A 72,089-nucleotide genomic window follows, 5' to 3' on the forward strand; every position below is an offset into this window, starting at 1 on the left:
TCAACAAGTATCCAAATATGCCAAGTTCCTCAAAGATGTCTGCACTCATAAGGAAAAAATTGGCGAGCTCGACAAAAGGCTGGTAAATGATTCTATCTCTGCTTTAATTCCTGAAAAATGCAATGAACCCGGCTCGTGTTTGGCTACTTATTTGATTGGTGGAGTGAAGTTTATGGACTGTATTGTGACTTAGGGGCGTGCGCAAGCATCATGCCACTCCTCATTTATGATAGATTGAACTTGCACCACTTAAGAGATCCGAGGCGAGGTTTGTACTAGTAGATTAGAGCATTATATCAGTTGTGGAGATTGCGGAAAATGTGCTAGTTGACATTCAAGGATTACTCTTCCCAGTAAACTTTCACATTTTGGAGACCCCTCCCATTGACTCAAACAAGCCATCATCCATACTCCTTGGGAGGCCATTTTTTAAGAAGGCCCGTTTCAGATTGGATGCACATTCGAGAGTCTATTCTTTTGATGCCGATGGCAAAGTGGTAGAATTCACTTTGGAGAAATTAAAGAAACCAGTTCTCGAAGCCTATTCTATCTTTGGGTGCGATATAATTGAAGAGCAAGTGATTGAGGATGGCAAGGAGCAAGAAGAAAACAAGAATGCCAAGGAGTTAGAGGTTTTCCTCCTTGGAGAGGTTCCAAAGTGACCAATGAAGTCATGCAAAGTCCAACTTAGGACTATAAATCAAAGTGCTTGGTGAGAGACACACCACCATGGTAACATTGTTCCAACTTTATCTCTTGTTTATAGCTTTTTGATTTACTTAATTTCTTATGGTATGATGATTAGCTTAGGTTTAGTTTGATGATTTTGAGATTGAATAAGTTGAATTACTTGTGGATCATGAATTTGTGCTTATTTGTATGATTTGGGGTTGGTATGTTGATATACTATGGGTAGGTACCTTAGTTTTGAAAGAAAAAAATTTTGTGAAATAGGGCATCTAGGCGTACGCACCCTGCCATGCGTCCGCACACCCCTTCCAGTGCCCTCTGGTCGCAGTGCCAACACAGCCTGTGCGTGGGCGCTGCCTTATTTTTCTTGTCCGGTGCATGTGCACCGCTTTATGCGTACGCATGCGTTTCCCTTCTTGCATCGTTTGTGCGGCTGCACAGACATGTGCGTCCGCACACCAGTTAACAGCCCCTCTGTTGGAAGCGTGGAAACAGCTTGTGCGTGGGATGAACAGCCTCCCCCCATTTTTGCTTCTGTGTGTACGCACAGACCTGCGTGTGCACGCACACATGATCCTTCCCTCATCTATAGTTCAATTTTTTTTTAAAAAAAAGAGAGAGAGAAGCTTTCTATGCCAGCACACGTCTCTGTGCGCCCGCACGCTTTAGTGCAGCCCCTTTGGTAGGAGCGACCGCACGCTCTATGCGCTCGCACCCTTCACTTTTTTGTGTCTTGTGCATATGCACAGACTCCTCTGCCTTGCGACCTCTGTGTGCACCCTCCCTACTGTGCGTCCACACACTCTAATGCATCCTCTCTGGTCACAGCGACCGCACGCTGTGTGCGTTCGCACACCTCTAACTTTTGCATTCTGTGCGTGCGCACGCGACTTGTTCTGGGCGATAACAGGGCAACCTCCCCTGTTGAGTAGCAATTTTCTTTTCTTCCCCTCATCATTGCTGCTGCTCCTTTCTCGTCCGCCTAGCCTTCAGGCGACCCTGCCGTCGGCCACCGTCAGCTTTCTCTCTCTCTCTCTCTCTCTCTCTCTCTCTCTCTCTCTCTCTCTCTCAACCATCTCTTAGCTTGATCTTTTACAGCAAATGGAAACAGTAATAGTCTGTAGACATCCTGATCCACCTCTTTATCACGTACCGTGTTAGCAATTTGTAAGAATTATGCCAGAAACTCAGTAGGTTCTTCCTGTGGAAGACCGGAATACTGGCAATTTTGATGCACCATGATAATGAGTTGAGGATTTAGCTCAAAGCTGCTTGCTTTAATGGGAGGTATACAGATGCTACTCCCATATGCAGCTGTAATGGGGTTAGCATATGACCCCAGAGTCCTTCTGGACTGCTCAATTCCACTTAGGTCCATGATGGAGAAAGGGAATATGATATGGATTCACAAGTAAAGTATAATTTTTTTCTTTTTTCTTTTTTAAATTGACCGAAAAAAAATAAAACAAATGGAAAATAAAATAATTTTCGAAAACTAAAAGAAAATAATATCAAAGAAAATTGAAAACTAAATCAATTAGTTAATTAAAAAGATTTTGGAATTAGCAATTGAAAATATATGATTGAAAATTATTTTGAAAAAGATTTGATTTTTTTTTTGAAATGAGGAAAGAGAAAAACAACAAAATGACACCAAACTTAATATTTTTAGAAAATCAAACATAAATTTTCGAAAATTTTAAAGGAAAACACAAAGAGGACACCAAACTTAGAATTTAAAAAAAAAATCAAGAAAGAGCTAAGGACATGCAAATTCGAAAATTTAAAAGAAAACAAAGGCATGCAATTGACACCAAACTTAAAATATGAAACTAGACACAAATAAAAGACTCTAAACCAACAAAAATAAAACAGCCCTAATCTAAGCAACAAGATAAACCATCAGTTGTCCAAACTCGAACAATCCCCGGCAACGGCGCCAAAAACTTGGTGCATGAAATTGCAATCACACTTTTGCAATCCCGCACAACTAACCAGCAAGTGCACTGGGTCGTCCAAGTAATACCTTACGTGAGTAAGGGTCGATTCCACGGAGATTGTCGGCTTGAAGCAAGCTATGGTTATCTTGTAACTCTTAGTCAGGATATCAATAATTATCAGGGTTGATTGTAAAAAGTAAAAGAACATGAAATAAGTACTTGTTTTGCAGTAACGGAGAACAGGTTGAGGTTTTGGAGATGCTCTATCTTCTGAACCTCTGCTTTCCTACTGTCTTCTTCTTCAAGCACGCTGGGCTCCTTCCATGGCAAGCTGTATGTAGGGTTTCACTGTTGTCAATGGCTACCTCCCATCCTCTCAGTGAAAATGTTCAACGCGCTCTGTCACAGCACGGCTAATCATCTGTTGGTTCTCAATCGGGTTGGAATAAAATCCAGTGATTCTTTTGCGTCTGTCACTAACGCCCAGCCCTCAGGAGTTTGAAGCTCTTCACAGTCATTCAATCCTTGAATCCTACTCAGAATACCACAGACAAGGTTTAGACCTTCCGGATTCTCTTGAATGCCGCCATCAATTCTAGCTTATACCACGAAGATTCTGATTAAGGAATCCAAGAGATATCTACTCAATCTAAGGTAGAACAGAGGTGGTTGTCAGGCACACGTTCATAGTTGAGAATGATGATGAGTGTCACGGATCATCACATTCATCAGGTTTAGGAACAAGTGATATCTTAGAATGGAAGCAAGCATGATTGAATGAAAAACAGTAGTAATTGCATTAATCCATCAAGACACAGCAGAGCTCCTCACCCCCAACCATGGGGTTTAGAGACTCAAGCCGTAGAAGATACAATGAGAAACGTGTAAAGTGTCATGAGGTAGAGATACAATATCAAAAGGTCCTATTAATAGTGAACTAGTAACCTAGGGTACATAGAAATGAGTAAATGACGTAAAAATCCACTTCCGGGGTCCACTTGGTGTGTGCTTGGGCTGAGCATTGAAGCTTTCATGTGTAGAGACTTTTTCTGGAGTTAAACGCCAGCTTTTATGCCAGTTTGGGCGTTTAACTCCAATTTTTGTGCCAATTCTGGCGTTAAACGCCGGGAATTCTGAAGCTGATTTACAACGCCGGTTTGGGCCATCAAATCTCGGGCAAAGTATGGACTATTATATATTGCTGGAAAGCCCAGGATGTCTACTTTATAACGCCATTGAGAGCGCGCCAATTGGGCTTCTGTAGCTCTAGAAAATCTATTTCGAATGAAGGGAGGTCAGAATCCAACAGCATCTGTAGTCCTTTTCAGCCTCTAAATCAGATTTTTGCTCAGGTCCCTCAATTTCAGCCAGAAAATACCTGAAATCACAGAAAAACACACAAACTCATAGTAAAGCCCAGAAAAGTTAATTTTAACTAAAAACTAATGAAAATGTAATAAAAACTAACTAAAATATACTAAAAACATACTAAAAACAATGCCAAAAAGCGTATAAATTATCCGCTCATCACTCTCTCTCTCTCTCTCTCTCTCTCTCTCTCTTACTTCTCTTTCTTTCCTTCTCTATTTCTCTTTTCTTTTCTCTCTTCACCACTGGTGAGTTTCTCTCCTCCAGTGCTTTTTCCGGCAAACCAACTGCCGTGAGTTCGCAGTGGCTATAAGGAGTGCCATTGTTTCTCTCCTAATTCTTGTCTTCCTCAACCTTTAATCTTCAGGTTCTAATTTTCTTTTTATGTCGATTTTAGCAATTGTTTTTATTTTCTTGTTCATCTTTGAATTGCAAGTGTTGATTTTCGATTGAGGGTTGATCATGATTGCATTTGAGCATTGATTGTGATGAGTTTGCACATTGCATACCACATGTTTGATAAAATGCCTCTATGAACATTTTGTTTGATTCATATGACATGTCCATCATATGCTTTCAATTTATCTTTTGTTCGGCATATTGTTTGAATTGTGCATCTTCAATTATGACTTTTGATGGTAATTAAGTTGAATTTACCAATGCATTCCCTTGCTTGTATGCTTTAAGCTCCAACCACCCACATCTTTCATGACTTGTGTGCTTTGTTGGTGGATGATATTGGTTGCAAATGCATTATGTTTGTGAAATTCAAGTTTCATTGTTCATCTTGGAATTTTAATTAAGTAACCACATTACAAATGTTCAACTTTGGATGATGTCTTGATCAAACATCTTTTGGCTTTAAATTAAGAATATTGTACATGTGATTACCACTTCTTGAAGATGGATGGTGCACGAAATTTTGATCATCAACAATGGCGCCAAAAACTTGGTAGCGCTCTCAAACGTGAATCACACTTAGTCACAACTCCGCACAACTAACCAGCAAGTGCACTAGGTCGTCCAAGTAATACCTTACGTGAGTAAGGGTCGATCCTACGGAGATTGTTGGTATGAAGCAAGCTATGGTCATTTTGTAAATCTCTATTAGGCAGATAGTAAATATTATAAAGTTTTTGAATAATAAATAAAGCAGAAAATAAAGATAGAGTTACTCATGTAATTCAATGGTGGGAATTTCAGACAAGTGTATAGAGATGCTTGTCCCTGTTGGATCTCTTCTTTCCTACTGCCTTCCTTCAATCCTTCTTATTCCTTTCCATGGCAAGCTGTATGTAGGGCATCACTATTGTCAATGGCTACATCCCATCCTCTCAGTAAAAAAGGTCCAAATGCTCTGTCATGGCACGACTAATCATCTGTCGGTTCTCGATCATGTTGGAATAGAATTCCTTGATTCTTTTGCGTTTGTCATCACGCCCAACAATCACGAGTTTGAAGCTCGTCACAGTCATTCAATCCCGGAATCCTACTCGGAATACCACAGACAAGGTTTAGACTTTCCGAATTCTTATGAATGCCACCATCAATTCTAGCTTATACCACGAAGACTCTGATCTCACGGAATGGAAGGCTCGGTTGTCAGACGAGGGCAACCATGCGTCGTGCATCAGGAATCCAAGAGATACACATTCTAGCTTTCGCTTGTAGAACATAAGTGGTTGTCAGGCACGCGTTCATATGGATGAATGATGATGAGTGTCACGGATCATCACATCCATCAGGTTGAAGTACGAATGGTATCTTAGAACAGGAATAAATCAAATTGAATGGAAAATAGTAGTAATTGTATTAAAACTCGAGGTACAGCAGAGCTCCACACCCTTAATCTATGGTGTGTAGAAACTCCACCGTTGAAAATACATAAGTGATAGTGGTCCAGGCATGGCCAAATGGCCAGCCCCCAAAATATGATGTGAATTCAAAAATAAAGGAGAAGGACCACTAATACAATAGTAAAATGTTCTATTTATACTAAAACTAGCCACTAGGGTTACAGAGATAAGTAATTGATGCATAAATCTACTTCTGGGGCCCACTTGGTGTGTGTTTGGGCTGAGCTTGAGCTTTACATGTGCAGAGGCTTCTTTTGGAGTTGAACGCTAAGTTGTAACGTGTTTTTGGTGTTCAACTCTGGTTCGTGACGTGTTTCTAGCGTTTGACTCCAGAATGCAGCATAGAACTGGCGTTGAGCACCAGTTTGCGTCATCTAATCCCAAATAAAGTATGAACTATTATATATAGCTGGAAAGCTCTGGATGTCTACTTTCCAACGCCGTTAAGAGCGCGCCATTTGGAGTTTTGTAGCTCCAGAAAATTCATTTCGAGTGCAAGGAGGTCAGAATCCAACAGCATCAGCAGTCCTTTGTCAGCCTTTTATCAGAGTTTTGCTCAGGTCCCTCAATTTCAGCCAGAAAATACCTGAAATCACAGAAAAATACACAAACTCATAGTAAAGTCCAGAAATGTGAATTTAGCATAAACACTAATGAAAATATCCCTAAAAGTAGCTAGATTATACTAAAAACTATCTAAAAACAATGCCAAAAAGCATATAAATTATCCGCTCATCAATGGACAATTGACATTTTCCCTTTGAGTGAATGGTTATTATTGTTATACAACCTTTTGATTAATGAACTTTCATGCTGACAGCATCAATGGCCATTCCATTCAAAGAAGTCAAAGGAATCATATGGTGCTTGCTTGAAATTGCTTTCATGCCGATGCTTTATATTTGTAACTTGAGCACTTAATTGAGAAGCATTGAGCTTTGAATTGGCTACGTGTGAGATTGCCATTGTGTCCGGCTGGTGTGTGTATTCCAACCGCGCGCACCATTGGAATATGCACACGGTCTTTCTTGGAAATCACACTATTTTAAAAGCTTCGGTTTTCTTGATTTTACTTGTACTTCCTCATTGATCTTATATTGTTGTTGCCCTATGATCTTGAGAATATTTTTTTTTATTTTAGGATGCGGAAGAAGGGTAAGACACCGGTCACTTCACCGGTTGTGCAACCTACAACTTGGCCATCCAACACTTACTTCATGAATTACCCAAGTGAAAAACCAACTGCCTTGGTTAACCAAAGAGCCGACTTCCAATATGAAGGAATTGAGAAAAGGCCAATCCATTCGAAGAGGGCGCTAAAGGCTCCAAGCAAATACAAGGCGGTCATCCATGAACGGGTTGCCTCACTTTATTGGGAATTTCTTGAGCAAGGCCCAATTGAAGTTAATAAAACCATGGTGCGGGAATTCTATGCCAACTACCAATCTTGGGAGGCGAAGTCGGTATTCCTCTGGGGAAAAAGGTTGGACACTTCCAACCAGGCTCTAGAAGCTCTTCTGAAGATCCCCCATATTCCGCCTGAGAGGGATGATTATTCAAAGATCAAAGCGAATGTGTTCAAGGGGAGGATATCTTTGGCTCCTATTGTTGAGAAAATTAGTCGTCCCGGTGCTTCATGGGAGTTTAGCAAAGGGAGAAAATCTGTTCCCACTAGTATTGCTTACTCTGATTTGAATGTCGAGGCTCACATTTGGCATCAAATTGTGGCGGACTACATCATTCCCAGCACCCATGCTACCCATGTGAGATTTAGAACTGTTTTGTTACTTTAGGCTATTTTGGAAGGAAAGAACATAGCCATTATACCTTTGATGCACAAATCGATTTGGAAACTCATTGAGAAAAAGAAGATTAACATCCCTTTTTCATCGATGGTGATGCGCTTAGCAATAGCAGCGGGGGTAGAGAGGCAACTAACGGACGTCATGTTTGAGATTCCAAAAGGCAACATGTTCATTCTGCGGGGAGATTTGGAAGGATCAACAAAGAAAACACCCACCAAGAGGAAGGCACTGATGAGCGGATAATTTATACGTTTTTTGGCATTGTTTTTAGTATGTTTTTAGTATGTTTTAGTTAGTTTTTATTATATTTTTATTAGTTTTTAGTTAAAATTCACTTTTCTGGACTTTGCTATGAGTTTGTGTGTTTTTCTGTGATTTCAAGTATTTTCTGGCTGAAATTAAGGGACCTGAGCAAAAATCTGATTCAAGGGCTGAAAAGAGCTGCAGATGCTGTTGGATTCTGACCTCCCTACACTCGAAGTGAATTTTCTGGAGCTATGATGAGCGGATAATTTGTACCCTTTTTGGCATTATTTTTAGTATGTTTTTAGTATCTTCTAGTTAGTTTTTATTATATTTTTATTAGTTTTTAGTTAAAATTCACTTTTCTGGAATTTACTATGAGTTTGTGTGTTTTTCTGTGATTTCAGGTATTTTCTGGCTGAAATTGAGGGATCTGAGCAAAAATCTGATCCAGAGACTGAAAAGGACTGCAGATGCTGTTGGATTCTGACCTCCCTGCACTCGAAGTGGATTTTCTGGAGCTACAAAAGCCCAATTGGCGCGCTCTCAACGGCGTTAGAAAGTAGACATCCTGGGCTTTTCAGCAATATATGATAGTCCATACTTTGCCCAAGATTTGATGGCCCAAATCGGCGTTCAAAGTCACCTACAGAAATTCCAGCGTTAAACGCCGGAACTGGCACCTAAATGGGAGTTAAACGCCCAAACTGGCACCAAAGCTGGCGTTTAACTCCAAGAGGAGTCTCTACACGAAAATGCTTCATTTGCTCAGCCCAAGCACACACCAAGTGGGCCCGGAAGTGGATTTTTATGTCATTTACTCATCTATGTACACCTTAGGCTACTAGTTCTCTATATATAGGACCTTTTACTATTGTATTAGAGAGCTTTTGATCATGTTTTTATGATTGAACTCACTTTGGGAGGCTGGCCATTCGGCCATGCCTAGACCTTGTTCTTATGTATTTTCAACGGTGGAGTTTCTACACACCATAGATTAAGGTGTGGAGCTCTGCTGTACCTCGAGTATTAATGCAATTACTATTGTTCTTCTATTCAATTCCGCTTGTACTTTGTCCAAGATATCACTTGTTCTTCAACATGATGAATGTGATGATCTGTGACACTCATCATCATTCTCACTTATGAACAAAGTGACTAACAACCACTCTTGTTCTACAAGCATACGAGGCTTAGTGAATATCTCTTGGATTCCTGATACACGATGCATGGTTGATCGCCTGACAACCGAGTGCTCGCCTGACAAACGAGCCAGCCATTCCGTGAGATCAGAGTCTTCGTGGTATAGGCGAGAACTGATGGCGGCATTCAAGAGAATCCGGAAGGTCTAACCTTGTCTGTGGTATTCTGAGTAGGATTCAATGATTGAATGACTGTGACGTGCTTCAAACTCCTAGCAGGCGGGGCGTTAGTGACAGACGCAAAAGGATCGATGGATTTTATTCCGGCCTGACCGAGAACCGACAGCTGATTACCCATGCTGTGACAGAGCATAGGCGACGTTTTTACTGAGAGGATGGGAGGTAGCCACTGACAACGGTGAAACCCTTGCATAAGCTTGCCATGGAAAGGAGTAAGAAGGATTGGATGAAAACAGTAGGAAAGCAGAGAGACGGAAGGGAAGGCATCTTCATTCGCTTATCTGAAGCTCTCACCAATGATATACATAAGTATCTCTATCTTTATCTTTATGCTTTATTCGTTTATCACTATACCCATTTGAGTCTGCCTGATTGAGATTTACAAGGTGACCATAGCTTGCTTCATACCAACAATCTCCGTGGGATCGACCCTTACTCGCGTAAGGTTTATTACTTGGACGACCCAGTGCACTTGCTGGTTAGTTGTGCGAAGTTGTGTTTATGCCATGGTATTGAGCACCAAGTCTTTGGAGCCATTACCGGGGATTGTTCTGTGTAAAAGTAGTGATCACAATTTCGTGCACCAAGTTTTTGGCGCCGTTGCCGGGGATTGTTCTTGTGTATGGACAACTGACGGTTCATCTTGTTGCTTAGATTAGGTATTTTTTTTTCGAAATTCTTGAAGATGAATTCTAGAGTTTCATGATGATTTGTTGAAATCTGGCTGGCTGAGAAGCCATGTCTAATCTTATTGGACCGAGGTTTCAACTAATCATCACAATAGCTTGTTGATTTCCATCAATCTTGCTATTGGAGCAATGATCTGCTAAGGCTTGGCTGGCCATTGGCCATGTCTAGTGTTTTGGACCGAAGCTTTCTTTGAAAGCTTGGCTGGCTGTGAAGCCATGTCTAATTCCTGGACCGGAGTCTTAGACTAGCATTGCAATGATTCCTGGAAATTCAAATTGAGAATTCTGAAACCTTTATTTTCTATTTTTCACATAATTTTCGAAAAAAGCACAAAAAAATTTTCAAAATCATAAAAACCAAAAATATTTTATGTTTCTGTTTGAGTCTAGTGTCTAATCTTAAGTTTGGTGTTTTGCATGCCTTGTTTATTTGATCTTGGTTCTATTTTCAAGTCAATAGTACAGGGGACTGAAGATTCAGAACATGCAGCAGAGGAATTACACAGAAAAACTGGGCGTTCAAAACACCCAGTGAAGAAGGACAGACTGGCGTTTAAACGCCAGCCAGGGTACCTGGTTGGGCGTTTAACGCCCAAAAAGGTAGCATTTTGGGCGTTAAACGCCAGAATGGATACCATTCTGGGCATTTAACGCCAGGATGGCACAAGGGGGAGGATTTTGTTTTCAAAATCAATTTTTTTCAAGTTTTCAAAGTTTTTCAAAATCAAATCTTTTTCAAATCAAATCTTTTCAATCAAATGTTTTCAAAATCAATTTCTTTCTTTTTTTAAAGATACTTACTAACAATTAATGATTTGATTGAACATTTCAAGTATGTTGCCTTTTCTGTTGAGGAAGGTTTAATGTTTGAATCATATCTTTTCTTGTTAGGCAAGTCATTAATTTTTAAAATCAAATATTTTTAAAATTGTTTTTAAATCATATCTTTTCAATCACATCTTTTTTTTTTAAAAAAGCATAACTTTTCAATCATATCTTTTTAATCACATCTTTTTCAAAATAAGTTTTCAATCAAATCTTTTTAATTTCTAATTTCAAAATCTTTTTCAAAAATCACTTTACTTCTTTCCCACTTTTGTTTTCGAAAATCAATTAGTGTTTTTCAAAATGTTTTCAAAATCTTTTACTTAATTTTCGAAAACTCTCTTCCCCTCTTCCCACATCCTTCTATTTATGGAGTATAACTCCTTCTTAATGCACAATTCGAACTCTATCTAATCAAGTTCGAATTCTTCTACCTCTTCCTTCTAATTTTCTTTTCCTCTGACACCTCAAGGAATCTCTATACTGTGACATAGAGGATTCCATATTTTCTTGTTCTCTTCTCTTTCATATGAGCAGGAACAAAGACAAAGGCATTCTTGTTGAAGCTGACCCTGAACCTGAAAGGACCTTGAAGCGAAAGCTAAGAGAAGCTAAGGCACAACTCTCTGCTGAGGACCTGACCGAATTCTTCAAGGAAGAAGAAACCATGGCAGCCGAAAATAACAACAATGCCAACAATGCAAGGAAGGTGCTGGGTGACTTTACTGCACCTACTCCCGACTTCTATGGGAGAAGCATCTCTATCCCTGCCATTAGAGCAAACAACTTTGAGCTTAAGCCTCAATTAGTTTCTCTAATGCAACAGAATTGCAAGTTCCATGGACTTCCATTGGAAGATCCTCATCAGTTCTTAGCTGAATTCTTGCAAATCTGTGACACTGTCAAGACCAATGGGGTAGACCCTGAGGTCTACAGACTTATGCTATTCCCTTTTGCTGTAAGAGACAGAGCTAGAATATGGTTGGACTCTCAACCTAAAGAAAGCCTGGACTCTTGGGAAAAGCTAGTCAATGCCTTCTTGGCAAAGTTCTTTCCACCTCAAAAATTGAGTAAGCTTAGAGTGGAAGACCAAACCTTCAGACAGAAGGATGGAGAATCTCTCTATGAAGCTTGGGAAAGATACAAACAATTGATCAGAAAATGTCCATCTGACATGCTTTCTGAATGGAGCATCATAGGTATTTTCTCTGATGGTCTCTCTGAACTATCCAAAATGTCTTTGGATAGCTCTGCTGGAGGATCTCTTCATCTGAAGAAGACGCCCACAGAGGCTCAAGAGCTCATTGAAATGGTTGCAAATAACTAATTCATGTACACTTCTGAAAGGAATCCTGTGAACAATGGGACAAATCAGAAGAAAGGAGTTCTTGAGATTGATACTCTGAATGTCATTTTGGCTCAGAACAAGATATTGACTCAACAAGTCAATTTGATTTCTCAAAGTCTGTCTGGAATGCAAAATGCACCAAGCAGTACTAAGGATGCTTCATCTGAAGAAGAAGCCTATGATCCTGAGAACCCTTCAATGGAAGAGGTGAATTACCTAGGAGAACCCTATGGAAACACCTATAATTCTTCATGGAGAAATCACCCAAATTTCTCATGGAAGAATCAAGAGAGACCTCAACAAGGTTTCAATAACAATAATGGTGGAAGAAACAGGTTTAGCAATAGCAAGCCTTTTCCATCATCTTCTCAGCAACAGACAGAGAATTCTAAGCAGAACCCCTCTGACATAGCAACCATGGTCTCTAATCTAATCAAAACCACTCAAAGTTTCATGACTGAAACAAGGTCCTCCATTAGGAATTTGGAGGCACAAGTGGGACAGCTGAGCAAGAAAGTTACTGAACTCCCTCCAAGTACTCTTCCAAGCAATACAGAAGAAAATCCAAAAGGAGAGTGCAAGGTCATCAACATGGCCGAATTTGGAGAGGAAGGAGAGGAAGTGGACGCCACTGAGGAAGTCCTCAATGGGCGTGCACTAGCCTCCACAGAGTTCCCTAATGAGGAACCATGGGAATCTGAGGCTCAAAATGAGACCATAGAGATTCCATTGGACTTACTTCTGCCATTCATGAGCTCTGATGAGTATTCTTCCTCTGAAGAGGATGAGTATGTCACTGAAGAGCAAGTTGCTAAATACCTTGGAGCAATCATGAAGCTAAATGACAAGTTGTTTGGAAATGAGACTTGGGAGGATGAACCCCCTTTGCTCACCAAAGAACTGGATGACTTGTCTAGGCAGAAATTACCTCAAAAGAGACAAGATCCTGGGAAGTTTTCAATACCTTGTACCATAGGCACCATGACCTTCAAGAAGGCTCTGTGTGACTTAGGGTCAAGTGTAAACCTCATGCCTCTCTCTGTAATGGAGAAGCTAGGGATCTTTGAGGTACAAGCTGCAAGAATCTCACTAGAGATGGCAGACAACTCAAGAAAACAAGCTTATGGACTTGTAGAGAATGTTTTGGTTAAGATTGAAGACCATTACATCCCTACTGATTTCATAGTCCTAGAAACTGGGAAGTGCATGGATGAAAACATCATCCTTGGCAGACCCTTCCTAGCCACAGCAAAGGCTGTGATTGATGTTGATGGAGGTGAATTGATCATTCAAGTGAATGAAGAATCCTTTGTGTTTAAGGCTCAAGGATATCCCTCTGTCACCATGGAGAGGAAGCATGAAGAGCTTCTCTCAAATCAGAGACAAGTAGAGCCCCCACATTCAAACTCTAAGTTTGGTGTTGGGAGGCCACAACCAAACTCTAAGTTTGGTGTTGAACCCCCACATTCAAACTCTAAGTTTGGTGTTGGGAGGTTCCAACATTGCTCTGAGTATCTGTGAGGCTCCATGAGAGCCCTCTGTCAAGCTACTGACATTAAAGAAGCGCTTGTTGGGAGGCAACCCAATGTTATATTTTATCTATTTTCTTTTGCTATTTTATTTTATTTTGTAGGTTGATGATCATAAGAAGTCACAAAATCAATTGAAAAAGCAAAAACAGAATGAAAAACAGGAAGAAAAACAGCACACCCTGGAGGAAGAACCCACTGGCGTTTAAACGCCAGTGAGGTTAGCAGTTGGGCGTTTAACGCCCAGTCTGGCACCATTCTGGGCGTTTAACGCCAGAAAGGGGCACCAGACTGGCGTTAAACGCCAGAAAAGGGCAAGAACCTGGCGTTAAACGCCAGGAATGGGCACCAGCCCGGCGTTTAACGCCAGAAATGGCTCAAAACGTGATTTTGAATGCCATTTGGTGCAGGGAGGACTTTTCCTTGACACCACATGATCTGTGGACCCCACAGGATCCCCACCAACCCCACCACTCTCTCTATCTTCTTCACCCATTCACCAATCACCTCAATATCTCTTCCCCAAAAACCCTTCACCTATCAAATCCCATCTTTCTCTTCACCACTCACATCCATCCTTCATAAAACCCCACCTACCTGACCCTTCAAATTCAAACCACTTTCCCTCCCAAACCCACCCATAAATGGCCGAACCCCATCTCCCCCCTCTCCTATATAAACCCTTCTTCACCCTTTCATTTTCACACAACCTAAACACCACTTCTCCCCCTCTTTGGCCGAACACTAAGCCACTCCCTTCTTCCTCATTTCTTCTTCTTCTACTCTCTTCTTTCTTCTTTTGCTCAAGGACAAGCAAACCTTTTAAGTTTGGTGTGGTAAAAGCGTTGCTTTTTCGTTTTTCCATAACCATTTATGGCATCCAAGGCCGGAGAAACCTCTAGAAAGAGGAAAGGGAAGGCAAAAGCTTCCACCTCCGAGTCATGGGAGATGGATAGATTCATCTCAAGGGTGCATCAAGACCACTTCTATGAAGTTGTGGCCTTGAAGAAAGTGATCCCCGAGGTGCCCTTTTCACTCAAAAAGGGTGAATATCCGGAGATCCGCCATGAGACCCGAAGAAGAGGTTGGGAAGTGCTTACTAACCCCATTCAATAAGTCGGAATCTTGATGGTTCAAGAGTTCTATGCCAATGCATGGATCACCAAGAACCATGATCAAAGTGTGAACCCGGATCCAAAGAATTATCTTACTATGGTTCAGGGGAAATACTTGGATTTTAGTCCGGAAAATGTAAGGTTAGCATTCAACTTGCCCATGATGCAAGGAGATGAACATCCTTACACTAGAAGGGTCAACTTTGATCAAAGGTTGGACCAAGTCCTCACAGTCATATGTAAAGAGGGCGCACAATGGAAGAGAGATTCAAGAGGGAAGCCGGTTCAATTGAGAAGGCATGACCTCAAGCCCGTGGCTAGAGGATGGTTGGAGTTTATCCAACGCTCAATCATACCCACTAGCAACCGGTCCGAAGCTACTCTAGACCGGGCCATCATGATTCATAGCATCATGATTGGAGAAGAAGTGGAAGTTCATGAGGTTATAGCCCAAGAACTCTATAAAGTGGCGGACAAGTCTTCCACCTTGGCAAGGTTAGCCTTTCCGCATCTCATTTGTCACCTCTGTTATTCAGTTGGAGTTGACATAGAAGGAGATATCCCCATTGATGAGGACAAGCCCATCACCAAGAAAAAGATGGAGCAAACAAGAGACCCCTCTCATCATGAGATCCCTGAGATACCTCAAGGGATGCACTTTCCTCCACAAGACTATTGGGAGCAAGTTAACACCTCCCTAGGAGAATTGAGTTCCAACATGGGACAACTAAGGGTGGAGCACCAAGAACACTCCATTCTCCTCCATGAAAGTAGAGAAGATCAAAGAATCATAAGAGAGGAGCAACAGAGACAAGGAAGAGACATTGAGGAGCTCAAACACTCCATAAGACCTTCAAGAGGAAGAACAAGCCGCCATCACTAAGGTGGACCCGTTCTTTAATCTCCTTGTTCTTTAATATTCTGTTTTTCGAAAATTATGCTTTATGTTTATCTATGTTTGTGTCTTATGATCATTAGTGTCTTAGTGTCTATGCCTTAAAGTTATGAATGTCCTATGAATCCATCACCTTTCTTAAGAACTGTTCTTAATTGAAAAAGAAAATAATTGCATGAATTTTGAATTGTATAACAGTTTAATTATTTTGATGTGGTGGCAACACTTTTGTTCTATGAATGTATGCTTGAACAGTGCATATGTCTTTTGAATTTGTGGTTCATGAATGTTGGCTCTTGAAAGAATGATGAAAAAGGAGACATGTTACTGAGGATCTGAAAAATCATAAAAATGATTCTTGAAGCAAGAAAAAGCAGTGAATACAAAAAAAAAAAAAAGCAAGCGAAAAAAAAAATCGAAAAAAAAGAAGAAAGAAAAAGAAAGAAATAAAGTTGTGATTCAAGGCAATAAGAGTGTGCTTAAGAACCCTGGACACCTCTAATTGGGGACTTTAGCAAAGCTGAGTCACAATCTGAAAAGGTTCACCCAATTATGTGTCTGTGGCATGTATGTATCCGGTGGTAATACTGGAAGACAGAGTGCTTTGGGCCACAGCCAAGACTCAATAAGTAGCTGTGTTCAAGAATCATCATACTTAACTAGGAGAATCAATAACACTATCTGGATTCTGAGTTCCTAAAGAAGCCAATCATTCTGAGTTCCAAAGGATAGAGTGAGATGCCAAAACTATTCAGAGGCAAAAAGCTAAAAGCCCCGCTCATCTAATTAATACTGATCTTCATAGATTTTTTGGAGTTCATTGCATATTCTCTTCTTTTTATCCTATTTGATCTTCAGTTGTTTGGGGACAAGCAACAATTTAAGTTTGGTGTTGTGATGAGCGGATAATTTGTACCCTTTTTGGCATTATTTTTAGTATGTTTTTAGTATCTTCTAGTTAGTTTTTATTATATTTTTATTAGTTTTTAGTTAAAATTCACTTTTCTGGACTTTACTATGAGTTTGTGTGTTTTTCTGTGATTTCAGGTATTTTCTGGCTGAAATTGAGGGATCTGAGCAAAAATCTGATCCAGAGACTGAAAAGGACTGCAGATGCTGTTGGATTCTGACCTCCCTGCACTCGAAGTGGATTTTCTGGAGCTACAGAAGCCCAATTGGCGCGCTCTCAACGGCGTTAAAAAGTAGACATCCTGGGCTTTCCAGCAATATATGATATTCCATACTTTGCCCAAGATTTAATGGCCCAAACCGGTGTTCAAAGTCACCTACAGAAATTCCAGCGTTAAACGCCGGAACTGGCACCTAAATGGGAGTTAAACGCCCAAACTGGCACCAAAGCTGGCGTTTAACTCCAAGAGGAGTCTCTACACGAAAATGCTTCATTTGCTCAGCCCAAGCACACACCAAGTGGGCCCGGAAGTGGATTTTTATGTCATTTACTCATCTATGTACACCTTAGGCTACTAGTTCTCTATATATAGGACCTTTTACTATTGTATTAGAGAGCTTTTGATCATGTTTTTATGATTGAACTCACTTTGGGAGGCTGGCCATTCGGCCATGCCTAGACCTTGTTCTTATGTATTTTCAACGGTGGAGTTTCTACACACCATAGATTAAGGTGTAGAGCTCTGCTGTACCTCGAGTATTAATGCAATTACTATTGTTCTTCTATTCAATTCCGCTTGTTCTTTGTCCAAGATATCACTTGTTCTTCAACATGATGAATGTGATGATCCGTGACACTCATCATCATTCTCACTTATGAACAAAGTGACTAACAACCACTCTTGTTCTACAAGCATACGAGGCTTAGTGAATATCTCTTGGATTCCTGATACACGATGCATGGTTGATCGCCTGACAACCGAGTGCTCGCCTGACAAACGAGCCAGCCATTCCGTGAGATCAGAGTCTTCGTGGTATAGGCGAGAACTGATGGCGGCATTCAAGAGAATCCGGAAGGTCTAACCTTGTCTGTGGTATTCTGAGTAGGATTCAATGATTGAATGACTGTGACGTGCTTCAAACTCCTAGCAGGCGGGGCGTTAGTGACAGACGCAAAAGGATCGATGGATTTTATTCCGGCCTGACCGAGAACCGACAGCTGATTACCCATGCTGTGACAGAGCATAGGCGACGTTTTCACTGAGAGGATGGGAGGTAGCCACTGACAACGGTGAAACCCTTGCATAAGCTTGCCATGGAAAGGAGTAAGAAGGATTGGATGAAAACAGTAGGAAAGCAGAGAGACGGAAGGGAAGGCATCTTCATTCGCTTATCTGAAGCTCTCACCAATGATATACATAAGTATCTCTATCTTTATCTTTATGCTTTATTCGTTTATCACTATACCCATTTGAGTCTGCCTGACTGAGATTTACAAGGTGACCATAGCTTGCTTCATACCAACAATCTCCGTGGGATCGACCCTTACTCGCATAAGGTTTATTACTTGGACGACCCAGTGCACTTGCTGGTTAGTTGTGCGAAGTTGTGTTTATGCCATGGTATTGAGCACCAAGTCTTTGGAGCCATTACCGGGGATTGTTCTGTGTAAAAGTAGTGATCACAATTTCGTGCACCAAGCTACAGAAGCCCAATTGGCGCGCTCTCAACTGCGTTGGAAAGTAGACATCCTGGGCTTTCCAGAAATGTATAATAGTTCATACTTTGCCCAAGATTTGATGGCCCAAACTGGCGTTCCAAATCAGCTCAAAACTGCCCGGCGTTAAACGCCGGAACTGGCACAAGAATGGGAGTTAAACGCCCAAACTGGCACAAAAGCTGGCGTTTAACTCCAAAAAAAGTCTCTACACATGAAAGCTTCAATGCTCAGCCCAAGCACACACCAAGTGGGCCCGGAAGTGGATTTTTATGTCATTTACTCATCTTTGTAAACCTTAGGCTACTAGTTCTCTACAAATTAGACCTTTTGCTATTGTATTTTCATCTTGGGATCTTTGATCATCTTTAGATCTTTGAATCCTTTGATCACATTTTGGGGGCTGGCCTCATGGCCATGCCTAGACCTTGTTCTTATGTATTTTCAACGGTGGAGTTTCTACACACCATAGATTAAGGTGTGGAGCTCTGCTGTACCTCGAGTATTAATGCAATTACTATTGTTCTTCTATTCAATTCGGCTTGTTCTTGTTCTAAGATATTCATTCGCACCCAAGAACATGATGAATGTGATGATTATGTGACGCTCATCATCATTCTCACATATGAACGCGTGCCTGACAACCACTTCTGTTCTACAAGCAAACAAGGCTTGAATGTTTATCTCTTGGATCCCTTAATCGGAATCTTCGTGGTATAAGCTAGAATTGATGGCGGCATTCAAGAGAATTCGGAAGGTCTAAACCTTGTCTGTGGTATTCTGAGTAGGATTCAATGATTGAATGACTGTGACGAGCTTCAAACTCCTGAAGTCTGGGCGTTAATGACAGACGCAAAAGAATCAATGGATTCTATTCCAACCTGATTGAGAACCGACAGATGATTACCCGTGCCGTGACAGGGTGCATTGAACATTTTCACTGAGAGGACGGGACTGTAGCCACTGACAACGGTGATGCCCAATATACAGCTTGCCATGGAAAGGAGTAAGAAGGATTGGAAGAAGACGGTAGGAAAGCAGAGAGACGGAAGGGACAAAGCATCTCCATACGCTTATCTGAAATTCTCACCAATGAATTACATAAGTATCTCTATCTTTATGCTTTATTCATAAATCATCCATAACCATTTGAATCTGCCTGACTGAGATTTACAAGATGACCATAGCTTGCTTCATACCAACAATCTCCATGGGATCGACCCTTACTCGCGTAAGGTTTATTACTTGGACGACCCAGTGCACTTGCTGGTTAGTTGTGCGAAGTTGTGATAAAGAGTTGAGATTGTAATTGAGCGTACCATGTTGATGGCGCCATTGATGATCACAATTTCGTGCACCAGGCACCCACAACACCACCATCAAGTTTACCAACCTCATCAACTCCTTTACCGATTCTCAGTTCTCTTTCGGACTTATACCAAGATATCTTGCACGATATCCACCACATGGAGCATCTAGAGCGCAAGCGTTTCGAGTCGATAGCAGCAAAATCCAAAAGAAGAGACCCCGGCCCAACTCCTAAGGCTTTATCCGAGCTAGTTGAGGAGGAGCATGATGAAGGTGACCAACTCATTTCCAAGACCACCAACTGAAGGTGGACCCCGAAGTTCTCATTCTCCCGGTCCATAAGCATGCACGGAGTACCGTGCACGAACTAAGTGTGAGGGAGGATCGACGACTTCGAGGGGGGTAAAAATTTCTCTTCAAAACACTTTGCAATACTCTTGTAGTTCTTTTTCTTTATTTTGAGTAACTTTATCTCTATTGCATCTTGTTTGGCTTGTTTGTAAATATTTCTTTAATGTTTATAGTATATGGTAGTTAATGTTTGCATGTTGCATGATAGAGTGAATAAGTTTGGTGAACACCAAGGAATTTCTATGAGATCTTTCTTAGGGCGTACCATTGATTGAATTGAAGAAAAATTTTGTGTTTTTCAACTTGTTTGGAGTATTTTGTTTGTAGAACATAGAAAAGAGTTAGAACAACATGCCTTGTGAGATTTGAGCTCTAATAGATGGTTGCATTTTTTTACCATAATATTTGTTCTTGTGTGATTATACTCCTTTTTTATTGTGATCAATGATTTGCATGATTCTTTATGTCCTGTATTTGTGTTTGGATGCATTTAGCTTGATTGAGGCCATCTTTAATGTTAAACTCACTAACCTATATGGCCAACCCTTGCATTCACCTTTGTGAACCCCTTTTGAGCATGTGAATCCCCTTTTGTTCTGATAATAAGCACATTATTCCCTTTAAGCGAAAAACCATTTATGTCCCTGAATTACTCTTCGATTAGCTTGGGTGGATTAGTGTGTATATTCTAAGTGTGGGGGAATTATTAGAAAACATTGGTGATAAAGGCATGAACTCATTGTGAAAAACTTTTGGCAATTAGGTAAGGCTCAAACATTTCATTAATTAAGCCATATGCATCTATAGTTCAATTTAAAAAAAAAACTTGTGCATAATAGAATATGAAATGAATAAAAAGTTGGAATAAAGGATGCATATGTCAGGTGTTGAAAAGAGAATGCATGAGTGAGGTGAGATAGGAAAAAAATGGGTGGATAGGTTGTATTGTTATATGGATATAGGTTATATAGGATTAGGTGGACACTCAAGCTAATCAAAGAACTAATTCTTTAAGTCCACTTAACCATATTCATCCTACTTAAACCCTAGCCCCGTTACAACCCTCCAAAGACCTCATGATATTTGTTATTCATGCATCAAATGCTAGTCGATTGTTAGATGACTTGCAAATCTTTGAAAAGCATGATAAAAGGAGAATTGAGTGGTTAAACCCTAAACACTGAGCGAATCGAGTGGATGCACATCCGGTGAGGGGTTCGATCGCTCAATTCTATATTCTTGCATCTCATATTGTATCTTCTTGCAAGTTGTCTTGATTGGATAGTTTTTAAAACTTCAATTCAATTCTTTGGACATTGATCTTAGTGCACGAACTCTATGCATTGGCCCTAAAGCCTTCTTGTGATGGATTGGAATTTTATGGTTCGTTTCTACCAATTCTTAGCATAGTACATATTGGTAAATAGCCTTAGGATAGTTGCATGCATTTAGGTAGTACAAAGAATAAGTTATTTTTCCTTTCATCTATCTCCTTTGAGTGTGTTTAGCATTAGGACATGCTAGTGTTTAAGTGTGAGGGAATTGATGAATCCATATTTGATGTTGATTTTTAGTTGAAATTGAATGGATTTCATCATATTAACTTGCACTTATTCCCTTAAATAGCATGATTTTGATCTTTCCTCCTAATTTGTACTTGATTGTGAAAATATGCTCTTTTGTGCCTAATTTAGCCTAATTTTATTCCATTTGCCTTCCATTCAATGCCATGATATTGTTTGTGAGTGATTTTAGATGTATAAGGTAGGAATGGCTTAGAGAAAATGGAAGAAGATCATTCAAAGTGGAGGAAGCATGAAGAATCAAAGGAGAAGAGCACAGTGATGTGTGCGTGTGCACAGACATGCGTGCGTGCGTACAGCGATGTGTGCGTGAGCCACTTCGTGCGTGTCGTGCGTCCATTCAAGCATCGCCTAGTGTGCGTGCACGTACGCACAGGAAGAAATTTTTGGCAAAGTGTGCATGCGCACACGTCTGTGCGTACGCACAGGTGGCCGCACATGCCTTTATTAAAATTACACGTGACTCACAATTTTGGTGGATTGGAGGTCCATTTCTAAAGCCATTTAGCTCATATTGAAGGAAAAAGGAAGAGGATACCATAGCATAACATTAGGGTAGTTTAGGAGTAGTATTAAGAAGCTTTAGTATGGCTTTTCTCTAAGTTTTTCATCATCTCTACTAGGGTTTATACTAGGTTTTACATTCAAGTTCCATTTCCAATTTTGATCTTGGATTTCGCTAGCTTCCATTGTAAGTATCTCTTTGTTACTACTCTTTATAGCTACATTGTTCTTACCTTTCTTATATATCAAGTTATAGTTCAATTTTACTTCTTTTTGCAATTTCAATTTCTTGTTGATGAATTTGATGATTGATATTTGGTTTATGCTTTCTTGAGTTGTTATTGTTGATTGAGATCATTTGTTGCTTTGAGTTTCAAGCATTTTCTCATTTTTCCCATGTTTGATATTTTTGCCCACAAGTGTTTGACAAAATGTCAATTATGATTTTGGGCTAGTTTTCTATCTCTTGGCTTGGGTAAAGTGAGCAATTGGGTTTCTAGAGTTGGAATGTCCAACATTTAGTGTCAATTCTTGGATTGTTAATTGTTTTTGTTCCCACTAACGCTAAGTTGTTGCTAAGGCAATTAGCAAGCAATTTAGGATTTGTGGGTTAAGAACACTTATGCTCATTTAACTTACCCTTCGATGTGAGAGTTAACCAAGTGAGATTAATCCATTCTAATTGTCATAGTTGTGGTTCCAACAAGAAAAGGAACCTTAGCTCACTCCAAGCCAAGATACCTTTTATGTTTTAAATCTTTTATACACATTCACATTGATCCCTTTTATATACCTTACTTGTCAAAATTACATAGTTATCTCTTTAATCCCTTTATTAGTTCATTTATTATAATTTTGAATGTTCTTTTATTTCTTCATCTGTTTATCTCTTCATTGAAAATCCCTTGATCACCATAACCGGAATTGCACACTTATTGATCTCAAGTGCCCTTGGGAGATGACCCGGGAACTAAACACTCCCGGAATTGATTATTTTTGAATCGTCACATTGCTTTGAATCTAAACTTTGGTAGAGTTGATTGTGGGTTGGGACTATATTTACAATGCCAACTCTATTTTAAGGAAAATTTCTAAATCCACTTTGGCCCTCCACCACACATCTTGAGGAAGACTAATTTCGTGGAAGAATGCCCTACGAGCTTCTCTTGGAGGTATACCCTGGGACAAATGTTCCATGAGAGAGTGTCCTACTACCTTTTCCTGGATGCCATAAAATTTTATGTGATAGTGTCCTATCACCTTGCAACCAAAGAGAGACGGTGGAGAAAATATTTCGATGGAATGTGTCCTACCATCTTTCCCACTTTCAGCATACACAATTAAAAGGGAATACGGGAAAAATATTCTGTAGGAGAGTACCCTACCACCTTCCTCACATCCGTACTGCAGACAGATCCCGTGAAAGAATAATTCTGTTGAAGAGTGCCCTGCTACCTTCCTCACATCCGTACTACAAACACATCCCCTGGAGAAATAATTCCGTGGAAGAGTGCCTTACCACCTTCTCTTGGAGGTATTCCGAAGGGGTAATGTTTTGTGGGATTGATGCCCTACCACGTTCCCCTGGAGGCAGTATCACATTCACAAATATGCAAATGGGATAAAACCATTGTCCTTGCTCAAAACCAATTTGAATTCCAATAATATTCTCAATCATTGTTAGAAACCATAATCGTTTAAAATATTAACCTAGAACAAGTGAAACTAAGCCACAACCCTTGCTTTTTACCCAAATATTTCAAATCTCGAATCTCTTTTAAAATAAACAAGTTAAATCCATCTTTCTTATATAAAACTCATTTTTACCAAATCAAAAGTCCCAAATTAACTTCAATAATCCATTTCTTCAATTCTATTTGAAATATCCAAAAGCATTACTCTTAAATCATTTTCAATTTTAACTAAGTACCCAAAACCACTTTCAACTTTATTTCTATGTTTAAAACATTCCCAGGATACTCAAAAATCATTTGGTTTTCACTAAATCAAATTCATTAAACTTCTCAAATGCGATTCTTTAATCAAAATCAAAACATAATAAGTTAAATTCTTATTATTCAAAATTCTGCTTAAACCTTAAATCAAGATTTATTAAATCAAATTTCACAACAAAGTCTTTCAATTTTAGGGGACAACCACCAATCTCATTTTTTCTTATAATTCAGTTTATTTTAAACTTATAAAAATTTTGGCAGCACCTCCACTAAAATTCAGGCTTTACTATGCTTACGGGTTCCCTCATTTTCATAAATTCTCAATTTTTTTTATCCAAAACAGCATTCAAGCCAAAATTTACCAAATAAATTAGAATTTCCAGCATTCAATCATTTCTAATCAACTTTGAAAAATGCACTTTATCAAACCAATTTCAATCCAAGGCCCAAATCTAGGAATTCAACGTAACCAAAAATTTACAATAGCCAATCACTTTCAATAAATCAAGAAAACTAATTCAACAACATCAATCAACTCACTAGAATATTCATCCTTCTCAATCGATCAATAAATCAATCAAACAAACCATTACATTCATCCAAAATAACTCAGTTCAATCTAGAAGACTCTCGTAATCATAAAAATATATTTTTCGCATTAATATCGACTTGTAACAATTCTTGAAAGTAAAATAAGTTTAAGAAAAAGCTTCTACCTCAAGTAGTCAAAACTAGAAAGCTATAAAATGCACAAAAAACTTTTTTCTCCAGGCTCGTAGCAGCGGCAGCCACAACCACAGCTCCATACCACTTTCACAGTAATAGTGGCAGCTCCAATCACGACATGCAATAATCAGAATTCAATCCTACGTTACAAAAATCTTAGAATCTCTAACAAAACATAACAGAATACTAATTTTCAAGGGTTCTGGTAATTCAATTTCTCTTGACTTAATCAATTGCCAATTCCTTGATCAATTGCTCATGAAAAGAGATGAAGCACATTCTCTGATTTAGCACCACACAATTTTTTAAGATCTAAAAATGGTTGATTCAATGTCACTTATCAAATTCAGATCCATAATCATAAAAGTTGAGAGAAAGAGTCTTCAAGCTAGATTTCTCTGAATCACTTTTCCAAATAATCATGAAATCTAATTCAGATTCAAACTATTTTTTATTATATTTGAATCCTTAAAATAAAGAACAAAAGCTCTCTCTGAAAAAATAATTGATGCATAAATTAAGGGTAGAGAATTAATCATATTAATCCATTGAAATTCAAAAGAGCTCTTTCTCTAATGGAGAAGAGTTAGTGACTTATGATTCAAAGAAATTACAAAATGGATCTGAAGTAAAATGAAAGTAAAAGTTTTCTCCCTTCTAAAAGATCCAACTCCTCATCAGAGTCTAGAGTCCCCTATTTATAATCTCTCCTCAATTACAAAATTCAAAATGCAAATTCAAATTCAACTTAAATTCAGATCCAATTTCCACTTGATTCCATGGGTTTGTGTTAGTTTTGATTCAACTCCTTAAAAGGCTTAAAGAATTGAAGAGTAAATGAAGAATTTGAATCCCTGGAGCTAGGCCTCTGTAAGCCTTTTGGAGTGGGCTGCCAGGCAAGTGGTGTTAGCCGCCATTCTCCAACTCCTCCGGGATTGCTTTCTGTCTTGTTTTAGCATAGGCCGCCAGATAAGTAGTGTTAACCGCCAAATCCAATTCTCTTCCTAAATAGCTTATGTCTTCATTTGGCGTGGGCCAACAGATTGATGGTGTTGGCCGCCAAATTGAGAGCAAAGGCTTCTTTGGGTATTTGGCTTGTTACTTGTGTCACAAGTTTTCTCTTTGTTTTTCTTGCTCCATGTTTTTTTCATCCAAATTTTTCTGAAATAAATGAATTCAAAGCAACTCAAAGTATAGCTTACTAATAAGAATCACTGGTTTATTGAATGAAATTCTAAAGAAGAAACAACAAAAATAACTAATGATACACATGCATCACTCCATCGCGCCATGTCCAAAATCATCATCTTCTCCCTCTATTTTGCCACCAACAGTTACCACTATCTTTTTCTTTAATATTTACTCATCCACTATTTTGTTGACTGATTATTGATTTAGAAAATTTTGGTTCTCTAACGAAACATAACGAAAGATTAAAGATATTTCTTAGTGCTAGCAGACTGACCCACATAAAATTCAGTTAAACTTTTGGTTATGAATTATATAGTTATTTTTCTTATTGTACCTATGAAACTTGATGACAGAAAGAGAGAACCCAATTAATTGAGATATAAGAATAAAGATTTTACTTGGAGTTTTCAAGGGTCTTGTTCATATCCACTCTCTCGATTGAGGTACTTATGTCCATGGCAAAATAGAGGGAGAAGATGGTAGTTCTGGAAATGGCACGATAGAGGAACAAAAAGAAAAAAAGAGGAGGAAGAGGAAAGGAAGAGGAAGAAGAAAACATAAGTTAGTTTGGCGATGGTAGTGCTGCGGTAATGGTTGTGAAGGTGAAGATCGAGGATTATGGTGATGGAGGTGATGGTGACTGACAAAGAGAAAGGAGAAGAATAAGAGGAAGAAAAGGGAAAGAAGAGGAAAAGAGAAGAGGGAGATTTTTTATTTTTTATATTTTTTGTTGCAGGGAGGGGGTTTTTAGTTTCTGTAACCATTTCGAGTTGACACTTAGCACACACCTAACACGTCTGATGGAAAACTTGCTGCTAACTGGTTGTGAAAGTCGATTTGTCCAATTTTATTAATGAGTGAGAGCTGGGTTGAAGTTTGAGAATGATTAGAGTATAATATATTTCACAGAAAAAAGGTCAAGAGTCGAAAAATGTATTTACTCTAAAAATAAATACTTTATATATTTTCGACCTATGAAGCACGAACACTTCCTTGATTTTTCGTGTCCCCATATTGGACATATTTCGGACACGACACTCATCAACACTCGCCCAATACACGTATCTTCTGTGTCCAACCGTGTCTTAATAAAAAACAAAAGGTTCTTTACCGGACACGCTTAGACACACCTAAATACCATTAGGTGTCAGTGTGTCTAATCTTATTCTTAATATGAATTCTTAAAATGTGTTTAGAAATAGTATATATTATTAATTATTAAAACAAAATATATTTTAAATACTTTATATAATTAAAAATATATTAAAAATAATTCAAAATTTAATTTATATTAATATCAGTTAAATACTAAAATATCATTTCAATTTAACTAAAAAATATTTTATTTTATATATATATCATATCTCCGTGTCTTATAAAAATTTTAAATTTGTTTGTGTTATTCCGTCTTATATCGTATCCTGTATTCGTATTAGTGTCCATGGATCATAAATTTTCGTACATTATGCCGCCTAGGCATAAGTACATATCCTAGTTTTATTAAAAAAATTAATGTTTGACAAGCGACATTAATGCCAATTAATACGCTTAATTATTTAGATTTTCTTAATAAAAATAAGATTGACCAAATAAAAGAATTTTGTCTTGGCTATCTCACTTGTTTAATGTGCACAATACTAGAAGTGAATTTAATTCCATAATTTATTTCAAAAGTTTGAATGGTATTTTAATTTGATCCTATCCTGAATAATTATATATCACACCGTACCATATTGGATGAAAAAAATTTTATTAATAAAAGAGGTAAATACTAAATTAATATCTAAAAGATTTTGGTGTTGATAAAATGGTATCTAATTTTTGTTCTTAACAAAATAATACCTGAATGATTTAAGAAATTGATAAGCGTCTCCTCATGTTTGTTGGATTACAACTTTGGTGATATCAATGCTGAGCTGGATTTGCTTCATTACATATCCATTAACATTCTAAGCTTACCTTTTATATAAGACGTCGTAGATTCATGATTTATTTAATTAAAAATTTCAGTTCAAATTAAACTTGTCTTGTTGGTAAAAACTGGTGCCTAGCTTAGCATCGTCTTTATTGATGAAACTGTGGTTCAATAAATATGAGAACATGTTTGTCAATTTTTTAAATCATTTAGATGCCATTTTGTTAAAACAAAAGTGAGATACTATTTTATTATGGACAAAATTTTTTGGATATTAATTTAATATTTACTTCTTAATAAAATGATAACATTTACACGTGAATCAAAATTTATGATATTTTAAGAGTTATATAAATATAAGTGTGAGACATTTTTTGTTTGATTTCGTTAAGACCCAACTCTTTTCTTCTAGTAAATGAGAAGAATTTAGAAACAAAAGAAAATTTAAACAAAAAAATTTTAACTAGTTGTTGATTGATATCTTGTTAATTGATATCTTCTCTTTTGTATAAATAGAAAGAAAATGAGCATATAAGTTTTTTAATATAGTAAATCTAAATATGGTTAAATCTTATTTCTCTCTATAAATGCTAATCATCATCACCACTTCACATCAAAATTAAGATTGTATAGTGATAATGTCTTCTACCATGTCAATTATTTCCCATTCATTATCCTCCTTGATGCTTCGGTTTTTTCAGTTTCACTGCTAACTGTGAAGACTATGAGATTGTATACCTATACAGAAACGGTTTGGAACTCAGCACCCGACATTGATAAAGTGTTTGTGTACGTCCACCTCAGCACCAAGAAGACCTGGTTGCGGCCGCAAGACGGTTTTCTTCCTGGTCCCATTACGGGCCCATATAAAAACCAAACTGGTTTAGTATATCCTCTTTGCTGAGTATGACATTAACAAAGACAGACCCTTTCAAGCTATGTTATTCAAAGTCGGATCGGACGGTCTGTATAAAAGTTATGAATACGGTGGGACGTGGACTCTTGTAAGACGATGGCCAAATGTTAATTGTTTCATACCACCTCATCTTCCATAATAACAATATAGTAAAAATCTATAGCGAGTCTCATAAATAAAATAAAATAAAACTATACATCAATAATAAAAATGAGATTCATCATCTTTCCCTTGTAATTCTTGCCAATTATTTGATTAAATTCTCTTATTTTTGATTTTTTATGTCATTGAATCATTACTACACCTCGATTACAGAAGGTCATAGTGTCATACCATTGGCTTGTTCGAGATAAGCTGTTAGCTATGGTTGAGCTAATTTAGTTGGTGTAAGGGTTTGCTCATTAGTTTATTTAAATAAATATGAGAAATTTAAATTTTGTCATTGTACATGCTACAACTAATTGCTCAGTAATAAATCCTTAAATAAAGTTCAATATTGCGACAGATTAGTCATTGACTTATCGAGTTGAATAATACCGTGAAAACCTCCCCCCCCAAAAAAAAAGCTATGGCTAAGCTATATATAAATTAAGCAAAAGAATAATGCTAAGTAGTCAAAACATTATAAATAATAAATAAAAATATATGATCAATAATATTTACACTTATAAGAGAGTGTAAATTATTCTTTTAAATTAATTGATATAATTAATTTCTTTTAATAACTACTCTCATTTAATCACACCAAAAGTCAATTCTAAATTTATTGTGAATCAAATCTCAAAAAATTCTCTTTCATTATTATATTTATAATTCTATACTTTTTTCCTAAATAAAAATTTTAAATTACGATATTTTTAATCTTAAAAATTCTTAAATTGCCTCAATACATTTTATAAAAAATAAAAATATTTTAAATTTGATTAGTCTCTATTTATTAAAAATAAAAAACTTCTAAAATTATTAGTTTTTGACTTATAAAAGAAATAATAAATAATAAATTAACACTAATTCATTGATTATAGATATTATGTGTTTAAAATTATAGATGTTATACATATAAAAATATGGATGTTAAATTAAAAAATTTTAACAACTTCTGCTAAACAACTCATATTTTACATATAGACTATTAAAAAATAAAAAATAAACAAAAATTAAAAACTAATTTTTTTAAAGTAATTATTAACTCATCATATTAAAACTAATAAATAAGCATACATATAAATATTAATTAGTACACATATGAGTTCATTTGAAGAATATAATAAGACGCATAGTTTGAAATTTGGTAATATTAATTATAAAATTTATTAATTATGGATATCATATGTATGAAATTATAAATGTTATAAGTACAAAATTATAAATGTTATCTACTTAATATATTAAAACTGAGTTTTTCTGCCAACTAATTAGAGTGAGGTATCAATTTCTCATAAATTCTTTTTTCCACCCAAATGAATTTACTCTAATTGTATTACAATTAGTATTTCATGAATAATACATTATTAGACTAAATTAAAAAAATCTTTATTTTATTTATACTAGATCAATATTCAATGTATTATTAACCTAATTATACATCATTAATAGTTGGTGCACACGTTAATAATAACCCATTTAATTTGATAATAATAATAATAATAATAATAATAATAATAATAATAATAATAATAATAATAAAGGTCTAGACGGTAGATGCATTATATTTTAAAAAAGTAAAATATATTTTAAAAAGGATTAGGATATCAATAATAAATTGTGATAGATATCGATATTAATAATTACTTCTTATAAATATTTTTGTACTACTAAAGGTTTCATAGAGTATTTCTTTTGTGGAATAAAAAAGTTATAATTTATAATATTACCGTAAAATTATATTATATGAACACGAGATTAATTAGTTAATAAATTGTATTTTAATTAATATCTTTTCCTTTCTACTCATATTTTTATTCATTAGTTGTTGTACTTTTTATATCTGTTTTCTATAGAGCAATAATATTATATATTTATATATCTCTTCTTTTAGCTCTTTCCTAAAAATATTGGCATATAATTAATGTAGATAACATATATATTGAGCAATTATCTCTATTGAATTAATTATAAAAGTTAATAAAATATAATGGCATAATTTTTACTTAATTGTAACAAGTATCTCCGTTGAAAATTTTGGCTAATTATTACCGTGTATAATTAGTGTTAGCATTAGTGTGTGTATATACTAAAACTGGGTCTTCCCAACTAATTAAAGTGATGTGTCAATTCGACATGAATTCTTTTTTTCCTCCTAAATGAAAGTACTATTCTTTCTTCTAAATTTATTTTAAAAAATATCTTTATTATAATTATATTACAATTATTTAATGAATAATGCATGATTATACTAATTTAGAAAAACATCTTTATTATAATTATATAAAATCAATATTTAATACATTATCAACTAATGAAAGTAAGGTGTCAATTCCTCATGAATTTATTTTTCCTCTAAAATGAAAGCACTATTCTCTCTTCTAAATTTATTTTAAAAAATATCTTTATTATAACTATATTACAATTATATTACAATTAGTATTTAATGAACAATGCATGATTATACTAATTTAGAAAAATATCTTTATTATAATTATACAAAATCAATATTTAATGCATTATCAACTAAGAAAGTGAGGTGTCAATTCCCACTACAAGGTTTTTATTTATTTGTGGCAGTTTTTTTTTCTTATTTGTGAAGGTTTATAACCTCCACCAAATGATTTGTGGGTTTTTTCCAAATTTTGAGGTGCCACAAGGTCTTTTGTGGGAGTTTTTAAAAACCTCCACAATCTATTTAGTGGAGGTCTTGTGTGTGTTTAGTGGGAGTTTTACATTAGATTTTTGTGATAGTTTTAAATCACTTTTGTGGCAGTTTAAAACATCCACATTGATTTTTTTAACAAAAATTAACTGTTTTGTGAGATTTTCAAACCTCCACAAACCTGTAATTATTTATTTATTTTTAATTTCAAATCATTCATTAATCTCATCTCATTAATTAGGTACTTATCAATTGCAAAATTTTCTATCAAAATTCAACACTAATGGTGAGTTTTGCACGGGGTCAAAATACACATGGATTAATTCTATGGAGCTTCCATTCATAATTATTTTACCCCAATACAACCAAGAGGTATATATTACAAGAACAAACATGAATCTAGAATTAAATTGCAATACATGAGAGTTATAACCTTATCCAGATTGGGAGTGCTCTTAAAAAATTGAGCAACTGAAGCAGGTTTGTTTTTCACTAACTTATAATAATATCCACAAAAACAAGGCAATTTTATACTCAATATGAGAGTTCAATAAACTACAGAGAATTTTAAAGTTACTAAACCTTGAATGAACTACTTTTTCCCATATAATTGAAGCTGTTTGAGAAATAGCAATAGCATTTGGATCAGTATTTTGAGTATCCTGAGCTATTTTTGATAGAGCTGTAACCTACATGTTAAATTAGAAGACGATAGAGATTATTATATTTACCAACATGCACATAAATACTAATTGTTATATCTGAAAAACAGAACTTAGTTGCATCCCACTTTGGAAAATAAATCCAATTTCCAAAATGAAGCAAAAATGTAAATGAAACATAAATGTAGTGTAAATAAATACTATGATAAGATTCATACACAAATACTAACCTTATATATATTTAATTTGTTAAATTAAGCCAAATGTAAGTGAAAAAAATACATATACCTGCTTCCTATAGCTGCATGAAGGTTAATAATGAGCTCTTCTTCTTGGGGAGTGAAATTGTCATGCTTGAGATCCGGTCTGAGGTAGTTAGTCCATCTTAGCCGATAGCTCTTTTTGCATCGGTTGAGTCCTAAAAACACATTTAAACACACACAAAAACAAAAGGGTAATCTCAAACTATTTGAAATTATGCACCATGATTCCAATTTCAACCATCTTCACAAAGAAAGTTATGAACAAATTAGAACAAATGTGTTGACTCAATGCATAAATAGAGTATAAATAATACGTTTTGTTCAATTTAGGTAAGATTAACAAGGATGCATGATACCTTACAAGAGGTTTCTCCATTTTGGCAGTGCCAGCTCGTATAAGGAATACAGTCAACATATGGGAACCATGTGCAATAACTATTGATGTTGATCCCGTGAAAAATTGCCACAACACAACCGGCCAATCTGCAAACACAAGAAACTTCTAGTCTTAATATTATAAAGCACCGGGAAAGATGGGAAAGACAACAAATAATGAATGATTCTACCATAGCATAAACCTTTTTCGAACATCAAGAAAAACATGCATAGGCCCATTTGTTTAAAGGTTTTGAAAATATTTTGTTATTTTCATATAGCTTTGCTCTGTCTTATGAATAAGAGGAATCAGAATAAGAGTATCTTGATTCAAAGTGGCTGCTGCCTAAGTTGCCACGTTTTCTCTTGTAGATTCGGAAGAGCAAGAGCAACCCAATTATCAAGATGACTAAGAAGCCAATACCCAAACCTACTGAACAAAGCCAAAACAAAATATCAGTGGAAGGTGATTACATAACTGTGAAAGTGAAACATACTAAGTAACGTGAAAGCTACATTACCTAGACCCAATTTAACCTTCTTACACTCAGCACTTTGTTCCCTGTAAAAGCAATTAGAAGAAAAAATAGATTTAGTACAAACAATAGAGATTGGGAGTATGATCATTATGTATTGTTGTGCTAACAATTTTAGAGAGCCATTGAATAGAACAAGGTCTTGCCATCCAAGAGTAATGGTGGACGAAATTGTGATCACATCAATATAGCATTAATGTATTTATGTAGAATTGTGGAACTTAGGATTTTTGGTACGAGTGGGCACAATTCCGTTCAACTAACCAGCAAGTGCACTGGGTCGTCCAAGTAATACCTTACGTGAGTAAGGGTCGATCCCACGGAGATTATTGGCTTGAAGCAATCAATGTTATTTTATTAATCTTAGTCAGGAGGCTAATGAAGTTATTTGGATTTATTTGTAAAAGGCCAAACTACAAACTACTTAAAATTGTAAGTTAAAATAATAGGGAATAATAGAGTTACTTGTTTATAAAGGATTGTGGAATATGTTGGAGTTTTGGAGATGCCTTGTCCTTTGACTTCAACTCTTCCTTGAAATCCTCTTCTCACACGCAGGTTCCTTCCATGGCAAGCTCTCTGTAGGGTGTCACCGTTGTCAGTGGCTACTTCCCATCCTCTCAGTGAAAACGTTCCTATGCTCTGTCACAGCACGGCTAATCATGTGTCGGTTCTCAATCAGGTTGGAATAGAATCCATTGATTCTTTTGCGTCTGTCACTAACGCCCAGCCCTCAGGAGTTTGAAGCATGTCACAGTCATTCAATCCCGGAATCCTACTCGGAATACCACAGACAAGGTTTAGACTTTTTGGATTCTCATGAATGCCGCCATCAATCCAGCTTATACCACGAAGATTCTGTTGGGGAATCTAAGAGATATTCATTCAGTCTGATGTAGAACGGAGGCGGTTGTCAGGCACACGTTCATGGATTGAGGAAGGTAATGAGTGTCACGGATCATCACCTTCTTCACAATTAAGCGTGAATAAACATCTTAGATAAGAACAAGCGTGTTTGAATGGAAAACGAAGGAATTGTATTAAATCATCGAGACGCTGCAGAGCTCCTCACCCCCAACAATGGAGTTTAGAGACTCATGCCGTCAAAAGTATGTAATTCAGATCTGAAAAATGTCATGAGGTACAAGAAATGTCTGTAAAAGTTGTTTAAATAGTAAACTAGTAACCTAGGTTTACAGAATATGAGTAAACTAAGATAATTGGTGCAGAAATCCACTTCTGGGGCCCACTTGGTATGTGCTGGGGCTGAGACTAAAGCTATCCACGAGTAGAGGCCTTTCTTGGCGTTAAACTTCAGGTTATGACGTGTTTTCGGCGTTCAACTCCGGATCATGACGTTTTTCTGGCGTTTAACTCCAGACAGCAGCGTGTACTTGGCGTTCAACGCCAAGTTACGTCGTCTATCCTTGCGCAAAGTATGGACTATTATATATTGCTGGAAAGCCCTGGATGTCTACTTTCCAACGCCGTTGAGAGCGCGCCAATTGGACTCCTGTAGCTCCAGAAAATCCATTTCGAGTGCAGGGAGGTCAGGATCCAACAGCATCAGCAGTCCTTTTTCAGCCTAAGTCAGATTTTTGCTCAGCTCCCTCAATTTCAGCCAGAAAATACCTGAAATCACAGAAAAATACACACACTCATAGTAAAGTCCAGAAATATGATTTTTGCTTAAAAACTAATAATATTTAACTAAAAACTAATTAAAACATGCTAAAATCTACATGAAATTACCCCCAAAAAGCGTATAAAATATCCGCTCATCACAACACCAAACTTAAACTGTTGCTTGTCCTCAAGCAACTAGATAAATAAAATAGGTTTTAACAGAAATTAAGAAGTAATAATATTTTAGAGTTTTAACATGAAGCTCACATTCTTATTAGATGAGCGGGGCTTGTAGCTTTTTGTTCCTGAACAGTTTTGGCATCCCCCTGTATCTTTAAATTTTCAGAATAATTGGCATCCTTAGGAACTCAGAATTCAGATAGTATTATTGACTCTCCTAGTGCAGTATGTTGATTCTTGAACACAGTTATTTTATGAGTCTTGGCTGTGGCCCTAAGCACTTTGTTTTCCAGTATTACCACTAGATACATAAATGCCACAGACACATAACTGGGTGAACCTTTTCAGATTGTGACTTAGCTTTGCTAAAGTCCCCAGTCAGAGGTGTCCAGAGCTCTTAAGCACACTCTGTATGTCTTGGATCACGACTTTAACCACTCAGTCTCAAGTTTGTAACTTGGACCTGCATGCCACAAGCACATGGTTAGGGACAGCTTGGTTTAGCCGCTTAGGCCTGGATTTTATTTCCTTGGGCCCTCCTCTCCATTGATGCTCAAAGCCTTGGATCCTCTTTACCCTTGCCTTTTGGTTTTAAGGGCTGCTTGGCTTTTATTCCTTTTGATTGTAAATTTTTTTTTTTTGAACTACTTTTTCTTGCTTCAAGAATCAATTTCATGATTTTTCAGATCATCAATAATATTTTTCGTGTTCCTCATCCTTTCAGGAGCCAATATTCATCAAATTCAAGGTACAATTTATGCACTGTTCAAGCATTCATTCAGAGGACAAAAAGTATTGCCACCACATATAATTAATTATAGTCTTTATTACTAAGAACTCATAAATATGGATTACTTCTTTATTCTAGAAAAATTCTACTACTTTATTTATGCCTGATGATGATGAGAAAAATAAATTACAGCTTAATTGGAAATAAAATCAAAATAGATATACTAATTACTACTCCTATATAACTTCTAAGGTAAAATCCTATAATAATACTATCACAGAGTTAAAGCTGGAATTAGAACTTAACAACCTGTATTTTGGGAAGTGGATGTTCCTCTAGTCTGTGGGGTGCCTTCAAGAATTAATTTCTGACGCTTCAGTTCCCTTAAGTTCACATCCTTGCTCTTCCTGTTCTCTTAGGTGCCATGATCTTAATGAGTTTTAGCTCAGTGATCATGGCAAATCACACCAAACTTAGAGGTTTGCTTGTCCTCAAGCAAAAGAAAGGAAAGGAGAGGAGTAGAAGGAAAGGCATTTTCAGATAAAGATAAGATGAGTTGAAAAAGATATGAGAAGAAATTAAAAATATTTGAAAAAGAAAACCAATTTGATTTTGAAGGATGACATTTTGAAACATGTTTATGCAAGAAATCATGAATTGAAACTTAAAAATTTAGAAAATTTGTAAAAAAAACGAATTTTACCTCCTCCCCACCATCCTGGCGTTAAACGCCCAACTGCTGCATGGTTTGGGCGTTTAACGCCCACATGTTGCTTCTCCTGGGCGTTCAACGCCCAGTTGATGCATCTTTCTGGCGTTGAACGCCAGGAAGTCCTTTGTTACTGGGCGTTTTTCTAAACGCCCAGGATGCTCCCAAACTGGCGTTTAACGCCCAGAAGATGCTCCTTTCTGGCGTTTAACGCCCAGAAGGCTACCCTTACTGGCGTTGAACGCCCAGTGGGTGCTTCTTTTGGGCGTTCAACGCCCAAAATGTTTCTTACTGGCTTTTTCACGCCAGTAAGCTTCCAATTTCCTTTATAACTCTGTGAATCCAACCAATTGCAATTTTACCTTGAAGAGATTTGGACCTATACCTGTAAAAAAAGAAAATTTATATAATTAGTAAATATACTTTGTAAATGGGTGGGTTGCCTCCCAGCAAGCGCTTCTTTAATGTCATTAGCTGGACTTATTACTGAGTTTTTAATCGAGTCTCAGCTTTGAGCAGTCTTGCTCAAAATTGCCTTCAAGATAATGTTTGACTCTTTGTCCATTAACAATGAACTTTTTGTTAGAGTCATTATCCTGAAGCTCTATGTATCCATATGGTGATACGTTTGTAATGACATATGGACCTCTCCACCGGGATTTTAATTTCCCGGGGAATAATTTGAGCCTAGAGTTAAATAGCAGAACTTTCTGCCCCGGCTCAAAGACTCTGGATGACAATTTCTTATCATGCCATTTTTTCGCTTTCTCTTTGTAAATCTTTGCATTTTCGAAAGCATTGAGTCTAAATTCCTCTAGCTCATTTAACTGGAGCAATCGTTTTTCTCCAGCTAGCTTGGCATCAAGGTTCAGGAATCTGGTTGCCCAATAGGCCTTATGTTCCAGTTCCACTGGCAAGTGACATGCCTTTCCATACACAAGCTGGTATGGAGAGGTCCCTATGGGGGTCTTGAATGCTGTTCTGTATGCCCACAGAGCATCATCCAAGCTTCTTGCCCAATCCTTTCTTCGGTTAATTACAGTCCTTTCCAGGATTCTTTTGAGTTCTTTATTTGAGACTTCAGCCTGCCCATTAGTTTGTGGGTGATATGGAGTAGCCACCCTGTGGTTGACTCCATAACGTACTAGAGCAGAGTAGAGCTGTTTATTACAGAAATGAGTGCCCCCATCACTGATTAACACTCTAGGGATACCAAATCTGCTGAAGATATGTTTCTGGAGGAATTTTAACACTGTTTTAGTGTCATTAGTGGGTGTTGCAATAGCCTCCACCCATTTGGATACATAATCCACTGCCACCAGAATATAGGTGTTTGAGTATGATGGTGGGAAAGGTCCCATGAAGTCAATGCCCCATACATCAAACAACTCAATCTCCAAGATTCCTTGTTGAGGCATGGCATAACTGTGAGGCAGGTTACCTGATCTTTGGCAACTATCACAGTTAAGCACAAATGCCCGGGAGTCTTTATAGAGAGTAGGCCAGTAGAAGCCACTTTGGAGGACTCTTGTGGCTGTTCGTTCACTTCCAAAATGTCCTCCATACTATGATCCATGGCAATGCCAAAGGATCTTCTGTGCTTCTTCTTTAGGCACACATCTACGGATTACTCTGTCTGCACATCTCTTAAAGAGATATGGTTCATCCCAAAGATAGTACTTTGCATCTGTGATTAATTTCTTTGATTGCACCTTACTGTACTCTTTGGGTATGAATCTTACTGCCTTGTAGTTTGCAATGTCTGCAAACCATGGCACTTCCTGGACAGCCAGCAGTTGCTCATCCGGAAAGGTTTCAGAAATTTCAGTGAGAGGGAGGGACGCCCCTTCCACTGGTTCTATTCGGGACAGGTGATCTGCTACTTGATTTTCTGTCCCTTTTCTGTCTCTTATTTCTATATCAAACTCTTGCAGAAGCAGTACCCATCTGATGAGTCTGGGTTTTGAATCCTGCTTTGTGAGTAGATATTTAAAAGCGGCATGATCAGTGTACACAATCACTTTTGATCCTACTAAGTAGGACCTGAATTTGTCAATGGCGTAAACCACTGCAAGTAGCTCTTTTTCTGTGGTTGTATAATTCTTCTGTGCATCATTTAGCACACGGCTTGCATAGTAAATAACGTGCAGAAGCTTGTCATGCCTTTGTCCCAACACTGCACCAATGGCATGGTCACTGGCATCACACATCAGTTCAAATGGTAATGTCCAGTCTGGTGCAGAGATGATTGGTGCTGTAACCAATTTAGCTTTCAGAGTCTCAAATGCTTGCAGACACTCTTCATCAAAGATAAATGGCGTGTCTGCAGCTAGCAGGTTGCTCAGAGGTTTGGCGATTTTTTAAAAATCCTTTATAAACCTCCTATAGAACCCTGCATGTCCCAGAAAGCTTCTGATTGCCTTAACATTAGCAGGTGGTGGTAATTTTTCAATTACTTCTACCTTAGCTTGGTCCACCTTTATCCCCTTGTTCGAAATTTTGTGCCCAAGGACAATCCCTTCAGTCACCATAAAGTGACATTTTTCCCAGTTTAAAACCAGATTAGTCTCTTGGCATCTTTTCAGAACAAGTGCTAAATGGTTTAGGCAGGAGCTGAATGAGTCTCCAAATACTGAAAAGTCATCCATGAAGACTTCCAGGAATTTTTCCACCATATCAGAGAAAATTGAGAGCATGCACCTCTGAAAGGTTGCAGGTGCATTGCACAGGCCAAATGGCATCCTTCTGTATGCAAATACTCCAGATGGGCATGTGAATGCCGTTTTCTCTTGATCCTGGGGATCTACTGCAATTTGATTATAACCTGAATATCCATCCAGGAAGCAGTAGTATTCATGACCTGCTAGTCTTTCTAGCATCTGGTCTATGAATGGTAAAGGAAAATGATCCTTTCTGGTGGCTGTATTGAGCCTTCTATAATCAATGCACATACGCCACCCTGTAACTGTTCTTGTAGGAACCAGTTCATTTTTTTCATTATGAATCACTGTCATGCCACCTTTCTTAGGGACAACTTGGACAGGACTCACCCAGGGGCTGTCAGAAATAGGATAAATAATCCCAGCCTCTAGTAATTTAGTGACCTCTTTCTGCACCACTTCTTTCATAACTGGATTCAGCCGCCTTTGTGGTTGAACTACTGGCTTGGCGTCATCCTCCAGCAAGATTTTGTGCATGCATCTGGCTGGGCTAATGCCCTTAAGATCACTAATGGACCACCCAAGAGCTGTCTTGTGCGTCCTTAGCACTTGAATTAGTGTTTCCTCTTCCTATGGCTCTAAGGTAGAGCTTATAATTACAGGAAAGGTATCACCTTCTCCCAGAAATGCATATTTCAGGGAAGGTGGTAATGGTTTGAGTTCGGGTTTTGGAGGTTTCTCCTCTTCTTGAGGGATTTTCAGAGGTTCTATTATCTTTTCTGACTCCTCCAAATCAGGCTGAACATCTTTAAAGATGTTCTCTAGCTCTGATTCCAAACTCTCAGCCATATTGACCTCTCTTACCAGAGAGTCAATAATATCAACACTCATGCAGTCATTTGGGTTGTCTGGATGTTGCATGGCTTTGACCACATTCAACTTGAACTCCTCCTCATTGACTCTCAAGGTTACTTCCCCTTTTTGGACATCAATGAGGGTTCGGCCAGTTGCTAGGAAAGGTCTTCCTAGAATGAGAGTTGCACTCTTGTGCTCCTCCATTTCCAGCACCACAAAGTCAGTAGGAAAGGCGAATGGCCCAACCTTGACAATCATGTCTTCAATCACGCCTGATGGGTATTTAATGGAGCCATCAGCAAGTTGAAGACATATCCTGGTTGGTTTAATTTCTTCAGTTAAACCAAGCTTTCTGATAGTAGATGCAGGTATTAAGTTGATACTTGCCCCAAGATCACATAAAGCTTGCTTGGTACAATTACCCTCTAATGTGCATGGTATCATAAAGCTCCCAGGATCTTTAAGCTTCTCAGGTAAGCTTTTCAGAATGACTGCACTGCATTCTTCAGTGAGGTAGACTTTTTCAGTTTCCCTCCAATCCTTCTTATGACTTAAGATTTCTTTCATGAACTTAGCATAAGAGGGTATTTGCTCAAGTGCTTCTGCAAACGGAATCTTTATTTCAAGAGTCATGAGATAGTCTGCAAAGCGGGCAAATTGCTTATCCTGTTCCGCTTGGCGGAGTTTTTGAGGATAAGGCATTTTGGCTTTGTATTCCTCAACCTTAGTTGCTGCAGGTTTATTACCTACAGAAGTGGGTTGGGAAGCCTTTTTAGAAAGGTCAGCACTTGTATGTGACTGATTCCCTACTGGCATTTGAATGCTAGTGGTGGGAGCTGGAGTGGCGTCAAACGCCACTTCCTTGTTTGTTACTGGCGTTTGAACGCCGGAACCATGCTCCCTTTGGGCGTTCAACGCCGGATTCATGCTTGTTTCTGGCGTTGAACGCCAGGAATGAGCATGATCTGGGCGTTCAGCGCCAGCTTTGTTCCTCTCTGGGCTCTGATTGTCCTCAGAGGGATTTTGCGTATCCTCTTGTTCATTTCTTGGTTTCCTGCTGCTTTGAAGTGAGGTATTTAATGTTTTCCCACTTCTTAATTGAACTGCTTAGCATTCTTCTGTTATTTGTTTTGACAGTTGCTTTTCTGTCTGCTTTAATTGCACTTCCATGTTCCTGTTAGCCATTCTTGTTTCCTGTAATATTTCCTTGAATTCGGCTAGCTGCTGAGTTAGAAAATCTAATTGCTGATTGAATTCATTAGCCTGATCCACTGGACTGAGTTCTGCAGTTACTGTCTTAGCTTCTTCTTTCATAGAGGATTCACTGCTTAGGTACAGATGCTGATTTCTGGCCACTGTATCAATAAGCTCTTGAGCTTCTTCAATTGTTTTTCTCATATGTATAGATCCACCAGCTGAGTGGTCTAGAGAAATCTGAGCTTTTTCTGTAAGCCCATAGTAGAAGATGTCTAATTGCACCCATTCTGAAAACATTTCAGAGGGGCATTTTCTTAGCATCTCTCTGTATCTCTCCCAGGCATCATAGAGGGATTCATTATCTCCTTGTTTGAAGCCTTGGATGTTTAGCCTTAGCTGTGTCATCCGTTTGGGAGGGAAATAGTGATTCAGGAATTTTTCTTACAGCTGTTTCCATGTTCTTATGCTGCTCTTAGGCTGGTTATTTAACCACCTCTTAGCTTGATCTTTTACAGCAAATGGAAACAGTAATAATCTGTAGACATCCTGATCTACTTCCTTATCATGTACTGTATCAGCAATTTGCAGAAATTGTGCCAGAAACTCTGTAGGTTCTTCATGTGGAAGACCGGAATACTGGCAGTTTTGCTGCACCATGATAATGAGCTGAGGATTCAGCTCAAAGCTACTAACTCCAATGGAGGGTATACAAATACTACTCCCATATGAAGCAGTAGTGGGGTTAGCATATGACCCCAGAGTCCTCTTGGACTGTTCATTCCCACTTGCTTCCATATTGAACACAAGTTGAGAATTTATATGTTGAGAATTATTTATTTTATAGTAATGGAATAACAAAAATGGGATATAGATATAAAAATATTTTGAAGATATTTTGTGAAAGAAAATTATATTTTAAATTTTTTTTTTCAAAACAAAATAAAAACGAAATAAATAAAAGAAAGTGAAAATATTTTGAAATTGAAAATTGAATTTTTATGAAAGATTTTCGAAAAAAAAAATTAGTTAGGAAAATAAAAATTTTTGAATTTTGAATTTTATGATGAAAGAGAAAAACACACAAAAGACACAAGACTTAAAATTTTTAGATCTAATGCTCCTTATTTTCGAAAATTTTTGGAGGGAAAACACCAAGGAACACCAAACTTAAAAATTTTAAGATCAAGACACAAGAAAAACTCAAGAACACCTTGAAGATTCACAAGAACACCAAGAACAAAAGAAAGAACACCAAACTTAAAATTTTTAGAAAACCAAGATAATTTTCGAAAATTATATTAAAATTAACAAGAAAACACCAAACTTAGAGTTTGGCACAAGATTAAATCAAGAAAAATTGGCAAGAACAACTTGAAGATCAATGAAGAACAAAGAACACAAGTCGAAAATTTTAAAGAAAAATATGAGATATGCAATTGACACCAAACTTAGAACAAGACACTAAACTCACGAAAATTAGCAATTAATTCAAAGAAAAATAATAAATTTTTAAAAGAAATTTTTGAAAAGAAACTATCCTATCAAGATTTAATGACTCTATAACAATAAAAATAAAAATAAATTATTCCTAATCTAAGAAATAAAATAAGACTTCAATTGTCCAAACTCAATAATCCCCGGCAACGGCGCCAAAAACTTGGTGGACGAAATTGTGATCACATCAATATAGCATTAATGTATTTATGTAGAATTGTGGAACTTAGGATTTTTGGTACGAGTGGGCACAATTCCGTTCAACTAACCAGCAAGTGCACTGGGTCGTCCAAGTAATACCTTACGTGAGTAAGGGTCGATCCCACGGAGATTATTGGCTTGAAGCAATCAATGTTATTTTATTAATCTTAGTCAGGAGGCTAATGAAGTTATTTGGATTTATTTGTAAAAGGCCAAACTACAAACTACTTAAAATTGTAAGTTAAAATAATAGGGAATAATAGAGTTACTTGTTTATAAAGGATTGTGGAATATGTTGGAGTTTTGGAGATGCCTTGTCCTTTGACTTCAACTCTTCCTTGAAATCCTCTTCTCACACGCAGGTTCCTTCCATGGCAAGCTCTCTGTAGGGTGTCACCGTTGTCAGTGGCTACTTCCCATCCTCTCAGTGAAAACGTTCCTATGCTCTGTCACAGCACGGCTAATCATGTGTCGGTTCTCAATCAGGTTGGAATAGAATCCATTGATTCTTTTGCGTCTGTCACTAACGCCCAGCCCTCAGGAGTTTGAAGCACGTCACAGTCATTCAATCCCGGAATCCTACTCGGAATACCACAGACAAGGTTTAGACTTTTCGGATTCTCATGAATGCCGCCATCAATCCAGCTTATACCACGAAGATTCTGTTGGGGAATCTAAGAGATATTCATTCAGTCTGATGTAGAACGGAGGCGGTTGTCAGGCACACGTTCATGGATTGAGGAAGGTAATGAGTGTCACGGATCATCACCTTCTTCACAATTAAGCGCGAATAAACATCTTAGATAAGAACAAGCGTGTTTGAATGGAAAACGAAGGAATTGTATTAAATCATCGAGACGCTGCAGAGCTCCTCACCCCCAACAATGGAGTTTAGAGACTCATGCCGTCAAAAGTATGTAATTCAGATCTGAAAAATGTCATGAGGTACAAGAAATGTCTGTAAAAGTTGTTTAAATAGTAAACTAGTAACCTAGGTTTACAGAATATGAGTAAACTAAGATAATTGGTGCAGAAATCCACTTCTGGGGCCCACTTGGTGTGTGCTGGGGCTGAGACTAAAGCTATCCACGAGTAGAGGCCTTTCTTGGCGTTAAACTTCAGGTTATGACGTGTTTTGGGCGTTCAACTCCGGATCATGACGTTTTTCTGGCGTTTAACTCCAGACAGCAGCGTGTACTTGGCGTTCAACGCCAAGTTACGTTGTCTATCCTTGCGCAAAGTATGGACTATTATATATTGCTGGAAAGCCCTAGATGTCTACTTTCGAAAGCCGTTGAGAGCGCGCCAATTGGACTCCTGTAGCTCCAGAAAATCCATTTCGAGTGCAGGGAGGTCAGGATCCAACAGCATCAGCAGTCCTTTTTCAGCCTAAGTCAGATTTTTGCTCTGCTCCCTCAATTTCAGCCAGAAAATACCTGAAATCACAGAAAAATACACACACTCATAGTAAAGTCCAGAAATATGATTTTTGCTTAAAAACTAATAATATTTAACTAAAAACTAATTAAAACATGCTAAAATCTACATGAAATTACCCCCAAAAAGCGTATAAAATATCCGCTCATCAAGTAAGTAACAACAAATTAAATCATCTAGCATACTACAAAATTCCGGGTATCAAACAGAACAAGAAAAAGCTTAAGTGTCTGATACTAGTTGAGCAAACTGAGCTAACAAAAACGTTAAATAAGAACCTCTCAAGCAAGTTGTCTCACTTGTATTTTCCGGCGGCCTAACGTTGGATCATTGCCATCAGGAACATCTTTGTTAGCTAATTGGATAGCAATCTTCAATAGCATTGCTATCTAATGAATTGATAGCTAATTGGATGTACTTATAATTGGGTTAAGTAATTGTTCAAGTTCTTGCTCTTAATTAACTTATATATCTTGAGTAATTCTGCACTATTCTTCTTCTTCTTCTTATTATTATTATTGCTATTATTGTGTGGGGATAAAGTATATGATTACATCTATAATTAAACAACTTGTTATTTTTTTTTTGAACTAAGTAAGCTCAACACAGAAGTGGAGCAGGAAAGTACAAGGAAAGTCTAGAAAAAACACACGACAATGAAAGTAGGATGGGTATAAACTGTCATCATCTCCGGCATAGCCATCAACAACCAACGGATCAAACATGACACCATTCCCAGCAACTCCTGTCTCTGATTTCTGAAAAACTCTACTATTCCGTTCCAACTAAATATTCCAAATAATCACAAAAAAACTTATCAGCCACTTCTTATGCTCCGAACTACGACCAGGCACTCCAATCCAACTCTCAAAGAGTCCTTTGATAGTCCATGGAATAACCCAAGACCTATCAGCACTCGTCAACCAAGTGCACCACACCTGCCACGTAAACTCACAGCCAAGAAACAAATGATGCACAAATTCTACCTCTTTTTTACACAATACACATATATTATCATTTTGATGAATAATTTCTAGCCTAGTCAACCTCTCTTTAGTGTTAACCCTGCCTACTAAGACAAACCATGGAAAAAGCTCAACTCTTGGAGGAACCCATCCTCTCCAAATGGTGCTAGTAAAACTGTAGCTTGTGATGTCTTCCGAGAGGGTCTCTTTCTGCAACACCTGCACAAAGGAGTTAGTAGAAGAAACACCTGTTCTGTCAAATTTCCATATAATTTTATCATCTCTATTTGCTGATATTCTGACAATCCGTAGTCGATCATGTAGTTGATTAAGAAGCTGTAACTCCCATTGGAATAAATCTCGCCGCCACTGCAAGTTCTATACCCACTCTAACCCATCCCAAAATCTACAGTCCCTATTACAGATTCTGTTTGATTTGAAACAGAGAAGAGCCTCAGAAAACTCTCTTTCAAAGAACCACTTTCTAGCCAATCATCCTCCCAAAAAATGGATATGTCTTCCATTTCCCACTTCCATAACCAGGCCACTAATAATCTTATCCCTTACTTGTTGCTCCTGAATATTAAGCTGGCAAATATCTCTCCATGGGCCATGTCTTGTCGGTAATGGTTGTTTTGATAACATTACATTTGGGTTCAGCTGATTACAGGAATATACCACCTTCTTCCAAAGCAGACAATCCTCCTTGGAAAAGCGCCACCACCACTTGAATAGAAGTGACGTATTTTTTATCAATGCATCTCCCACCCCCAGACCCTCTAGCTTTTTTGGAGCTTGCACCACCTCTCATTTAACAAGTGGTATACCATGGTTCCCATCTTCTTTACTCCATAAGAACCTCCTCTGTAATTGAATTATCTTCTCTGCCACCGACTTTGGCATCTTATACAGGCTGAGGTAGTAAACCGGCAAGCTATTAAGTACAAATTTTATAAGAACCAGTTTGCTAGCTTTGTTAAGAGACTTTGCTTTCCATAAACTGAGCTTATCTTCCACCTTATCTATGATCGGTTTCCAAGTCTTCACCAGCTGAGGATTCGCACCTAGAGGGATTCCTAAGTACCTGACAGGTAGAGCAGCTTCTGCACATCCCAATAGACCACACATATTCGTCACCCACTCCTGCTTATAGTTAATGGGAATCATGTTCGACTTATCAAAATTGATACTCAAGCCAGACATCAACTCAAAACAATGCAGAAGCCTCTTATAATTCATGACTGTCTCCGTTTCCTGGGGGCAAAATATGATTGTATCATCTGCAAATTGTAAATGCGACAGCTCGATGTTGTCCCTTCCTACCAGCAGTGGAGAGATCCACCCATTCCTGACCGCCTCCCTCACCATCCTGTGCAAGACGTCAGCGACAGGGACAAACAAAAAGGGAGAAAGAGGATCTCCTTGTCTAAGACCTCTCTCTATACTGAACGGCTTGGTTGGTGCCCCATTAATCAGAACCGACATAGACGCTGTAGTCACGCATTCCTTTACCCATGTCCTCCATCTAAGACCAAATCCCATCTTTTGTAGTACAATATCCACAAAGCTAATTACGTACTTCAAAAGGATAATAAAATGATCTGATGCATTGTGGCTCACTTTTCTTTAATATATATATATATATATATATATATATATATATATATATATATATATATTAAAACCTTGATTTGTCTCTAATTATAGGAGGGTAATGAATTATCAAATAGAATGAATTTGAATTGGGGTGCAGGAGATAGAAGATTAAAGTTCTAATTATCAAAAAAAGCATTTATATTATGAGAAGCTAAGAGCAGACAAAGGAAATTAAAGAGAGAAATTCTTGAAATTAAATCATCAGTATTATGCTCAACCATGTCTTTTAAGAAAAAGAACCCTAAAATATGATGGATATTGATCTCTTTTTGAAGATAGATCATCATGAAAGTAATAAAGACGGAGAAGCAACACCACGAAAGGTAGTAGCATCAGTCAAAGAGGATCTCAAGAACAAGAAGAAGGAAGAAATTAAATACCTTCGCAGGATAACACTTATGTGAATAAAGAAGATGTTCCTGAAGCCGCAGCCAGCGAAATTGAAGATGAATTACCTTCACAGGATAACACAAAAGTAAGAGAGGTAATTAACTAATTATTAACATATATACCCACTAGCTTTTTTTATTAATGCTAATTACTAATAGTTAATTATAATTATTTCTATGCTCTTGTTCAGCAAACCATACAAACCATTGATTCCCACTGGTTTCTGTTCAGTGAGTCTCCAATAAACATTAGCCTCTTCCCTTTTATCTTCTCAAACAATAGCCTTGAATTGAACCTTCAAATTAAATATACAACCAATAAGAACATAACTAGCATCAATTAATTGGAAAAAAATAAAAAAATTGATTGAAAAGAATTATTTACTTGGGCATAGAACAATTCTTGGTTGCCACCTCCAATTCTAATAGAGGGAATCAGGTCATCCATTTCTCATGCATGTGACTTGTGAAGTGAGGAACTTACATTGTTCTTCTTTTTACAAAGGATTTGTTATGTTATCAAAAATTCACTCTCCATTGAACAAGTCACAATCTTCTGGTGGCAACTCAACTACCTCTTCTTCTTCTTCTTTTTCTTTATCAACTTTGAGCTGAGACTTCATTTATTCCAACAAATACACTACAAGGAGAGTCCAACAGTATTTTAACACATGAAAATGTCAGAATCTAATAGGACACTAAAATATTTGAGAGAAAAAAGCTAGAATTCAAAGATAAGATGCACAAAGCTATAATAGACTTCTAACATATTTAAAACACCCATTGAAGCACAAAGCTATATATAAGTTCGCACTCCAAGGTTCTCTTCAACTGAAGCACCCATTGAAGATGATGCACGAATTTGTAATCCGCACAACTAACCAGCAAGTGCACTGGGTCGTCCAAGTAATACCTTACGTGAGTAAGGGTCGATCCCACGGAGATTATTGGTTTGAAGCAAGCTATATTTATTTTATCAATCTTAGTCAGGAGGCCAATAGGATTATAAGTGAAATTACTAGATTTGATTATAAAAATAAAAGAGAATAACAGCGTTACTTGTTGTGCAGTAATGAGAAATATGTTGGAGTTTTGGAGATGCTTTGTCCTTCGAACTTCAACTCTTCCTTAAAATTCTTCAACACACGAAAGGTTCCTTCCATGGCAAGCTCTATGTAGGGTGTCACCGTTGTCAATGGCTACCTCCCATCCTCTCAGTGAAAACGTTCCTATGCTCTGTCACAGCACGGCTAATCATCTGTCGGTTCTCAATCAGGTTGGAGTAGAATCCATTGATTCTTTTGCGTCTGTCACTAACGCCCAGCCTTCAGGAGTTTGAAGCTCGTCACAGTCATTCAATCCCAGAATCCTACTCGGAATACCACAGACAAGGTTTAGACTTTCCGGATTCTCATGAATGCCGCCATCAATCCGGCTTATACCACGAAGATTCTGATTAAGGAATCTAAGAGATACTCATTTAATCTGATGTAGAACGGAGGTGGTTGTCAGGCACACGTTCATGGATTGGGGAAGGTGATGAGTGTCACGGATCATCACCTTCTCCATAATTAAGCGCAAATGAACATCTTAGATAAGAACAAGCGTGTTTGAATGGAAAATAAAGGAATTGTATTAATTCATCGAGACGCTGCAGAGCTCCTCACCCCCAACAATGGAGTTTAGAGACTCATGCCGTCAAAAAGTATGTAATTCAGATCTGAAAATGTCATGAGGTACAAAATAATTCTCTAAAAGTTGTTTAAATAGTAAACTAGTAACCTAGGTTTACAGAATGTGAGTAAACTAAGATAATTGGTGCAGAAATCCACTTCTGGGGCCCACTTGGTGTGTGCTGGGGCTGAGACTAAAGCTATCCACGAGTGGAGGCCTTTCTTGGAGTTAAACTCCAAGTTATGACGTGTTTTGGGCGTTCAACTCTGGATCATGACGTTTTTCTGGCGTTTAACTCCAGACAGCAGCATGTACTTGGCGTTCAACGCCAAGTTACGTCGTTTATCTTCGCACAAAGTATGGATTATTATATATTGCTGGAAAGCCCTGGATGTCTACTTTCCAACGCCGTTGAGAGCGCGCCAATTGGACTCCTGTAGCTCCAGAAAATCCATTTCGAGTGCAGGGAGGTCAGGATCCAACAGCATCAGCAGTCCTTTTTCAGCCTAAGTCAGATTTCCTGCTCAGCTTCCTCAATTTCAGCCAGAAAATACCTGAAATTACATGAAAATACACACACTCATAGTAAAGTCCAGAAATATGATTTTTGCTTAAAAACTAATAAAATTCTATTAAAAACTAATTAAAACATACTAAAATCTACATGAAATTACCCCCAAAAAGCGTATAAAATATCCGCTCATCACAACACCAAACTTAAACTGTTGCTTGTCCTCAAGCAACTAGATAAATAAAATAGGTTTTAACAGAAATTAAGAAGTAATAATATTTTAGAGTTTTAAATGAAGCTCAGATTCTTTTAGATGAGCGGGGCTTGTAGCTTTTTGTTTCTGAACAGTTTTGGCATCTCCCTCTATCCCTTGAATTTCAGAATGATTGGCATCCATAGGAACTCAGAATTCAGATAGTATTATTGATTCTCCTAGTGCAGTATGTTGATTCTTGAACACAGCTACTTTATGAGTCTTGGCCGTGGACCTAAGCATTTTGTTTTCCAGTATTACCACCGGATACATAAATGCCACAGACACATAATTGGGTGAACCTTTTCAGATTGTGACTCAGCTTTGCTAGAGTCCCCAATTAGAGGTGTCCAGAGTTCTTAAGCACACTCTTTTGCTTTGGATCACGACTTTAACCACTCAGTCTCAAGCTTTTCACTTGGACCTGCATGCCACAAGCACATGGTTAGGGACAGCTTGATTTAGCCGCTTAGGCCTGGATTTTAATTCCTTGGGCCCTCCTATCTATTGATGCTCAAAGCCTTGGATCCTTTTTACCCTTGCCTTTTGGTTTTAAGGGCTCGTGGCTTTTTCTATTGCTCCTCCTTTTTTTTTTTTTTTGAGACTGCTTTTTCTTGCTTCAAGAATCAAGTTCATGATTTTTCAGATCATCAATAATATTTTTCGTGTTCCTCATTCCTTCAGGAGCCAATATTCATCAAATTCAAAGTACAAGTTATGCACTGTTCAAGCATTCATTCAGAGAACAACAAGTATTGCCACCACACATAATTAATTATAATTTTTATTATTAAGAACTCGAAAAATATAGATTACTTCTTTATTCTAAAAAATTCTACTACTTTATTTATGCCTGATGATGATGAGAAAAATAAATTATAGCTTAATTGGAAATAAAATCAAAATAGACATACTAATTACTACTACTAAATATCTCCTAAGGTAAATTTCTATAATACTACTATCACTAAGTTAAAGCAGAAAAATTGGAACTTAGCAACCTGTTGTTTTGAGGAGTAGATGTCCCTCTAATCTGTGGGGTGCTGTTCAAGGATTAATTTTTGGCGCTTTAGCTCCCTTAGATCACGCCCTTGCTCTTCCTGTTCCTTAAGCAGTTTGCAAAGCATGCTACTTTGATTGTTCTGTTCTTCCTTTATTTGGTCCATAGCTTCTTGCAATCTGGAAATAGAAGCCTCAAGATGTTCCCAGTATTCGAATTGAGGTAGTTCTGGGAGGGCTTCATGTGCTCTCCTCTTGGCAGAATCATCTTGTTGCTGTTGTCTGACCATTGATATTCCAGTGATTGGCCTCTCAACTGGAATATATTCTGTTATTCCCATCTTCACTCCGGCATCTTTGCAGAGCATAGAAATTAAGCTTGGATAGGCCAATTTGGCATCCTTGGAATTCCTGTTTGCTATTTTATATAGCTCACATGAGATCAGTTGATGGACTTCTACCTCTTTTCCCAACATGATGCAGTGAATCATGACAGCTCTTTTGATGGTCACTTCAGAACGGTTGCTGGTGGGCAATATGGAACGCCCAATAAAATCCAGCCAGCCTCTGGCTACTGGTTTTAGATCTTCTCTTTTGAGTTGAATTGGGGTGCCAGTGGTGCTGGTAGTCCACCTGGCTTCAGGGATGCATATGTCCTCTAGAATCTTGTCTAGACCTTTGTTTACCCTCATCATTCTCCTGTTAAAGGAGTCTGGGTCATCTTTCAGTTGAGAAATCTTAAATATCTCCCTGATCTTGTCAGGATGAGTATGAACAATCTTTCCTCTGACTAAGGTCCGATGGTCATAGAGAGCAGCTCCAATTATTCTCTGCCTGTCTGTCTGCCATAAATTGGCATAGAACTCCTGAACCATGTTTCTTCCCACTTTCGTTTCAGGATTGGTCAGAATTTCCCAATTCCTAATTCGAATTTGCTCTTGAATCTCTTGATATTCATCTTCTTTCAGATCAAATTTGACTTCCGGGATCACTGATCTGTGACTCATTATTTTGTAGTAATGATCTGAATGTTCTTTAGTTAAGAACTTCCCTTGATTCCAAAGGGGCTTTGGAGCACTCTCTTTCTTGCCCCTTGGGGTGGGTTGCTTTCCTTTAGGGGCCATGAATTAAATGAGTATGTTTTTGTGATCACGGATAACCACACCAAACTTAGAGCTTTGCTTGTCCTCAAGCAAAAGAGAAGAAAGAAGAGGGATAGGAAGAGAGCAAGTGTGGCAAGGTGATGAAGAGTGGGGCGCCGAACTCAATATATGGGTAGGGGGGTGGGAAATTTCGAAAATAAGAAAAAGAATAAGATAGAAGATATGATTTATAAAAGATAGATATGATAAGAAAAAGATATAGTTTAAAAAGAGAAAGATATGAATAATAATAATTAAAAAGATAGATTTGAATTTTAAATTGTGAAAAAGATATTTTTAAAGAGATAATTGAGTTTTGAAAAAAAATTTTAAAAGAGTTTGATTGGATTGAAAAATAATTTGTCTTTATGGATTAAGATACATTTGATATTTTTGATAAAGGGATTTTAGAAATTAGGATTTTTAGAACACTAATTTGAATTGAGGAATGATAATTTGAAATATGTTTATGCAAGAAATCATGAATTGAAACACTAAAAAAAAAAATTAGAAAATTTGTAAGGAAAAACGAATTTTACCTCCTCCCCACCATCCTGGCGTTAAACGCCCAACTGCTGCATGGTTTGGGCGTTTAACGTCCAAATGTTGCGTCTCCTGGGCGTTCAACGCCCAGCTGATGCATCTTTCTGGCGTTGAACGCCAGGAAGTCCTTTGTCACTGGGCGTTTTTCTGAACGCCCAGGATGCTGTCAATCTGGCGTTAAACGCCCAGAAGGTGCTTCTTTCTGGCGTTTAACGCCCAGAAGATGCTCCTTACTGGTGTTTAACGCCCAGATGGCTACCCTTACTGGCGTTGAACGCCCATTGGGTGCTTCTTTTGGGCGTTCAACGCCCAAAATGTTTCTTACTGGCTTTTTCACGCCATTGAGCTTCCAAATTCTCTTATAACTCTGTGAATTCAATCAATTGCTATTTACCTTGAGGATATTTTGACCTATACCTGTAAAAAACGAATAAAATTAAATTTTGTGATTGGCTGGGTTGCCTCCCAACAAGCGCTTCTTTAATGTCATTAGCTGGACTATTACTGAGTTTTAATCAAGTCTCAGTTTTGAGCATTCTTGCTCAAAATTGCCTTCAAGATAATGTTTGACTCTTTGTCCATTAACAATGAACTTCTTGTTAGAGTCATTATCTTGAAGCTCTATGTATCCATATGGTGATACGTTTGTGATGACATATGGACCTCTCCACCGGGATTTTAATTTCCCGGGGAATAATTTGAGCCTAGAATTAAATAGCAGAACTTTCTGCCCCGGCTCAAAGACTCTGGATGACAATTTCTTATCATGCCATCTTTTCGCTTTCTCTTTGTAAATCTTTGCATTTTCGAAAGCATTGAGTCTAAACTCCTCTAGCTCATTTAACTGGAGCAATCGTTTTTCTCCAGCTAACTTGGCATCAAGGTTTAGGAATCTGGTTGCCCAATAGGCCTTGTGTTCCAGTTCCACTGGCAAGTGACATGCCTTTCCATACACAAGCTGGTATGGAGAGGTCCCTATAGGGGTCTTGAATGCTGTTCTGTATGCCCACAGAGCATCATCCAAGCTTCTTGCCCAATCCCTTCTACGGTTAATTACAGTCCGTTCCAGGATTCTTTTGAGTTCTCTATTTGAGACTTCAGCTTGCCCATTAGTTTGTGGATGATATGGGGTAGCTACCCTGTGGCTAACTCCATAACAAACCAGAGCAGCATAAAGCTGTTTATTGCAGAAATGAGTGCCCCCATCACTGATTAACACTCTAGGGATACCAAATCTGTTGAAGATGTGTTTCTGGAGGAATTTTAACACTGTTTTAGTGTCATTGGTGGGTGTTGCAACAGCCTCCACCCATTTGGATACATAATCCACTGCCACTAGAATATAAGTGTTTGAGTATGATGGTGGGAAGGGTCCCATGAAGTTAATGCCCCATACATCAAACAACTCAATCTCTAAGATCCCTTGCTGAGGCATGGCGTAACTGTGAGGTAGATTGCCAGATCTTTGGCAACTGTCACAATTAAGCACATACACTCAGGAGTCTTTATAGAGAGTAGGCCAGTAGAAGCCACTTTGGAGGACTCTTGTGGCTGTTCGCTCACTTCCAAAATGTCCTCCATACTGTGATCCATGGCAGTGCCATAGGATCTTCTGTGCTTCTTCCTTAGGCACACATCTACGGATTACTCCGTCTGCACATCTCTTAAAGAGATACGGCTCATCCCAAAGATAATACTTTGCATCCGTGATCAGCTTCTTTATTTGCTGTCTACTGTACTCTTTGGGTATAAATCTCACTGCCTTGTAGTTTGCAATGTCTGCAAACCATGGTACTTCCTGGATGGCAAAGAGTTGCTCATCCGGAAAGGTTTCAGAGATCTCAGTGAGAGGGAGGGACGCCCCTTCTACTGGTTCTATTCGGGACAGGTGGTCTGCTACCTGATTCTCCGTCCCTTTTCTGTCTCTTATTTCTATATCAAACTCTTGCAGAAGCAACACCCATCTTATAAGTCTGGGTTTTGAATCCTGCTTTGTGAGCAGATATTTAAGAGCAGCATGATCAGTGTACACAATCACCTTTGATCCTACTAAATAGGATATGAATTTGTCAATGGCGTAAACCACTGCAAGTAGCTCTTTTTCAGTGGTTGTGTAATTCTTCTGTAAGTCATTTAAAACACGGCTGGCATAGTAAATAACGTGCAGAAGCTTGTCATGCCTTTGTCCCAACACTGCACCAATAGCATGGTCACTGGCATCACACATTAATTCAAATGGTAATGTCCAGTCTGGTGCAGAGATGATTGGTGCTGTAACCAATTTAGCTTTCAGAGTCTCAAATGCTTGCAGACACTCTTTATCAAAGATAAATGGCGTGTTAGCAGCTAGCAGGTTGCTCAGAGGTTTGGCAATTTTTGAAAAATCCTTTATAAACCTCCTGTAGAATCCTGCATGCCCCAGAAAGCTTCTGATTGCCTTAACATTGGCAGGTAGTGGTAATTTTTCAATTACCTCTACTTTAGCTTGATCCACCTCTATCCCCTTGTTCGAGATTTTGTGCCCAAGGACAATTCCTTCAGTCACCATAAAGTGACACTTTTCCCAGTTTAAAACCAGGTTAGTCTCTTGGCATCTCTTTAGAACAAGTGCTAAATGGTTAAGGCAGGAGCTGAATGAGTCTCCAAACACTGAAAAGTCATCCATGAAGACTTCCAGAAATTTTTCCACCATATCAGAGAAAATTGAGAGCATGCACCTCTAAAAGGTTGCAGGTGCATTGCACAGGCCAAATGGCATCCTTCTGTATGCAAATACTCCAGATGGGCATGTGAATGCCGTTTTCTCCTGATCCTGGGGATCTACTGCAATTTGATTATAACCTGAATATCCATCCAGGAAGCAGTAGTATTCATGACCTGCTAGTTTTTCTAGCATCTGGTCTATAAATGGTAAAGGAAAATGATCCTTTCTGGTAGCTGTATTGAGCCTTCTGTAATCAATACACATACGCCACCCAGTAACTGTTCTTGTAGGAACCAGTTCATTTTTTTCATTATGAACCACTGTCATGCCACCTTTCTTAGGGACGACTTGGACAGGGCTCACCCAGGGGTTATCAGAAATAGGATAAATAATCCCAGCCTCTAGTAATTTAGTGACCTCTTTCTGCACCACTTCCTTCATGGCTGGGTTCAGCCGCCTTTGTGGTTGAACCACTGGTTTGGCGTCACCCTCCAGTAAGATCTTGTGCATGCATCTAGCTGGGCTAATGCCCTTAAGATCACTGATGGACCACCCAAGAGCTGTCTTGTGTGTCCTTAGCACTTGAATTAGCGCTTCCTCTTCCTGTGGCTCTAAGGTAGAGCTTATGATTACAGGAAAGGTATCACCTTCTCCCAAAAATGCATATTTTAGGGAAGGTGGTAATGGTTTGAGCTCGGGTTTAGGAGGTTTCTCCTCTTCCTGAGGGATTTTCAGAGGTTCTACTATTTTCTCTGACTCCTCCAGGTCAGGCTGGACGTCTTTAAAGATGTCCTCTAGCTCTGATTCGAGACTCTCAGCCATATTGACCTCTCTTACCAGAGGGTCAATAATATCAACACTCATGCAGTCATTTGGGGTGTCTAGATGTTGCATGGCTTTGACAACATTCAACTTGAACTCCTCCTCATTGACTCTCAAGGTTACTTCCCCTTTTTGGATGTCAATGAGGGTTCGGCCAGTTGCTAGGAAAGGTCTTCCTAGAATGAGAGTTGCACTCTTGTGCTCCTCCATTTCCAGCACCACAAAGTCAGTAGAAAAGGCAAATGGCCCAACCTTGACAATCATGTCTTCAATCACGCCTGATGGGTATTTAATGGAGCCATCAGCAAGTTGAAGACATATCCTGGTTGGTTTGATTTCTTCAGTTAAGCCAAGCTTTCTGATAGTAGATGCAAGTATTAGGTTGATACTTGCCCCAAGATCACATAAAGCTTGCTTGGTACAAGTACCCTCTAATGTGCATGGTATCATAAAGCTCCCAGGATCTTTAAGCTTCTCAGGTAAGCTTTTCAGAATGACTGCACTGCATTCTTCAGTGAGGTAAACTTTTTCAGTTTCCCTCCAATCCTTCTTATGACTTAAGATCTCTTTCATGAACTTAGCATAAGAGGGTATTTGCTCAAGTGCTTCTGCAAACGGAATCTTTATTTCAAGAGTTCTGAGATAGTCTGCAAAGCGGGCAAATTGCTTATCCTGTTCCGCTTGGCAGAGTTTTTGAGGATAAGGCATTTTGGCTTTGTATTCCTCAATCTTAGTTGCTGCAGGTTTATTACCTACAGAAGTGGGTTGGGAAGCCTTTTTAGAAGGGTTATTATCAACACTTGTATGTGACTGATTCCCCACTGGCATTTGAATGCCAGTGGTGGGAGCTGGAGTGGCGTTAGACGCCACTTCCTTGTTTGTTACTGGCGTTTGAACGCCAGAACCATGCTCCTTTTGGGCGTTCAATGCCGGATTCATGCTTGTTTCTGGCGTTGAACGCCAGGAATGAGCATGGTCTGGGCGTTCAGCGCCAGCTTTATTCCTCTCTGGGCTCTGACTGTCCTCAGAGGGATTTTGAGTATCCACTTGTTCATTTCTTGGTTTCCTGCTGCTTTGAAGTGAGGTATTTAATGTTTTCCCACTTCTTAATTGAACTGCTTGGCATTCTTCTGTTATTTGTTTTGACAGTTGCTTTTCTGTCTGCTTTAATTGTGCTTCCATATTCCTGTTAGCCATTCTTGTTTCCTGTAATATTTCCTTGAATTCGGCTAGCTGCTGAGTTAGAAAATCTAATTGCTGATTGAATTCATTAGCCTGATCCACTGGACTGAGTTCTGCAGTTATTGTTTTAGCTTCTTCTTTCATGGAAGATTCACTGCTTAGGTACAGATGTTGATTTCTGGCAACTGTATCAATAAGCTCTTGAGCCTCTTCAATTGTTTTTCTCATATGTATAGATCCACCAGCTGAGTGGTCTAGAGAAATCTGAGCTTTTTCTGTAAGCCCATAGTAGAAGATGTCTAATTGCACCCATTCTGAAAACATTTCAGAGGGGCATTTTCTTAGCATCTCTCTGTATCTCTCCCAGGCATTATAAAGAGATTCATTATCCCCTTGTTTGAAGCCTTGGATGCTTAGCCTTAGCTGTGTCATCCGTTTTGGAGGGAAATAGTGATTCAGGAATTTTTCTGACAGCTGCTTCCATGTTTTTATGCTGTTCTTAGGCTGGTTATTTAACCACCTCTTAGCTTGATCTCTTACAGCAAATGGAAACAGTAATAATCTGTAGACATCCTGATCCACTTCCTTATCATGTACTGTGTCAGCAATTTACAAAAATTGTGCCAGAAACTCTGTAGGTTCTTCATGTGGAAGACCAGAATACTGACAATTTTGCTGCACCATGATAATGAGCTGAGGATTCAACTCAAAGCTACTAACTCCAATGGAGGGTATACAGATACTACCCCCATATGAAGCAGTAGTGGGGTTAGCATATGACCCCAGAGTCCTCTTGGACTGTTCATTCCCACTTAGTTCCATGTTGGAATAAAAGAGATGGTATATATGTTGATATTATTTATTTTATAAAAATTAATTTTTATGAAATAGAATAAAAACGAAATAAATAAAAGAAAGTGGAAATATTTTGAAATTGAAAATTGAATTTTTATATAAAATTTTCGAAAAAAAATAGTTCAAAATTAGTTAGAAAATAAAAAAATTTTTTTTTTTGAATTTTGAATTTTATGATGAAAGAGAAAAACACACAAAAGACACAAGACTTAAAATTTTTTTGATCTAATGCTCCTTATTTTCGAAAATTTTTGGAGGGAAAACACCAAGGAACACCAAACTTAAAAATTTTAAGATCAAGACACAAGAAAAACTCAAGAACACCTTGAAGATTCACAAGAACACCAAGAACAAAAGGAAGAACACCAAACTTAAAATTTTTAGAAAACTTTAATAAAATTTTCGAAAATTATGAAAGATTAACAAGAAAACACCAAACTTAAAGTTTGGCACAAGATTAAATCAAGAAAAATTATTTTTGAAAAAGGTTCCAAAGCGTATTCCCAATTATCAAGAATATAAACCAATACTCTAGCTAATTGGGAATAAATGTAACACTTGTTCTAGATATTCCAATTAATGCTTTAAAAAGAACACAAGTGAAACAAGAAAAGACACAAAGCAAGAAAAACTCAAGATCAAACAAGAAAAATAAGCAAGAACAACTTGAAGATCAATGAAGAACAAAGAACACAAGTCAAAAATTTTAAAGAAAAATATGAGATATGCAATTGACACCAAACTTAGAACAAGACACTAAACTCACGAAAATTAGCAATTAATTAAAAGAAAAATAATAAATTTTGAAAAGAAATTTTTGAAAAGAAACTATCCTATCAAGATTTAATGACTCTATAACAATAAAAATAAAATTAAATTATTCCTGATCTAAGAAATAAAATAAACTTTTAGTTGTTCAAACTCGAATAATCCCCGGCAACGGTGCCAAAAACTTGATGCACGAATTTGTAATCCGCACAACTAACCAGCAAGTGCACTGGGTCGTCCAAGTAATACCTTACGTGAGTAAGGGTCGATCCCACGGAGATTATTGGTTTGAAGCAAGCTATATTTATTTTATCAATCTTAGTCAGGAGGCCAATAGGATTATAAGTGAAATTACTAGATTTGATTATAAAAATAAAAGAGAATAACAGCGTTACTTGTTGTGCAGTAATGAGAAATATGTTGGAGTTTTGGAGATGCTTTGTCCTTCGAACTTCAACTCTTCCTTAAAATCCTTCAACACACGAAAGGTTCCTTCCATGGCAAGCTCTATGTAGGGTGTCACCGTTGTCAATGGCTACCTCCCATCCTCTCAGTGAAAACGTTCCTATGCTCTGTCACAGCACGGCTAATCATCTGTCGGTTCTCAATCAGGTTGGAGTAGAATCCATTGATTCTTTTGCGTCTGTCACTAACGCCCAGCCTTCAGGAGTTTGAAGCTCGTCACAGTCATTCAATCCCAGAATCCTACTCGGAATACCACAGACAAGGTTTAGACTTTCCGGATTCTCATGAATGCCGCCATCAATCCGGCTTATACCACGAAGATTCTGATTAAGGAATCTAAGAGATACTCATTTAATCTGATGTAGAACGGAGGTGGTTGTCAGGCACACGTTCATGGATTGGGGAAGGTGATGAGTGTCACGGATCATCACCTTCTCCATAAGTAAGCGCAAATGAACATCTTAGATAAGAACAAGCGTGTTTGAATGGAAAATAAAGGAATTGTATTAATTCATCGAGACGCTGCAGAGCTCCTCACCCCCAACAATGGAGTTTAGAGACTCATGCCGTCAAAAAGTATGTAATTCAGATCTGAAAATGTCATGAGGTACAAAATAATTCTCTAAAAGTTGTTTAAATAGTAAACTAGTAACCTAGGTTTACAGAATGTGAGTAAACTAAGATAATTGGTGCAGAAATCCACTTCTGGGGCCCACTTGGTGTGTGCTGGGGCTGAGACTAAAGCTATCCACGAGTGGAGGCCTTTCTTGGAGTTAAACTCCAAGTTATGACGTGTTTTGGGCGTTCAACTCCGGATCATGACGTTTTTCTGGCGTTTAACTCCAGACAGCAGCATGTACTTGGCGTTCAACGCCAAGTTACGTCGTCTATCTTCGCGCAAAGTATGGACTATTATATATTGCTGGAAAGCCCTGGATGTCTACTTTCCAACGCCGTTGAGAGCGCGCCAATTGGACTCCTGTAGCTCCAGAAAATCCATTTCGAGTGCAGGGAGGTCAGGATCCAACAGCATCAGCAGTCCTTTTTCAGCCTAAGTCAGATTTCCTGCTCAGCTTCCTCAATTTCAGCCAGAAAATACCTGAAATTACATGAAAATACACACACTCATAGTAAAGTCCAGAAATATGATTTTTGCATAAAAACTAATAAAATTCTATTAAAAACTAATTAAAACATACTAAAATCTACATGAAATTACCCCCAAAAAGCGTATAAAATATCCGCTCATCAGAAGACATTAACAATAATGCCCCTTCACCTATACAAGGTTATTATGTTGCATGCAGTTTATCAATACAAAACACAATCAGGTACATATATGTATAATCATTTCTTATATAGTTTTAGATGCAGCCTGATGATGAAATATAATGTATACAAAGTTCTAAAATATTTCAACTTTTAACCAACCTGAATGAAACAAGTGTAAGCTGAAGGAAGCTTTGATTATGGAGTAGGAGCTATGAAGTTATGGGATAATATAGCTCGAAGGAGTGTGATAAGTCTAAGTCAATGTTATCAAGCTAAAACAAGCAGAAACATGAAGAAAATATTAATGTGTGAACAGAGATATTATACATGTCACAATCAACACGCTAATAATTTATGCATAAATTTCAACCCCTTTGAATTGTAAGTACCTAAGCTAAAGTCATATAGTCATCAAGCAATCACATTAAAGAGAATGCATGTTTATACTCATGAGAGGTTTTTGTTCATACCCTGAGTCGAGCTGTCCGACCCAGGATGTTCTACTGATTAATCGACCGACCTCTTCAGGTCAGGACAATCCGACCTCTTCTCAGAGAGCTCGGCCCAATCACCAGGAAGAGCCCAAAAAGGGCCCAACAGAAGAACATGACCCAAATCCTAAGGCAGTCCAAGCCTATAGAGATAAGGGCGGTTCCTTTGAAGATAAGATGACCTCACTCAAAGATAAGATAAGATAAGATAAGATAAGATAAGATAAGATAACTATCTTATCTCCAGAAAGGTCATCCCACACTATTATAAATATACTAGAGCACCCAGGTATAACTCATACTCTGATTCTACTAAAAACCTGTTTAATACCCTTGCTAACTTAAGCATCGGAGTCCCTTTCAGGTACCACCACCCTCCGGTAACCAAGGATTAGCAGCATTGGCAGTCCAACGAGTCAGATGCGGCAGCTCTGGCCATCTCCTACACGCCAGACACGTCATCTCCAACCAGCACAGAAGATCTCGACCGAGATCGACCTACAGTTTCAGGTAACCCTCGGAACATTAGCGTCGTTGCTGGGGAACCTGGAAGTCATCCCATCACCATGGCGGATGACCATGACAACGACCACAATTCAGATCTAGAGGATGGAACGCCGCATAAAAATGCGGACACTACACCAAAGGATACTCCTCAACTTAACAACAAAAAGAATTCTCCAAATGCGGGAGCCATGGAGGCACTTCAAGACCGTTTAAAACAACTTGAAGAAGAAGCTCTACATCAATGAGAGGATGAGAAAGACCTACAAAGAGAAATAAGGCGATGCCGGGAATTGGAGGACAAACTCGTAAAACTCGAAGCCGATCTCAAGACCAAAGCTAACCGATTCCCTCACGAGGATAGCTCCCGCAAGGACCAAGATCCATTCACCAAGGAGATCATGAAGACCAAAATCCCAAAAGACTTTAAACTCCCAGATATGACTTTGTACGAGGGCACTTGGTGCACGAAATTGCAATCACACTTGTAATTCCGCACAACTAACCAGCAAGTGCATTGGGTCGTCCAAGTAATACCTTACGTGAGTAAGGGTCGATCCTACAGAGATTGTCGGCTTGAAGCAAGCTATGGTTACCTTGTAACTCTTAGTTAGGAGATTAAAAATAAAAAGAGTTTTTGGTTGCAATATAATAAAAGAGCATGAAATAAAAGGTACTTGTGGTTCAATAATGGAGAATAGGTTGGAGTTTTGGAGATGCTCTGTCATCTGATTTCTGCTTTCCTACTATCTTCTTCTTCACGCACGCAAGGCTCCTTCCATGGCAAGCTGTGTGTAGGGTGTCACCGTTATCAATGGCTACTTCCCATCCTCTCAGTGAAAATGGTCCATGTGCGCTGTCACCGCACGACTAATCATCAGTGATCCTTTTACGTCTGTCACTACGCCCAACACTCGCGAGTTTGAAGCTCGTCACAGTCATCCCTTCCCAGATCCTACTCGGAATACCACAAATAAGGTTTAGACCTTCGGGATCCCAGGAATGGCCACCAATAATCCTAGCTTATACCACGAAGACTCTGGATGCATGAATTCGAACACTCTGTTGTCAGGAGAGGTACTCAAACCCGTAAACCAGGAACCCAAGAGATACACATTCAATCTAAGATAGAACAAAGGTGGTTGTCAGGCACGCATTCATAAGTTGAGAATGGTGATGAGTGTCACGGATCATCACATTCATCATGTTTAAGTGCGAATGAATATCTTAGAACGGAAACAAGTGTGATTGAATAGAAAACAGTGGTAATTGCATTAATCCATCGAGACACAGCAGAGCTCCTCACCCCCAACAATGGAGTTTAGAGACTCATGCGGTAGAGATACAATGTAAAACATGAAAATGTCATGAGGTACAAAATAAATCTCTAAAAGTAGTTTTTATACTCAACTAGTAACCTAGGTTTTGATGTGCGGAAAACGATCCGACACGAAACTCACCGGCAAGTGTACCGGGTCGCATCAAGTAATAAAACTCACATGAGTGAGGTCGATCCCACAGGGATTGAAGGATTGAGCAATTTTAGTTTAGTGGGTGATTTAGTCAAGCGAATCAAGTATTGGTTGAGTTGTTCGTAATTCACAGAAACTAGATTGCTTGAAATGTAAAGGGAAAGGGGAGAATTGCAGTATATTAAAGAGCAGGAAAGTAAAAGAAACTGAAGCTTAAATTGCAATTAAGATAAAGTGCAGAAACTTAGATTGCAAGAAATGTAAATAACTGAAGCTTAAAGTGCAAGAAATATAAATTGCTTGAATCATAAAAGGAATTGGGAGTTGGGATCGCAGAATTTAAACAAGCAAAGGTAAATTGTAGCAAGCAGAAAAGCAGAAGATGAATTGAATTGAAGTGGATTTCAAACAGAAGAGTAAAAATGCCTTGAAGAGTTTAGAACAGAGAAGCAATGCTTAATTTGCAGCAAATTGAAAGTGGTTGAAGATCTCAGGAGTGGAAGAGACTAGATAACAACTCTAGATCTCAAATCCTTCCTTGATCCAACAAGAACAATTGCAAAGGAAATAAAGGAAAGCAGATTGCAGAAATAGCAGAAGAAGAAGCAATAAACAGAAAGTAAAATTCACTTATGCAGAAAGAGTAAACAAGAGATCTCAAGGTGAGATTGAAACAGAAGTTCTTCAATTCTTCACCCAAGATTCAAAACAATAAAATTAGAGAGTGCTCAAGCAAGAACAAGGAAGAAGAGAGATCAATTCTCCTCCCCAATTCTCTAAGAAATTCAAAAGTAAAAGCTCAAAATTAAAATGAAAGCTAAAAGGAAAATTCCAAGTAAAGTCTAGCCCTCCTAATTACATAAAACTAGCTCCTATTTATACACTTTCTATTCTTGGATTTTGGAATTTGGATGGGCTTTTGATTTGGTGAAGCTTTGAATTTAATTGGATTTTTGATTGATTTTTCAACCCATAAAGAATGTGGTTCCAGGAGGATGCTCAGCTCACAAGTTGAGCTGAGCATTGAGGCCTTGTGTGGATTCTCTTGTAGCGTGCAATGCATCAGGGGAATGCTCAGCTTACAAGTTGAGCAGAGCATTGGTGCCTTGGTGCATGTGTTGTGATGCTGGACCGTGCCAAATTTATTGCGCGCTCCACTCCCCTGGCCCGTGTCATGGTGCTTGCGTGATGCCCATGAAGTAGCGCTCTGCTCACTAAGTGAGCTGAGCATTGGCTCTTCCAAGGGAAGGTCCTTGGTTCGAAACCCATGGGAAGCATGCGCTGAAGCTTTGACGCCAGAAAAGGGCAGAGAGCTGGCGTTTTGACGCCATTTTACGTCATCAAAACTCGAGCAAAGTATGGACTATTATATATTTCTGAAAAGCCCAAGATGTCTACTTTCTAACGCAATTAAGAGCGCGCCATTTGAAGTTCTGTAGCTCCAAAAAATTCACTTCGAGTGCAAGGAGGTCAGAATCCAACAGCATCTGCAGTCCTTTGTCAACCTCTGAATCAGATTTTTGCTCAGATCCCTCAATTTCAGCCAGAAAATATCTGAAATCACAAAAAAACATAAAAACTCATAGTAAAGTCCAGAAATGTGAATTTTGCTTAAAAACTACTAAAAATATACTAAAAACTATATAAAAACAATGCCAAAAAGCGTATAAATTATCCACTCATCACAACACCAAACTTAAATTGTTGCTTGTCCCCAAGCAACTGAAAACAAAATAGGATAAAAAGAAGAGAATATACAATGAATCCCTGATGATTGGATTTTTGACGGTTTAGAATTTCACTAATAAAATCTCGTTGTAAAGTATAGTTTCTAAACCAAACAATAATCCTTTCATACAAAAAGTTGTTTGTCACTAGTACAAACCCCTAAAATTTATAAACCGAAGTATTCAAACCTCGGGTCGTTCTCCCTAGGAATTTCAATAAAGTGTCTTGTTATTGATTATGAGTTATTTTGGGGTTTTGGATAAGAAGCATGAAAAGTAAATGGCAATGAAAATAAACTAACAACTAACAAAGCTCTTGGCAAGATGTGAGAACTAGAAATCCTATCCTAGTTACCTTTCTCAATTGTGATGAGAATTGTTCATTGCTACCACTTAGTTAACCTCTACTATGGAGGAAAGTCAAGTGGATGAATCAATTTGATTCCTCAAGCCCTAATCATCTCTTAAAGGAATGACTAGCTTTAGAGATATTCAAATTAATTAGCAACTTCTAATTATCGATCAACAAAGGAATGATAGAACTCAAGAGTCACTAATTACTCTCCCTAGGCCAAGAGGAACAAAACCTACACTATATCTAGAAGAGACATTTCATCAAACACATAGAGTGCAATACAAGTAAACATTATTAAATGCAAGAATTAAAGGAATCTACAACTACAAAAACAAGAGATCAACAATAGAAAAGCAATGAAGAACAATTATTATGAATTACCTCTTATTGAATTGAAAGAAAATGGAAGTAGCAATAGTAGATCTACAACAAAGTATAAGAGCAATATAAAGGGAATTACAACAAAGGAGTAGAAGAATGATGAATGTAACAACAATGAATTGGGAAGTAGAAGTAGGAGAGAAGATGAATCAAAACCTAGATCTAAGAACTAAACCTAATCCTAATTCTAGAGAGAAGTGAGAGCTTCTCTCTCTAAAACTCTAAACTAATCCTAAGTATATTCTATCTTAGACTTAGCTTAATTCCTCAATGCCTTCCCCTTAATCATTCATCCTTTTATTCCTTTCCCTTAGCAATTAGCGCCAAAAAATGGGTTCAGAAACCCTCTCAATTCGCCAGGCACGTGTTGCATTAATGAGGTCATGTGCTGTCATCGACGCGTGCGCGCACGGTACGCGTGCGCGTCCCTGGCCAATTATGCAATGTGCGCGCGAGCGCCTTGTGCACGTGCGCGTGCATGGCCTAGATCAATTTCTTTGGCTTTTGTGCTTCTCTCCACTTGCATGCTTTCTTCCTTGCTCCCTTGATCCATGCCTAACCTATTTCATCCTGAGATTACTAGCAAACACATCAAGGCATCTTATGGAATCAAAGAGGAACTAGAATTCATCAAAATAAGGCTTAAAAAGCATGTTTTCACACTTTAGCACAAATACGGGAGAGATTACAAAACCATGCCAATTCATAGGTTAAATGCGAGAAAAGGTTATCAAAATACCCTAAATTCAATACAAGATAAACCCTAAAAATGGGGTTTATCAATCCCATAGTATCAATGAAACTTAGTTCTAAATAGATGAGTGGGGCTTGTAGCTTTTTGCTTCTGAACAGTTTTGGCATCTTACTTTTTCCTTTGAAATTCAGAATGATTGGCATCTATAGGAACTTAGAATTTTAGATAGTGTTATTGATTCTCCTAGTTCAGTACGTTGATTCTTGAACACAGCTATTTTATGAGTCTTGGCCGTGACCCTAAGCACTTTATTTTCCAGTATTACCACCGAATACATAAATGCCATAGACACATAACTGGGTGAACCTTTTCAGATTATGACTCAGCTTTGCTAAAGTCCCCAGTTAGAGGTGTCCAGAGTTCTTAAGCACACTCTTTTGCTTTGGATCACAACTTTAACCACTCAGTTTCAAACTTTTCACTTGGACCTGCATGCCACAAGCACATGGTTAGGGACAACTTGATTCAGCCGCTTAAGCCTGGATTTTTTTCCTTGGGCCCTCCTATCCATTAATGCTCAAAGCCTTGGATCCTTTTTACCCTTGCCTTTTGGTTTAAAGGGCTATTGGCTTTTTCTGCTTGCTTTTTCTTTTTCTTTTCTCTCTTTTTTTTGCCATTTTTTTTACTGCATTTTCTTACTTCAAGAAATAATTTCATGATTTTTCAGATTATCAAAAACATTTCTCTTTATTCATCATTCTTTCAAGATCCAACAACTTTAACATTCATAAACAACAAGATAAAAAATATGCACTGTTCAAGCATTCATTCAGAGAACAAAAAGTATTGCCACCACATCAAAATAATTAAACTAGTTTCAAGATAAAATTTGAAATCCAAGTACTTCTTGTTCTTTTGTAATTAAGTACATTTTTCATGTAAGAGAGGTGAAGGATTCATGGGGTTATTCATAGCTTTAAGACATAGACACTAGACACTAATAATCATGTAGTGAAGACACAAACATAGATAGAGCATATAGCATAAAGCCGAAAAATAGAAAATTAAATAGACAAAGAGATTAAGGAATGAGTCCACCTTAGTGAGGGTGGCGTCTTCCTCCTCTTGAAGAACCAATGGTGCTCTTGAGCTCTTCTATATCTCTTCCTTGCCTTTGTTGCTCCTCCATCATAGCTCTTTGATCTTCTCTAATCTCATGGAGAATGATGAAGTGCTCTTGGTGTTCCATCCTTAATTGGTCCATGTTTTAACTCAAGCTTTCCAAAGAAATGATGAGTTATTTCCAATAATTGAGTTATTTCTTCATCTGTTTATCTCTTCATTGAAAATCCCTTGATCACCACAACCGGAATTGCACACTTATTGATCTCAAGTGCCCTTGGGAGATGACCCGGGAACTAAACACTCCTGAAATTGATTATTTTTGAATTGTGACATTGCTTTGAATCTAAACTTTGGTAGAGTTGATTGTGGGTTGGGACTATACTTACAATGCCAACTCTATTTTAAGGAAAATTTCTAAATCCACTTTGGCCCTCCACCACACATCTTGAGGAAGACTAATTTCGTGGAAGAATGCCCTACGAGCTTCTCTTGGAGGTATACCCTGGGACAAATGTTCCATGAGAGAGTGTCCTACTACCTTTTCCTGGATGCCATAAAATTTTATGTGATAGTGTCCTATCACCTTACAACCAAAGAGAGACGGTGGAGAAAATATTTCGAGGGAATGTGTCCTACCATCTTTCCCACTTTCAACATACACAATTAAAAGGGAATACGGGAAAAATATTCTGTAGGAGAGTACCCTACCACCTTCCTCACATCCGTACTGCAGACAGATCCCGTGAAAGAATAATTCTGTTGAAGAGTGCCCTACTACCTTCCTCACATCCGTACTACAAACACATCCCCTGGAGAAATAATTTCGTGGGAGAGTGCCTTACCACCTTCTCTTGGAGGTATTCCGAAGGGGTAATGTTTTGTGGGATTGATGCCCTACCACGTTCCCCTGGAGGCAGTATCACATTCACAAATATGCAAATGGGATAAAACCATTGTCCTTGCTCAAACACAATTCGAATTCCAATAATATTCCCAATCATAGTTAGAAACCATAATCGTTTAAAATATTAACCTAGAACAAGTAAAACTAAGCCACAACCCTTGCTTTTTACCCAAATATTTCAAATCTCGAATCTCTTTTAAAATAAACAAGTTAAATCAATCTTTCTTATATAAAACTCATTTTTACCAAATCAAAAGTCCCAAATTAACTTCAATAATCCATTTCTTCAATTCTATTTGAAATATCCAAAAGCATTACTCTTAAATCATTTTCAATTTTAACTAAGTACCCAAAACCACTTTCAACTTTATTTCTATGTTTAAAACATTCCCAGGATACTCAAAAATCATTTGGTTTTCACTAAATCAAATTCATTAAACTTCTCAAATGCGATTCTTTAATCAAAATCAAAACATAATAAGTTAAATTCTTATTATTCAAAATTCTGCTTAAACCTTAAATCAAGATTTATTAAATCAAATTTCACAACAAAGTCTTTAAATTTTAGGGGACAACCACCAATCTCATTTTTTCTTATAATTCAGTTTATTTTAAACTTATAAAAATTTTGGCAGCACCTCCACTAAAATTCAGGCTTTACTATGCTTACGGGTTCCCTCATTTTCATAAATTCTCAATTTTTTTTATCCAAAACAGCATTCAAGCCAGAATTTACCAAATAAATTAGAATTTCCAGCATTCAATAATTTCTAATCAACTTTAAAAAATGCGCTTTATCAAACCAATTTCAATCCAAGGCCTAAATCTAGGAATTCAACGTAACCAAAAATTTACAATAGTCAATCACTTTCAATAAATCAAGAAAACTAATTCAACAACATCAATCAACTCACTAGAATATTCATCCTTCTCAATCGATCAATAAATCAATCAAACAAACCATTACATTCATCCAAAATAACTCAGTTCAATCCAGAAGACTCTCGTAATCATAAAAATACATTTTTTGCATTAATATCGACTTGTAACAATTCTTGAAAGTAAAATAAGTTTAAGAAAAAGCTTCTACCTCAAGTAGTCAAAACTAGAAAGCTATAAAATGCACAAAAAACTTTTTTCTCCAGGCTCGTAGCAGCGGCAGCCACAACCACAGCTCCATACCACTTTCACAGTAATAGTGGCAGCTCCAATCACGACATGCAATAATCAGAATTCAATCCTACGTTACAAAAATCTTAGAATCTCTAACAAAACATAACAGAATACTAATTTTCAAGGGTTCTGGAACGAAAATGCTTACCCTGATAAAGGAAGAACGATTGAACCAAACAACAGCGGATCAAGCAATGGTTTCGGGGGCCACAATGCTGTTCCCGGCAGCCATCCGTCCACAACAATGGCGGTAGCAGCTTAGGAGTGGCCATGGTAGTAGTGGAGACGGCCCTCCTCTCTATGGCAAAAGCTTTACGCGCTTCCCTCTCTCACATGCAGTGGCAGTGATGGTGTCTTCGGAGGCAGCGGCAACGGTCTCAACGACGTGCATGGTGAGGACAGCTTGGTGGCAACGGCTAGGCATTTGCGACAAGGCATAATAGCAATGGACCTTCGATGGTTGCAACAAGGAGCACGACAACGTGAACCCCCTCTCCCTCTCCTTGCATTTGTCTCTCTCTCCCTCTTCCATTACAACAGCAACGTCGGCATGCATCTTGGCGACCTCCCCCTTTGCCAGTGGCACTATCCTTCCTCTCCTTCTCTTTTTTTTGGTGTGTGTGTGTGACATTCAGATAGTGAGGAGGATGTTGTGGGTGTGGGGGTGGGGGGAGGGGAATGATAGCTAGGATTTGTGAAGGTGAGTGTAGTGTGTTTTAGGGTTAGATTAGGGTTTTGGGTAGTATAAAAATTGTAATAAAATTAAGGGATAGAGTATTAATTTAAAACTAAATTTAATCAAACAATAATTATACATAAAAATATTAGTTATTCTTCTATTTATAAATTATTTTTAAATACTTTAACTTTAAAATTAGAGATAATTAAATAAATTTTTCTTTAAAATAATAAATAGATATCAAAATCTAATTTTTAAAAATTTGAAATTTTACAAAATTTGTCTTTATTTAATCTCTAACTATTTTCTAAGCCAACCTTTTATTTCAATGGAAGTTAGTAATCACATGTATATTATAAGTATTTTTGAGGGATGTGAAAAAACTCTCTTATAATCATATGAATGACCATCCTGTTTTTTACCTATGACTTTAATTTTATTTTAACATAATAAATTAAACTATTTTATATTTTCTATTTTCTATCAATGTGTTAATAAATATTAAATATGTATATCAATGTAAATCTTATTTTTTCTAATATCAACAGTGAAACAAGAAATATTCGTCACAATTTTATTTAAAAAAAATTACAGTTGTGATGATGGCCTTCTAATTATGATAACTTATTTGAATTAACTCCAAAGAAAAAATGAAAGTTAATGCTACAACTAATATCAACTTGTTCCTATTTAATTTGATATCAATTCAATCTAATTATTGTGGATCTATTGATATCCTAAAAATTTATTCTCAAATAATTCATATATAATATTTACTACTTTTATTTTAGTTGAAAGAAAGTATGCATTAAATAATATAATTGACAGCTTTGTATGTTTTCTATATGATTACTTTTTATTTTCAATTAAAGTTATAAAATATTAATTTATTTATTACTTATTAAATTTTGATCTATTTAAATTAATTGAATAAATAAAATCAATTATATACATTCTTATTTTACTTTTAATACTAAGCTTACCTTAAGTTTTGTTAATAACATAATAGGGTGGGATATAACAATTTTGTTATTTAGAGCACAATAAATATATTAATTATATTTTGTTTTAATTACAGGATGTTAAAATAGATTTTTGTCTTGTATTCTTTTGTTATCTTTCTCATATACCCCAGTATATTTTTTCTATTCTAATATAATCTCAAGGTTATATTTTATTTAACTTCATTTTTTTATATATAAAGTTAAATCTCTCTTTGTAATTTATTATTTTATTTTTACATTGTAAAGGTGAAATGAGAGGTTTTTTATTTTTACCAAGAGATTATTATATAAATGAAATAAAGTTGTCACATGTCTTTCTATCGACTAAACTTTATCAATATATATTGGATTTTTTTATAGTTTTTTCACCTTTTTTTAATCTATAACTATGATATTCACTAGAGTACAATTTGGTAACTAATTCTTCATTATCTTAAAGACACTCCAGTAAATAAAATAATTTTACAAGAGTTTTAAAAAAGATGGAAAAATTATTCTAAAGGATCAGTAGGAAGATTTAATTATTGAAAAATATTTTTAATACCAAATTTATTAAAAAGGACAAAATTTTTTTATAATATTTAAGAAAAAGAATCAAATCTTTTTATGAGAAGATAAATATATCCTTAAGTATTTTTTATTTATTTTTTATAATCTTTAATATATGCTGTTTGATTTTTAATGCTATATAGATATATGTATGAATATTCACTCGAGATTAATTAGTTAATTAATTTAAAAAAATTACTCTAAAAGATTGTTAGGGAAATTTAATTAGTAAAATATTAATTATTTTTTATTTATTTTTTATAATTTTTATATTAACAATTTTTATTTTTTCTAAAATTTTAGTAATTTTATTATTTATTTATTTATTTATTTTTTA

Source organism: Arachis stenosperma, chromosome 9, assembly GCF_014773155.1.
Source record: "Arachis stenosperma cultivar V10309 chromosome 9, arast.V10309.gnm1.PFL2, whole genome shotgun sequence".
Classification (NCBI taxonomy): domain Eukaryota; kingdom Viridiplantae; phylum Streptophyta; class Magnoliopsida; order Fabales; family Fabaceae; genus Arachis; species Arachis stenosperma.